The 72089-nt window shown below is 43.7% G+C and overlaps 3 protein-coding genes across 9 annotated transcripts in view; 2 read left to right on the forward strand and 1 right to left on the reverse strand.

Annotated features, from left to right (window-relative positions):
- Positions 1-12671: 12671 nt before the first annotated feature.
- On the forward strand, positions 12672-15465 carry LOC121641548 (thioredoxin-interacting protein-like). The gene is made up of 7 exons (XM_041987761.1): positions 12672-13064; positions 13660-13735; positions 13809-13956; positions 14251-14463; positions 14541-14687; positions 14760-15065; positions 15146-15465. Exons 1-7 carry the CDS (start codon positions 12809-12811, stop codon positions 15191-15193), a joined length of 1194 nt encoding a protein of 397 aa, XP_041843695.1. The 5' UTR covers positions 12672-12808; the 3' UTR covers positions 15194-15465.
- Positions 15466-25026: 9561 nt separating this feature from the next.
- Positions 25027-41238, reverse strand: polr3glb (RNA polymerase III subunit GL b). 7 transcript variants are annotated; one of them, XR_006010710.1, is made up of 8 exons: positions 41015-41238; positions 40077-40269; positions 38346-38475; positions 38061-38129; positions 37884-37982; positions 36190-36296; positions 25726-25884; positions 25027-25572 (listed from the first exon to the last, which is right to left on the reverse strand). XR_006010710.1 is itself a non-coding variant. In XM_041987785.1 (8 exons), the coding sequence occupies exons 2-7, from the start codon at positions 40182-40184 to the stop codon at positions 25777-25779; spliced, it is 621 nt and encodes a 206-aa protein (XP_041843719.1). In that variant the 5' UTR covers positions 40185-40269; positions 41015-41237; the 3' UTR covers positions 25027-25572; positions 25730-25776. The 7 variants fall into 7 exon arrangements, 6 of the variants coding, with proteins under 6 accessions (XP_041843719.1, XP_041843717.1, XP_041843716.1 ...); XM_041987785.1 differs by having other exon boundaries at positions 25730-25884; positions 41015-41237; XM_041987783.1 differs by lacking the exons at positions 25027-25572; positions 25726-25884 and adding exons at positions 27372-27663; positions 34260-34376 and having other exon boundaries at positions 40984-41197.
- Positions 41239-48203: 6965 nt separating this feature from the next.
- The window catches only part of LOC121641291 (immunoglobulin superfamily DCC subclass member 3-like), a 26231-nt gene continuing 2345 nt past the window's right edge, over positions 48204-72089 (forward strand). Inside the window, exons 1-14 of the mRNA XM_041987357.1 lie at positions 48204-48301; positions 48745-48893; positions 53197-53502; positions 53576-53720; positions 55821-55951; positions 56028-56165; positions 56249-56407; positions 58879-59044; positions 62379-62629; positions 63231-63395; positions 70728-70916; positions 71086-71193; positions 71270-71393; positions 71471-71570. Of these exons, the coding sequence (XP_041843291.1) occupies positions 48204-48301; positions 48745-48893; positions 53197-53502; positions 53576-53720; positions 55821-55951; positions 56028-56165; positions 56249-56407; positions 58879-59044; positions 62379-62629; positions 63231-63395; positions 70728-70916; positions 71086-71193; positions 71270-71393; positions 71471-71570 (2229 nt within the window). The remainder of the gene's footprint in view (positions 48302-48744; positions 48894-53196; positions 53503-53575; positions 53721-55820; positions 55952-56027; positions 56166-56248; positions 56408-58878; positions 59045-62378; positions 62630-63230; positions 63396-70727; positions 70917-71085; positions 71194-71269; positions 71394-71470; positions 71571-72089) is intronic.

A 72089-nucleotide genomic window follows, 5' to 3' on the forward strand; every position in this document is an offset into this window, starting at 1 on the left:
GTCACTAGATTTGTCGCTAGTCGCTTTAAAAAAAAAAAAAAAAAAGTTTGCTAAGTTGGCAACACATACACACCGTGTTGGTGTGTGAGAGCGCCCCCTTGATGTGAGGTAGACATGCTGTATAACACATATTTCTGTAACGTTCATATTGGATATGGTGAGGACCAGAAATGCATCATGAACCCAGTTTGTACTGGATCACCAGTCAGAGGAGGCCCAGCTCACCACGGCCTCACCTGCCCGCAGGTCACTGTGTTTCACAGACAAGACGCTGCTGAGATGAAAGACATGATAATCAAATAGTTCTCAATGCGCTCAGCTCATTTAGTGACTGCGGAGTAAAACATGACTGTTTTTGTTTAGTCTGAAATGTCTGCTTACAGAAAAAGTAACAAAGCTCTGTTGGTGGTTTCTGTGAAGTTCTCCATGTTTCTTGTTAGCAGCTCCTTCACAGTGTGACGTGGACAGACATCAGGACATCCACTCAGTCCTACGGCAGCGAATGTTGTCTCAGGTCTTTTTCTAGCCTCGACACTGAGGGGATCACTATACTGATGACATCATTTTTATCAGAAACCCACAGAGGAAACAATGAGAACGAGTTGCACACTGCAACACAGATGCTGGTATGATGCGGGGTTTGCTGTCCATGGGCACGTGACCACCACGTTGTGACGTAGGTTTGCGCCTGCTAGTGGGGAGATAGGGATCATTTTAATCAAATCAAATCAGTTTTATTTATAAAGCGTTTTTCTTGCCAAAGGCAACACAAAGTGCTTTACATGGTAAAAACAAGTTATGCATTTTAAAGTGTAACTCCACCCCCTGCTTTCTGCGTAACTCCACCCACTGGTGAATCTGAAAAATGCCAGAAACTGCAAGGGTTGGGGTGGGAGGTGTGGGGTGATCAGGGGGCGGAGAGTGGGCGGGGCGGGACATGCAGGAAGAATGATTGACAGACACTTGCAGGATGCAAAGCGAGATTCACCAAGCAGCTACGCTGCAGAGCGTCTTTGATGAGGAAGACTTTCCCACCTGAAGTTGCTGCTGCTACGATTTGAGCTGCTGTCTGTCACCAGATGAGGATCAGCAGGTAAAGAATAAATACCGGTGTTACTTTTACACCCTCAGAAGCACAAATCCGAGCGGGGAGGGAGAGGGTATTGGGGACCTCTCAAACCCCTGTTCCTCCTGGTTGTGGCCGGGGGCGAGCGGGGGAAGGTGGTTGCTTAGGGGCCAAGTCCCGGGGTGGCTGCGCTGGTGGGCTGCTGGCACTGTGGATGCTGGGTCGAGGGGGGGGTGCTTGAAGCCATTTTTTTTACCCACAAAATCCCGTTTTTAAAAGAAATTTAAAAAATACAAATTTTATGAACATTATAGTTTTCATCACAATTAATTCATTCTCTGTTGTTTACAGCTCAGAAAACATATTTGGGTGCACTACCCCTTTAAAGTAAAACAAGCCTTCACACACCAAAGCAAGCAACATAACGATTTAAAAAACACACTAATTTTCTCTCACACACAGTGACACAGACGTCCACACACATGCACGAACACAGCAGTTACCCTCCACCCTACACAAACATCAACTCCCTCATGTTTGTCTCTCAGAATAATGATAATAAAAGTAATAAATATCTGATTTAAAGCTGTTGTAAGGAAACAGTGTCATCTGATCACACCAGGAGCCGGCCCACCCATGTCCACAGAGGCCAGTAGAAGAAAAAACCCCAAGGCGCTCTCTAAAAATAACTAAAACTAACCACGGTGACCAGTGAAACCAGATCTACAAAGGTCAGAATGACAGTCTGTGACAGTCCAGCAGGGGGCAGTCTGCTCCTACATCTGGGGCTCAAACCCAGGCTGAGACCTGACAACAGCTCTCTGGGCCCCTGGATGTCTCTCTCTCTATATATATATTCCAGTGATAAAACTACTTCTTTCTGTGATACGAGGGAACAATGGAAATACAAATTAATAACAAATTAAAATTTACAGTGGTACAAAGCGATCGACTTTAAGCTGATAAAAACCATGTTTCTTGACCTCGTCCTTGCTGTGGATGCTGAAGCATGAAATGAGCCACATCTTTTATCACCTATAACACATGACATGTTATCTTCTATCTCCACCACCTGCTCAGCCTCCCACTGTGCTGACTGCAGAAATGTTTGCTTCCTACTTCACTGAAAAGGTCGCTAACATCAGTAACCAATTCACTGAGCCTGACCAACTCAGCCTTACCAAACCAGCTACTGGTGCCTCACTCTGCTCCTTCCGCTCTCTAAATGAGGACCAAGTCTCTAAACTTCTAGTCAACTCAAAACCCACGACCTGTCCTCTTGATCCTGTTCCCTCTGACATCCTGCAGAGCATTTTACCAACAATCAAACCTGCAGTAACCCATATTATCACCTCCTCTATTAAATCCGGTGTCTTTCCCTCTGCCTTCAAGTAAGCTCGGGTTCCCCCGCTGCTGAAGAAACCCACACTCAACCCAGCCCAGGCTGGAAACTACCGGCCGGTCTCACTGCTTCCATTCATGTCTAAACTACTAGAGCGAGATCAAACGTCTTCAAGCTTCTGTTTGCAGAGAGGCACCAGACAGGGCTGCCCGCTTTCTCCATCACTCTTTGCTATTTTTATTGAACCCCTAGCTGCTGCCATAAGACAAAACAAAAAGATTAAAGGAATCCGTGCCAACAATATAGAACATAAGATAAGTCTTTATGTTGATGATGTATTACTTTTCCTCCAGAACCCACCAGCATCTCTCCCCTAGACAATCACACTTATTAACACCTTCTCATCAATATCTGACTACACTATTAACTGGTCTAAGACTAGTTATTCCCATTAACTGTGACCTACAAAACACACCCAGTTTTTATAACTGCAAGGGTTGGGGTGGGAGGTGTGGGGTGATCAGGGGGCGGAGAGTGGGCGGGGCGGGACATGCAGGAAGAATGATTGACAGACACTTGCAGGATGCAAAGCGAGATTCACCAAGCAGCTACGCTGCAGAGCGTCTTTGATGAGGAAGACTTTCCCACCTGAAGTTGCTGCTGCTACGATTTGAGCTGCTGTCTGTCACCAGATGAGGATCAGCAGGTAAAGAATAAAGTCCGGTGTTACTTTTACACCCTCAGAAGCACAAATCCGAGCGGGGAGGGAGAGGGTATTGGGGACCTCTCATACCCCTGTTCCTCCTGGTTGTGGCCGGGGGCGAGCGGGGGAAGGTGGTTGCTTAGGGGCCAAGTCCCGGGGTGGCTGCGCTGGTGGGCTGCTGGCACTGTGGATGCTGGGTCGAGGGGGGGTGCTTGAAGCTCACTGTCCTCTGGTCCGCCTGCGGTGTCCCCCACGGGGCATGGTGGGTGTGTTATGTGTGACGTGACTGTGTGGTGGTGAGTGCTTGTGAGTACGGCACAGGGGAGGGTGTGAGTGGGGGTTATATGGGGTGCAGATTGGAGTAGGTGGAGGGTGGGGGGAGGGGGTCGATGGCGCCCTGGTTCCCGGGGTGTGCGGCTGGAACATCGGGGTGTGTGCTGGCCTACGCCAGGTGGCTGTCTGGGGGGGCCTGGTCCTCCTAGGCATGTTGCGGGCCCCCTCCTTTGGGGGGTGGGGCGGCCGCCTCTGGGCTCCTGGGGCCCTGGGCCCTTCGCTTGGGCTGCCCTGGGTGGCTGGTCCCTGACGGGGCCGGCGGCTGCTGATCTTGGCCCACTGGGACCTGTACCTCACGACCGTGGGGGGATCTTGCTGGGGCTCTCCTCTGCCGCCCTTTGGGTGGGGCTGGAGTCATCTTCGTGGTAGGGTAGCTTGGGTTGGTGCCCCGGGGCTTCTGCTGGGGGCCCGGGTCTCTGGGCTGCCCTGGTCTGCCGCTGACCTCCGTAGAGGCGTGGTCACATTTGCACGATCTCACTCACCACTCTTCATCACTAATCACTCCTCTTCCTCATCCTCTGCATGCTGACACAGTCACTGAGTTGTCCAGTGGGTTTTTATACTAAGACATAATTCTTCTTTGTATTTTTCCTGTGAGTTAGTATCTGGTCGCTGTTATGCTACTTTCATGTTATGTCTTTTTGATTTGGTTATTATTTAAAAACTCTTAATGACTAGCAGCCCTGTTTTTTTTTTTGTTTTTGTAAAAGTTGGAGGAAATTTTCTGGTGTGTTCATGTACAGGTGTAACAGTTTGTTGTCTGGTGATGGTGTGGATTGAAGGGTTGTTTCCTTCTGTCTGTGATCTTTTTGTCTCCTTTCTTCTTTCTCTTTTGCATCTTTTTACTATTTTCCATCTTTTTCTGTCCCCTCCAGTCAGGTCCAGCATGATTACATAGATTCTGTGATTGAAAGTAAATAAATGAATCACATTATCAAGAGGAGCCTTACCCATAGGCCTCCCCTTGGCAGAGCAAATTTGTTCAGCACGATACAGCAACCACATTATCATTTTGCTGCTATGATGCTGGACAGGAACAGTTAAAAAAAAAAAAACCTACTAAAGCATGCCGTCTTCAGTCAGGTCTCACAGTTCCTCCAAGACAACAACCTGTTAGATCCATATCAGTCTGGCTATAGGCAAGGCCACTCTACTGAAACTGCTCTCATGTCAGTTACTGATTCCCTACGGGTTGCCAGATCCGCTGGTCAATCCTCAGTCCTTATACTGCTGGACCTGTCGGCTGCCTTTGACACGGTCAACCATCATATACTGTTCTCCACACTCTCGGAGCTTGGCATCTCAGGATCTGTCCTCTCGTGGTTTATGTTCTACCTCACAGAGAGATCATTCAAAGTATCTTGGCGAGGGGGCGTGTCCAGATCACATGGGCTGACAACAGGGGTGCCTCAGGGTGCTTGGCCCTCTTCTCTTTTCACTATACACCTCCTCACTCGGTGCATCATTAACTCTCATGGTTTCTCCTACCACTGCTATGCAGATGACACTCAGCTTTTCCTTTCTTTCCCACCTGACAACACAATGTCTCAATGTGAATATCAGCATGTTGCTGATATCTCCGCATGGATGAAGGATCGCCACCTTCAGCTAAATCTGTCCAAGACCGAGCTCATTGTCTTTCCAGCCAATCCTTCCTTACCGCCACAGATAAGCGTGCAGCTTGACTCCATCACGCTTGTGCCTACGTCTTCTACCAGGAATCTTGGTGTCATGGTAGACAACCAGCTGACCTTTAAGGACCATGTTGCCTCGGTTGCTCGATCTTACCGATTTGCTCTCTACAACATCAGGAGGATCAGACCCTACCTGACTGAACACACAGCCCAGCTCCTGGTCCAGGCTCTGGTCATTTCATGCATTGACTACTGCAACTCCTTACTGGCTGGCCTGCCTGCATGCTCAGTTAAACCTCTGCAGATGATCCAGAACGCAGCAGCACGTCTGGTCTTCAACCAGCCCAAAAGAGCTCATGTCACTCCGCTGCTAATCGCTCTCCACTGGCTTCCAGTTGCAGCGCATCAGATTCAAAGCTCTGCTTCTGGCTTACAAAACAATAACCCAAACAGCTCCGGTCTACCTCCACTCCTTAATCCAGAGCTACACTCCCTCTCCACAGTTACGCTCTGCCAGTGAAAGACGCCTAGTGCTCCCACCACAAGGTGGCGCCACATCAGTAGCTAGACTCTTCTCCTCTGTTGTTCCCCGGTGGTGGAACCATCTACCAAACTCCGTCCGATCCGCAGAGTCCTTATCCACTTTTAAAAGCAAGCTAAAGACTCAGTTGTTTAAGGAGCATTTCCACACTTAGCTTAACTCTTCTACTCAGAATGAGGTAGAAAGATTTGTCCAGATCTTTGGCTGTACTGAAGTACTGAATAAGCTGCGTGGACTTACGCCCAAGATGATATTGTTTGATGAAATCGTGATCTTGTATTTAAACAAAATGACTTACAAAAACTACAGGTAGTGCCTCTAACACTACATGACAGCACCTGGTCCACCTGGACTCCAGCAGTCTGACTACAACTTAATTATGACGTCCATCTTGTTTGAATTCATGCTTGTGTTGTTCTTCCTCTCAAATGTAAGTCGCTTTGGATAAAAGCGTCTGATAAATGACTGTAGAATAGAATAGAATAGAATAGAATAGAATAGAATGAGGGGAAGCTGACAAACAGGTGAGGAGAGGGAGCACTCATGAGTCCAGGCAGATGAGATGAGCCTGATTGCATGAGCTGCAGGCGAGGCAGATTGGTCCTCATGACATATAAATACAAAAACTTGAACTAATACTTCGCTTTCTGACAGTGATTAAGATGAGGATGAGGATTTGGCCAATTTAATGACCGCAGGTTAGTTTTACTCTCCTAACATTCACATAGACACAAACCTTTTCGCTTTTCCATGCGTCCCACAGCCTTGTTCTGTTAACTGTACTTCTTGTTTAATGCTCCAACTTATTTGTCTCACCGGGTTTCTTTTGCAGGTTGCCTCACCTGTTGTTCATTTCTCTGTCTATATTATCTTTCACTAACAGAAGCCCAGCTGTAAACTGGATGTACATTTCTGACAGAGCCTACTGGTTTTTAAAAGGAGGCTTAACACCTACCTTTTTAGCTTGGCTTTTAACTGAATTTTATTTGATCTTCATTTATTTTTACATAATTGTATTTCACATTAATTTCTTTTCATTTTACTCAACTGTATTGATTTTTATTCATTCATTCATTCATTCATTCATTCATTTATTCATTCTTTCTTAGCTCTTCTTATGGTTTCTTAAAGTAATTTAATTTATGTTTTAAATCCAGTGTTTTCCTCATGGGGATCCTCCACGCCGGGGATTTTACCTGCTCAGTCTGGACGTTGTTGCCTTGGTGATTGTCCTTGTCTAGTTGGCTGAGGCTCTGCACTGCAGCCGTATGGCTGTGGTGTGGGCCCCGGTCTGCCCTGATCGCGATGGCTGCCACAGCAATAGTCCAAGTAGACATGGGTGGACTGGCTCCTGGTGTGGATGAATCCCTATAATATGGTTTCCTCACAGCAGCATCAAGCCAGGTATTTATTTATTTGATACTTTTAATATTTTATACCTTCTTTCAGCTTGGAGACAGAAGTTAAAGACTCTAGGGGGGTTGCATTTTGTGTGTGTGACTGTGTGAAAGATCATAATGAGTGTTTTTAATTTTGAGGTAATTCAGTTTTGATGTGTAAAGGCTTGTTTTGTTTTCAACATGCAAGAATTAAATTGTGCTTAAATTTCTTAATCATGTAAAGCCCTTTGTATTGCCTTGTATCGTAATATGCATGATGTATAGGGGTAACGTATAAGACAGACGTATGGTGGTAATGTACCAGACAGATATATTGGGGTAATGTGCCAGACAGACACATGGTGGTAATTTACCAGACAGACCTATCAGCATAATGTACCAGACAGACGTTTCGGGTAATGTATCAGACAGAACTATCGGGGTAATGTACTAGACAAGCGAATTGGGGTAATGTACCAGACAGACCCATCGGGGTAATGTACCAGACAGACGTATCGGGGTAATGTACTAGACAAGCGAATTGCGGTAATGTACCAGACAGACGTATCGGGGTAATGTACTAGACAAGCGAATTGCGGTAATGTACCAGACAGACATATCGGGGTAATGTACCAGACAGACGTATTGGGGTAATGTACCAGACAGACGTATCGGGGTAATGTATCAGACAGACGTATCGGGGTAATATATCAGACAGACGTATTGGGGTAATATATCAGACAGACGTATCGGGGTAATATATCAGACAGACGTATTGGGGTAATATATCAAACAGACGTATCGGGGTAATGTACCAGACAGACGTATCGGGGTAATGTACCAGACAGAACTATCGGGGTAATGTATCAGACAGACGTATCGGGGTAATGTACCAGACAGAACTATCGGGGTAATGTATCAGACAGACGTATCGGGGTAATGTATCAGACAGACGTATCGGGGTAATGTATCAGACAGACGTATCGGGGTAATGTACCAGACAGACCCATCGGGGTAATGTACCAGACACTACGCTGCTGCCTTTAAGCCATCCCTGGGTTTACTGCTGTTTGAGAGACAGGGAGTCAGTTTGTTTTCACTTTTCAGCTACGGACACAGATGACTACAAGGTGCTGGAAGATGCTGGCTGTAGTCCATGGAGGGATCAGGCCACCCGTTTTTTTCAGCGCCTGTATAGTTCTGTTGCGCTTTGCCCCCTCCCCCAGTGACCATGGAAGTAGTGGATGATTGGGAATTATGGGGGAAGTTATAGGGTAAGTTTCAGTCTGTATTGGTGAAGTGGGGAGCACATTGGCATGGCTTATGCTGTAATCTTTCAGAATGCTGTCTGTGGATATATTAATCAAATTGCAGCTAAATTGACCAGGAAACAAGCACTCTCCATAATATTGTGATATTTTTTTTTTGTAGTAATCTTTTACTAATAATGTTGTTGTTCTTCTGTTTTCTGCATCATGGATGCACAAACAGTGGCAGATGCTCGCAGTCATGGAGGCCTCTGGGTCTTTGGGATTGCTTGGGTGTCCCGGGATGCTTCACAGAGTAGAAGGAAAAGCTGCCGTTGTCCAGGAAGCTGTGCCAGCCTCTGTGGAGGGACGAACCCAGAAAGCCCTGGAACAGTAAGTCAGTGCAATGTCTCCTCTGGAATACTTGGATGCAAGGAGAAAATCAAGACCCTGGAGCTGTGGTGAACATGTTACATTTCAAAAAAATTAAGTCTGATGTTGGCTTCAGCATCACACTGATACAAATGTTTAAGCTTAAATGAGGGTAGGAATATCCAAGACCTTCAAAAAGTTCTGCACGTAGAGCTGGAAAATGCTGCTTAAACTGGTGTGACCATGGAACCAGTTATACCACAGAACAGGGGTTGTTCTCTAGAGACCGGAGTCTACTCCCCCCACCACTTATTGTAGACCTGCATTCTGTGAATAAAACCAAAAACAAGGGTCACATGTACAATGTGTCTGACATTGAAACACAAATTAAACTTGCTGCAATATATAACTTGCATATTTTCTAGTCCAGCTGCAGTTGTATGAGCAGATAGTTTGTCTGGTTTGGAGTACCGGCTACACTTAATGGGCACAGATTTTACCAATTGTCCTTTTTCAACCCATGCCTGTGTACACTGAATCAAAGCAGTGTACCCTAAACTTTGATAAGACCCAGTTCTGATGATTTTAAATTCTTCTAGCTGGGATAAATGCATTCATGTGACACAGTTAATGCTGGACCTGAGGCGTGGCACAACAATCTGCTGGTCAAAGATGGTGGACTGCATGCAGCTGGAGGGACTGGTCCCTATGAGAAGAACCACCCGCCACGTCTCCTTTAAGTTCATTACTTCTGTTTTTGTCAGGTTTATGGATGGGTTGAAAACTCTTAGGGTTGCAGAGGCAATAGAGAGAAACCAGGAAGCAATGAAACCAGGACCCGCTGTCCTGCATGTCCTGAATCACTTCAGCATCCATCTTTCAGATCCTGGTGGTAACGAGTGAAGACCGAGAACCGAGCCTTGGTGTTCTGGAAGGGCTGGTTGCTCAAAATGGATGGCATAGAGTTGCAAAATGTTTTGAAACATTGTTGAATCACTTGAAAATACACGCTTGGCATTAGCAGACGCACACAGGTTTTCAGTGTTTGTCGGCTTCCATTACAGGAAATGGTATCAGGAACACATCAAACCTGGAACAGAAAGTACAGTCTTGGTAATAAAATACTCTGCCTTGATATTCCCTCAAACAGCATTTTAGTTGATTTTGAGATTGTTGTTTTTTATTTATTTATTTTTTTTCTGCGACTTTGGGGCAAATTCTGACGTCTGTTTGTGGGATGGACGGCACGGCATACAAGCCGACGGTGTCCATGCGGAGGCTGGGAGTGGTACCTACTCTTTGTGCAATACGTGGAGTCAGGGAGACTCTCCCACATCTGGGATTATTGGAACAGTGAGGGACGTTTGTCTTGTTTTAGTATCAAAGTGTGGCAGCCAGGAAAAATGTTCCAGGTGTGACTGACCTCCAGCGTTAAGGTGCATGTTGGTTTTATATTTTTTTCTTGCTTTTAACGGCTTGCTACTGCAGTGTTTGCACTCCACATTAAGCACATTACTCTGTAACCTTCCAATAAAAGATATTAAACTGTTTAAAATGGGCCTGCCGAACGTATGCAGGGCTGTTGTGATAAAAGTGTGATGGAGGCTAACCATGTGTGCATGTGAGTGGGTGGATGCAGTTGTGGTATTAATGAATATTTATGGCATCTAATATTGCATTGATGACTCAACACAGGCATCCGTCTCACCCATTTAGTTGCAGTAAAGAAAAAAGCAAACAGGAGGTAAGTCATGATCATCCTTGGATCCTTCAAACCATCTATTTAGACTTTTTAATATAAAAAAGGCCTTTTATCAAAGATTAACTGATATCTGTGAACCACGCTGCAACCGTGATGTGCTGAGAAAAGACTGACAGCTCTGTGGCTGGTAGATGACGTGTTACCATGGTAACGGACATCCACTCAGAGTTCATTGTGGTAATAAAAGAATTAAATGTGATCATGTTGATGGTATGTTGTATGAAACTTGACTGGCTGCTCTTGGCAGAAAGGAAGTGATGCGTTTTTTCCAAACGGCTGTTCGTAACCCCATATGACTACTGACTGCTCTTGGCCAGTTCCAGTGATGTTAATGGGATTATTTTTGTTTTAAATGATCACCATGGAAACCAACGTCGGACGAGGAGGAGGACTCGACTCAGCCGGAGGTGTGGTCAGGTTTACCAGCTACATCCGCAGAAGAGCCTCGTATCTCTGACAGCAGCTGGGTGCTGGTACACAGGGTTTCTACTTCAGATATGCAGGGGCGGGTCTACAAAAGGTCTGATGGGGGCCACGCAGGAGCACTGGCCAGGAAAAGGGGGTCAGAAAGAGATCTATTTATAGGGTCTAGATTTTATGAAAAATTGTTATTACAACTAAAGTGATTATTTAATGTAGAAAAGTGAAGAAAAACTTTCTCAGTTTTACATCTAGACTCTGGCCCAAACCATGACTCAGCTGTTTGAGTTTGTAAACAAATAAACAAACAACAGACTGGTCTTGGCCCTAGTTCTGAACTGGTCTTGGTTCTGAACTGGTCTTGGTTCTGGACTGATCCTGGTTCTGGACTGGTCCTGGTTCTGGACTGGTCTTGGTTCTGAACAGGTTCTGGTTCTGGACTGGTCTTGGTTCTGGACTGATCCTGGTTCTGGACTGGTCTTGGTTCTGAACAGGTCCTGGTTCTGGACTGATCCTGGTTCTGAACTGGTCCTGGTTCTGAACTGGTCTTGGTTCTGGATTGATCCTGGTTCTGAACTGGTCTTGGTTCTGGTTTTGAACAGGTCTTGGTTCTGGACTGATCCTGGTTCTGGACTGGTCCTGGTTCTGGGCTGGTCTTGGGTCTGGACTGATACTGGTTCTGGACTGGTCCTGGTTCTGGGCTGGTCTTGGTTCTGGACGGGCCCTGGTTCTGGACTGATCCTGGTTCTGAACTGGTCTTGGTTCTCGACTGATCCTGGTTCTGAACTAGTCCTGGTTCTGAACTGGTCTTGGTTCTGGACTGATCCTGGTTCTGAACTGGTCTTGGTTCTAAACTGGTTCTGGTTTTGAACAGGTCTTGGTTCTGGACTGATCCTGGTTCTGGACTGGTCCTGGTTCTGGGCTGGTCTTGTTCTGGACTGGTCCTGGTTCTGGGCTGGTCTTGGTTCTGGACGGGCCCTGGTTCTGGACTGATCCTGGTTCTGAACTTGTCTTGGCTCTGGACTTGGTCCTGGTTCTGCACTGATCCTGGTTCTGAACTGGTCTTGGTTCTGAACTGGTCTTGGTTCTGGACTGATCCTGGTTCTGAACTGGTCCTGGTTCTGGACTGATCCTGGTTCTGAACTGGTCTTGGTTCTAAACTGGTTCTGGTTTTGAACAGGTCTTGGTTCTGGACTGATCCTGGTTCTGGACTAGTCCTGGTTCTGGGCTGGTCTTGGTTCTGGACGGGCCCTGGTTCTGCGCTGATCCTGGTTCTGGACTGATCCTGGTTCTGGACTGGTCCTGGTTCTGGACGGGCCCTGGTTCTGCGCTGATCCTGGTTCTGAACTGGTCTTGGTTCTAAACTGGTTCTGGTTTTGAACAGGTCTTGGTTCTGGACTGATCCTGGTTCTGGACTGGTCCTGGTTCTGGGCTGGTCTTGGTTCTGGACGGGCCCTGGTTCTGCGCTGATCCTGGTTCTGGACTGGTCTTGGTTCTGGGCTGGTCTTGGTTCTGTACCAATCCTGGTTCTGGACCGATCCTGGTTCTGGGCTCTGACACCTGAATCTTGTTGTTTTCAGACGTTTTCCAAGTGACACTCAGTGTGTGTTTGTGTGTGTTTGTGTGCACACCTGCAGCTGTTCGGTGTGTTTACAGTAGATGTGTTTCTATTCTGATGACTCTACTGTCATTTATGGCCCGCTGGCTTCAGGCCACGCCCACCGCCGACATGACTGCTGTCCACGCGCCTTCTCTGCACTCTGACTGGTCGCCCCGGATGTTAGCCAATCACTGAGCTGGAACCTGAGGGTTAAGCATGTCCATGCAGTGTGCACGTGCGGTTTGGTGTAGAGGTAACGGAACACCGGAACAACAACGGTGCCCCCCCCCCCCCCCCCCCAGTCAAGTCCGCGATATAAAAGCGGACCTCCGTCTAATTCCTGAAGGAAACACTCAGATCCAGATCGAACCCCCTACACCAGCTCATATAAACCCGGGTCTGGTCCATCATGGTGCTGTCCCCGGCCAACAAGCCCCGGGTGTTCCGCCTGCTGTTCTCGGACCCCGGCCGCTCCTACAGCAGCGGGGACAAACTGTCCGGATCCGTGCAGCTGGAGGCGGCATCAGCCTGCAGGCTGACCGGGCTCCGCGTCACGGCCGCCGGCTGCGCCCGCGTGGAGCAGCGTGGGGGGAAGAGGCGCAGCCAGGAGGTGGCGTACATGAAGTACGAGGAGGAGGTGCGGCTGGAGGAGGCGCTGAGCAGAGGTGAGGATGAGGAGGTGCGTAATGTTTGGATCTGGGATTAGAATCTGTCAACGATCCAAAAGGAGCCAGCTGTGTTCAATAACTAGACCAGACCCACTTCCGGTTTCACAGCTAAAACCTCCCCAGATTCATGATCATTTATTTATCATGCATGTGAACCTTTATAGACCGCAACACGCTAACAACACGCTAAAAACACGCTAACAACACGTTAACAACACGCTAAAAACACGTTAACAACACGCTAAAAACACGCTAACAACACGTTAACAACACGTTAACAACACGCTAAAAACACGCTAACAACAGCCAAGTGTTGATGGAATGAAATCAGAATTATGAACACTAAACTACTAATCAGTAGATTTTACTGCAGCAAGAAGAGAAAAGACGGAAAATACTGGAATCAGCTGTAAACGAACCAGCTGTTCATTTCAAACGTTGAGACGATGAATGAAACAAACGTTCCAGCTTTACCGGACGCAATGGTTCCTGCATCTGTCCCTCATTTCTCAGATGTTTGGTTCTGACCAGGTTCTGGTTCTGTTGCTGTATCTGTGACTCAGGCAGTCAGACATCACCCTCTGTTTTCCAGATCCCGACGGGTTCTTCCTGCTTCCACCTGGAAATTTGTTCAGCTTCCAGTTTGGATTTGAGCTGCCGCCTGCCGGGTCGGTACCGGAACTTTCCTCTGATTAGTGATGGTTATTGATGGGTCCACTGACAGTTCTGTTCTGCTTCCAGGCGCCTGGTGTCGTCCTACAGAGGAAAGTTCGGAGCGGTCCGATACTACGTCCGGGCCGAGCTGCAGCGACCTTCCCAGCATGCTTTGCAGTGTGAGCGGGAGTTCGAGGTGGAGGAGCCGCTGGACGTGAACCGGGCCGACCTGCTGGTACCAAACCTAGAATTCAGTTTTACATCTAGACTCTGATCCAAACGTGACTCAGCTGTTTGAGTTTGTAAACAAAAGAACAAACTCCAGAAACCAGACCTGGTCTGCTCTGATTGGTCTGCTGAAAGTTAGCTTTACCCTAATAACCTGGTGATGTCATGAAGGGAGGGCGGGGCTACAAATGAAGCATTCAGCTTTCTGTGGGGGAACGATGATGATGTTGTTTGTTTGTTTGTTTTGATAGAAAACAGTAAATAGTAAACGACAGTGAAAGACAACTGATTCCCCCCCCAGGCCCCGGCTGCAGCCTCTAGTCAGAAGAAGGTGACGTGTCTCTTCATCCCGGACGGCCAGGTGTCCGTCAGTGCTGTGATTGACAGGAAGGGCTTCTGTGAAGGTGAGGACATCAGCATCAATGCCAAGTTTGAGAACACCTGCTCGCGCATCGTGGTGCCGAAGGCCGCCATCGTGGCGAAACACTCCTACATCATGGACAGCCGCACCAAGGTGAGCCCCCGCTGTGTTGACGGCCGTGGAGGTTGGGGTCCAGCAGCGGGTCTAACCTCTGGTTTGGTCCGGTTCAGGTGCTGCGCCAGAAGCTGTCAGCGGTCCGAGGGAACCCTATCGTCTCCGGGATGTGTGACATGTGGCAGGGCCGGACCATCAGGGTTCCCCGACTGAAGCCCACGCTGCTGGGCTGTGACATCATCAAAGTGGACTACGCCCTCATGGTGAGTCAGAAAACCAGTCGCATGACTGGTGCGTTTTGATCGGCTTGTCACTTTAAACTTGAACCCCTCCAGATCTACCTGCACATCCCCGGCAGCGAGAAGCTGACGGTGGAGCTTCCTCTGGTGATCGGGACCGTCCCATTCAGCAGTGTCGGCAGCAGGACCAGCAGCATGAGCAGCCAGGTGGGCTCCACCTGTAGCTGGGCCTCCTGCCCCTCGGACCCCCCCAGCTACAGCAACATCCACAGGGACCTGAAGTTGAACGGCCCCTGCACGCCGTTGCTCTACGACTACGATGGCGCCGAGGATGATGACGATGGAGGGCTTGTCATTAGAGCACCTGAGGTGTGTTATCCCCCTCCCCCCGCCTACAGCGAGGTGAGATATTGACCCCCCCCCACCACCACAACCCCCATGATGAAATGATCACAGTTAAAACAATTTGATGGTCTCCTCAGGTGGATCAAGACCCCGCCCCTCCGTCTCAGGTAGTCCAGGTGTTTTGAGGACATGAAAAGACACCATCTTCATGGCTGTCCATGATGGGGCAGGGCCTGAGCTGAACTTGGATGAGGATTCGTACTCAGACCTGTCCGTCATTCCAGTCAACACACAACCGAGCTCAGTGATAACCATGACTCGGCACTTTAAACCAACAACTCAAAAAAGTTATTTCTTGCTCGTTTTAATTTTAGTGACAGGAAGTTGTAACTGTAAATATTTTGTAAATAAGAGATTTTGTACATTTTTTTACTAGTTGAATAAACAGTTCAGTGTTTTCAGTCTTCGTGTGTTTTGTGACGGTTGTCTTAAGAAAGACCCGGTAATTCAGCCCACGCACAAGGCACAGTTTGAACCGTTTATTACGCCTGGAGAGGCGGAGACAGGCAGACAGCTGCTGGGACCAAATGGAGGGTTAAGGCGTGATCGGTGGTCTAGTCAGAACAGGGGTCGGCAACCAGGTAGGCAGATGGCAGGAGAGTCCGACAGAGGATCAGGCAGCGGGGAGTCAAAGGAGGAAGCAATGGTCGGCAACAGGAATCTAGAACAAAACAAGGTTTTAGTACAGGATCTCACACAAGGACAGTAGGTGACCATCTGGCAGGGAAGCAGAGAATGGGTAGGGAATAAATAGGGTGGAGAATAGGTGGAGAGAGTGAGTGGTAATGAGTCTCAGGTGGAGCAGATGAGTCTGATTACGGAAGCTGCAGAGACTGCAGACCAGCTCCCGTGACATGTTTTTATTGTTCACTCGGCTGCTTGAAATCCAGGCTGACCTTCTAGTACCGGGTCGTCCTCTTCATCAGGTCCATCTTCTAGTACCGGGTCGTCCTCTTCATCAGGTCCTCCTTCTAGTACCGGGTCGTCCTCTTCATCAGGTCCATCTTCTAGTACCGGGTCGTCCTCTTCATCAGGTCCATCTTCTAGTACCGGGTCGTCCTCTTCATCGGGTCCGCCTTCTAGTACCGGGTCGTCCTCTTCATCGGGTCCATCTTCTAGTACCGGGTCGTCCTCTTCATCGGGTCCGCCTTCTAGTACCGGGTCGTCCTCTTCATCAGGTCCATCTTCTAGTACCGGGTCGTCCTCTTCATCAGGTCCATCTTCTAGTACCGGGTCGTCCTCTTCATCAGATCCGCCTTCTAGTACCGGGTCGTCCTCTTCATCAGGTCCATCTTCTAGTACCGGGTCGTCCTCTTCATCAGATCCGTCTTCTAGTACCGGGTCGTCCTCTTCATCAGGTCCATCTTCTAGTACCGGGTCGTCCTCTTCATCAGGTCCATCTTCTAGTACCGGGTCGTCCTCTTTATCAGGTCCTCCTTCTAGTACCGGGTCGTCCTCTTCATCGGGTCCATCTTCTAGTACCGGGTCGTCCTCTTCATCAGGTCCATCTTCTAGTACCGGGTCGTCCTCTTCATCAGGTCCACCTTCTAGTACCGGGTCGTCCTCTTCATCAGGTCCATCTTCTAGTACCGGGTCGTCCTCTTCATCGGGTCCACCTTCTAGTACCGGGTCGGCCCTTTTTAATCCTGGTGTGATAGATGAAGCAGGTGGTGGAAACCTTCCTCAGAGGTTTTCTCCATATTAACATGACAGCATCACACAGTTGCTGCAGGTTTGTCGGCTGCATCCATGATGAGAATCTCCCGTTCCACCACATCCCAAAGCTGCTCTACTGGACTGAGATCTGGTGGCTGTGGAGGCCGTTGGAGTCCAGTGAACTCATCGTCATGTTCTAGAAAGCAGGTGGAGATGATCTGAGCTTTGTGACATGGTGCATTATCCTGCTGGAAGTAGCATCAGAAGATGCTCCACTGTGGTCATAAAGGGATGGACATGGTCAGCAACAATACTCAGGTAGGCTGTGCTGGTTAAACCAGGCCACGTTGGTACTAAGGGGCCCAAAGTGGACCAAGAATGTAGAAATATGCAGAAAAAAAGAAAAAAAATGTAGAAATGGTTTTTCTTGTGGGGTTTCTTTTTTGATTTTCCCTGGCCACAGGAACAGTTAAATTCTCAACCAGGGCTGATTTTCGTTCATGTTCATTTAACAAGGTTCTGTTTGACAGTGATTATATTAGCATTAACCCATTTTATGTTCATAAGGTTACGTTTTCAACACAAATATATTCAGGGCAATAATTTCTTTTATATTTTCATTTTAAATGCTTATATGCTATGCTTGATATCTGGAAATGTGAACCAAACATTCTATTCTGCCATCGTCATATTTCTCCGTTTTTCTCAACTTTTCTTTTTAAAATCAGTTTCTTCTTCTATCATGTATATTTAATACTGATTCAGTTACTTGCTCTGGTGGCCTTTGTGACAGTAAGTGTCCATGTGCAAAAAAAAAAAAACAATCATTAAACATCAGTATTTGTTCTGTTTTTATATTTTGTTTTTACAGCTTTAGTCCTGCTTAAAACTACAGAATGTTCCAACTTTTTTAGGATTTTAAACTTATACTTAAAAAATGCCCGTTTAATTTAATGGCATTATGCAATATTTATGACAAAAAATTGAATTGAGAATTGATGTGATGATGATGATGGTGATGATGATGATGATAACGGTGGTGATGATGATGATGACGGTGATGATGATGATGGTGATGATGATGATGATGGTGCTGATGACATCATGATGTCGCCCCATCGTGTTTTCGTGTCATTGCTAGTCGCTTGTGAAGGGAACCAGTTAGCGTGGTTAGCTAACCTCAGCTCTCCAGACTTACCACCGCTCTGGAACTCCGTCCTACCCATGAAACATAAAATTTACCGACTCTATCAGACACGTGGAGGCTCGTTGAAGCAAGTTAGTCATCATAAATCTCACATTCATCTTTCCTAACATCATTCCCAGAATTTTTCCCAGTATAAGTCCAGGATGATTCCCAGTATCCTTCAAGATCATTCCCAGCATTATCCCCAGCATCATTCCAGAGTCATTCCAGCATCATTCCATGCAACAAGCTAGTGTGAACCAACCGAGTGACGTAAGATAAACTGACCTCAGGCGCTCTGGGATTTATGAAGGATAGCGAGCCTCTCTTCCGGGGAGGAAGGGAATACGGCGTCTCTTTGGTCCGGAGATGAAACATTATGGGGTCAAGAACGTCACCCACTGTTCTGGGTGGCTTCCGACCACTTTACTCAAAGGACTCTCATGGAAAGGACTCTGCTCCCGTCCATCCTCCCAGCCACTTGCTGGACAGCACAAGCTGCACACTTCCTGCGTGTTCTTTCAGTGTTAACGGGTTTTAAAACGTAAACGACGGCATACGGAGCAGAAGTCCAAGACTATTAAAAAAGCAAACATCTCCTTTGTCTGAGTTATCTGAATCCAAACTTGATCATTTTAAACGACTTTGTTTTCAAGTGTTAACACGTTCAGACATGTTGAAACGATGGTGGCAGTGATGGACTCTTTGCTCGGGTCAGGGGGCTTCAACGCTGGGTGGTGTCCCTTCATCTTAACGCATACGCCTGCAGCCGTTTGACGGCTCAGACACCTGCAACAGGAACACATGTAGAAGCTGCTTCACCTTTTTAAGACCTCCATTTTTGTTTGTATAAAATTAAGTTTCTCAAAATGTTCTACAGTTTAAAAAAAAATGTACTTTTTACACATTTGTGAAGATAAATATAAAATGAAGAGTGCTGACGAAGCTGCTTTTATTGGGGTGAACTTTGAGGGCTCGTTGAGTGATCCGCAGGTTTTTAATTAAAAACTAACTCGTGGAAACACAGAGGGACGTTCTAACAAATCACAACAAAGAAATAAATAAAGGTTCAATAACGTCCACATTTCCTATTTATACGAAAACATTGTCTTATGATGCTGGCTGAAGTTACGGACCACTGACATGCCAGTAGAGTCCTTCATGGCGGCACCAGCAGCTCTTCAATCCGAGGCGTTTGGAGCCTTCGGTACGTCGCGAGAAATCTTCCTCTCAGCAGCCAATCAGCACATTTTAAATTTAGCACCAACACTGAAAGCAGTCAACGTCCAGGCAGCCGGATTTCAGAATGCCACGGAGCACACACACACACACATATATACAAATGCAAATGTGGGTGTGTGTGTGTATGTGTGTGTGTGTGAATTACTCTGTAATGAATGGAAGTGAACAAAAATGTATGAAGTGTGTTTGTTTTCTTTAACTGGACATTCCGGTGTTCTGTCAGTTTAGCATCAGTCTCCATCGTTCTCTCTCTCTCACTTCAACCCGGACGAGCAGACTCTAATCAGGACCGCGACGCCAACAAACCCCGTGATGTCACAGTTTATAGTCCTGCAAGATGGCGACGCCCTCGCTATTAAAGTAAAACAGCGCTACATTTTTCTTTTATATGCTTAAAACACGATTCAGTAACAACAAGTAAAACGCGATTCAGTAACAACAAGTAAAACGCGATTCAGCAATAACAGGTAAAACGCGATTCAGTAACAACAAGTCAAACGCGATTCAGTAACAACAACAAGTAAAACACGATTCAGTAACAACAACAAGTAAAACACGATTCAGTAACAACAAGTAAAACACGATTCAGTAACAACAAGTGAAACACGATTCAGTAACAACAAGTAAAACGCGATTCAGCAACAACAAGTAAAACGCGATTCAGCAACAACAAGTAAAACGCGATTCAGTAACAACAAGTAAAACGCGATTCAGCAACAACAAGTAAAACGCGATTCAGTAACAACAAGTAAAACGCGATTCAGTAACAAGTCAAAAGCGATTCAGTAACAACAACAAGTAAAACACGATTCAGTAACAACAACAAGTAAAACACGATTCAGTAACAACAAGTAAAACACGATTCAGTAACAACAACAAGTAAAACACGATTCAGTAACAACAACAAGTAAAACACGATTCAGTAACAACAAGTAAAACACGATTCAGTAACAACAAGTAAAACGCGATTCAGCAACAACAAGTAAAACGCGATTCAGTAACAACAACAAGTAAAACGCGATTCAGTAACAACAAGTAAAACGCGATTCAGTAACAACAAGTAAAACGCGATTCAGTAACAACAAGTAAAACGCGATTCAGCAACAACAAGTAAAACGCGATTCAGTAACAAGTAAAACGCGATTCAGTAACAACAACAAGTAAAACACGATTCAGTAACAACAAGTAAAACACGATTCAGTAACAACAAGTAAAACGCGATTCAGTAACAACAAGTAAAACGCGATTCAGCAACAACAAGTAAAACGTGATTCAGTAACAACAAGTAAAACGTGATTCAGCAACAACAAGTAAAACACGATTCAGCAACAACAACAAGTAAAACACGATTCAGTAACAACAAGTAAAACACGATTCAGTAACAACAACAAGTAAAACGCGATTCAGTAACAACAAGTAAAACGCGATTCAGCAACAACAAGTAAAACGCGATTCAGTAACAAGTAAAACGCGATTCAGTAACAACAAGTAAAACGCGATTCAGTAACAACAAGTAAATCACGATTCAGTAACAACAACAAGTAAAACACGATTCAGTAACAAGTAAAACGCAATACAGTAACAAGTAAAACGCGATTCAGTAACAACAACAAGTAAAACACGATTCAGTAACAACAACAAGTAAAACACGATTCAGTAACAAGTAACAACAAGTAAAACACGATTCAGTGACAACAAGTAAAAGACGATTCAGTAACAACAAGTAAAACGCGATTCAGTAACAACAACAAGTAAAACACGATTCAGTAACAACAACAAGTAAAACACGATTCAGTAACAAGTAACAACAAGTAAAACACGATTCAGTGACAACAAGTAAAAGACGATTCAGTAACAACAAGTAAAACGCGATTCAGTAACAACAAGTAAAACACGATTCAGTAACAACAAGTAAAACACGATTCAGTAACAACAAGTAAAACACGATTCAGCAACAACAACAAGTAAAACACGATTCAGTAACAACAACAAGTAAAACACGATTCAGTAACAACAACAAGTAAAACGCGATTCAGTAACAAGTAAAACGCGATTCAGTAACAAGTAAAACGCGATTCAGCAACAACAAGTAAAACGCGATTCAGTAACAACAACAAGTAAAACACGATTCAGTAACAACAAGTAAAACGCGATTCAATAACAAGTAAAACGCGATTCAGTAACAACAAGTAAAACGCGATTCAGTAACAACAAGTAAAACGCGATTCAGTAACAACAAGTAAAACGCGATTCAGTAACAACAAGTAAAACGCGATTCAGTAACAACAAGTAAAACGCGATTCAGTAACAAGTAAAACGCGATTTAGCAACAACAAGTAAAACGCGATTCAGCAACAACAAGTAAAACGCGATTCAGCAACAACAAGTAAAAAGCGATTCAGCAATAACAAGTAAAACGCGATTTAGTAACAACAAGTAAAACGTGATTCAGTAACAAGTAAAACGCGATTCAGCAACAAGTAAAACGCGCTTCAGTAACAACAAGTAAAACGCGATTCAGCAACAACAAGTAAAACGCGATTCAGCAACAACAAGTAAAACGCGATTCAGTAACAACAAGTAAAACGCGATTCAGCAATAACAAGTAAAACGCGATTCAGCAACAAGTAAAACGCGCTTCAGTAACAACAAGTAAAACGCGATTCAGCAACAAGTAAAACGCGATTCAGCAACAACAAGTAAAACGCGATTCAGTAACAACAAGTAAAACACGATTCAGTAACAAGTAAAACGCGATTCAGTAACAAGTAAAACGCGATTCAGTAACAACAAGTAAAACGCGATTCAGTAACAACAACAAGTAAAACACGATTCAGCAACAACAACAAGTAAAACACGATTCAGTAACAACAAGTAAAACACGATTCAGTAACAACAACAAGTAAAACACGATTCAGTAACAACAAGTAAAACACGATTCAGCAACAAGTAAAACACGATTCAGTAACAACAAGTAAAACACGATTCAGCAACAACAACAAGTAAAACACGATTCAGTAACAACAAGTAAAACACGATTCAGTAACAACAACAAGTAAAACACGATTCAGTAACAACAAGTAAAACACGATTCAGCAACAACAAGTAAAACACGATTCAGTAACAACAAGTAAAACACGATTCAGTAACAACAAGTAAAAAACGATTCAGTAACAACAACAAGTAAAACACGATTCAGTAACAACAAGTAAAACACGATTCAGTAACAAGTAAAAAACGATTCAGTAAGAACAAGTAAAACACGATTCAGTAACAACAAGTAAAACACGATTCAGTAACAACAAGTAAAACACGATTCAGTAACAACAAGTAAAACGCGATTCAGTAACAACAAGTAAAACGCGATTCAGTAACAACAAGTAAAACGCGATTCAGGAACAACAAGTAAAACGCGATTCAGCAACAACAAGTAAAACGCGATTCAGTAACAACAAGTAAAACGCGATTCAGTAACAACAAGTAAAACGCGATTCAGTAATAACAAGTAAAACGCGATTCAGTAACAACAAGTAAAACGCGATTCAGTAACAACAAGTAAAACACGATTCAGTAACAAGTAAAACGCGATTCAGTAACAAGTAAAACGCGATTCAGTAACAACAAGTAAAACGCGATTCAGTAACAACAACAAGTAAAACACGATTCAGCAACAACAAGTAAAACACGATTCAGTAACAACAACAAGTAAAACACGATTCAGTAACAACAAGTAAAACACGATTCTGTAACAACAACAAGTAAAACACGATTCAGCAACAACAACAAGTAAAACACGATTCAGTAACAACAAGTAAAACACGATTCAGTAACAACAACAAGTAAAACACGATTCAGTAACAACAAGTAAAACACGATTCAGCAACAAGTAAAACACGATTCAGTAACAACAAGTAAAACATGATTCAGTAACAACAAGTAAAAAACGATTCAGTAACAACAACAAGTAAAACACGATTCAGTAACAACAACAAGTAAAACACGATTCAGTAACAACAAGTAAAACACGATTCAGTAACAACAAGTAAAACACGATTCAGTAACAACAACAAGTAAAACACGATTCAGTAACAACAAGTAAAACACGATTCAGTAACAACAAGTAAAACACGATTCAGTAACAACAAGTAAAACACGATTCAGTAACAACAAGTAGAACACGATTCAGTAACAACAAGTAAAACACGATTCAGTAACAACAACAAGTAAAACACGATTCAATAACAACAAGTAAAACACGATTCAGTAACAACAACAAGTAAAACACGATTCAATAACAACAACAAGTAAAACACGATTCAGTAACAACAACAAGTAAAACACGATTCAGTAACACGGAGTTTGTGCTCTTACAGGCACAGGTTCTGGCGGACTGAAACATGGCGCCCGCCAGAATCTGTGCCTGTCTAACTTTTGTTACCGAAGACATAAATGTCTCATGGGGCCACTGATCCTGGCAGACTGCACTCTGGGGAAAAAAAAAAAATCAACAGATTTTAGTGTTAAAAAAAATCTTGCGGCGCATGAGAATAAATTAAAAGCAAACTGTTTTCCAAATACATAATGGTGTTAATAGAACCTGCATTTTATTTTTTTTTCTCAACACATAAAAACACGTTAACACGTTCATGTTATGTAAAAAGAAAACAAAGGAACGTACAAGTTGCTTTAATAACAGAAGAACCAAGGGCCTGTCTTAATATATACTGAATAAAAATATGAAACTACACATTTACTAAAGGTTAGGGAATTGGAAAAGTTTTGATTTCATTATCAACCCTGCATACAAAATAAAACAGCCAAAGTTTGAGCGAATGGCAGAATGCCCATTCATCCTGACCAGGCCGCTTCCCGGTACCTTCCACCTTCACATAGAAGGGCTTCTCAGTCTTAGCCAGACATTGTGGTGCTGGGAAGGCTTTAGGTTACAAGACTGCTGTTTTAGTGTTTGATGTGTGTGTTGTCAAGTCTTTAAAATTAATATTGTCCCGTGAAACCCAGAAAAAAAAAATATTGTAGTAAAAGCCAAGAAAAACTTCGCAGAAGCTCGCTGGCAGAACAACCTGATAACAAGGTTGAGGTTCCTGTTAGCTTACATGAAATGAAGGAAACAACGCTAGACGCAACGAGCGCGCTCCCACGTCAGCGGATACATTTTCTGTCGAGATACCTGCCTTCCCGACACCTGTCACGACACCACACCTGTCATAACACCGGCAAGCCGATCAACCGGGCGGTGACCTGCACCGCGTGGTCCACAAAGGAAAGTAAGAGCAGGCGCGTTCTAGTGTTCTAGATAAACATGTTATGGATCGAGTGTGACTCATTTAACCCTTAACCTTCTGTCACCCCTTTAAAAAATTCCCTTTTGCACCCTAACACACATAAATGCGTATGTAAAATAGTCATAAAATTTTTTTTTTTTTACTTTTTAATTCTTCAAACCAGCATCATTTCTAATCATCCATATCAACGAATAATGAATTTTGAACCTTTTTAACCTTTATATTGCCAAGCTTTGGTCATGGTGCACCTCCATTTTATGGTCTAATAATACAAAAATACATTTTCTATATATTTTATGCCAACTGGATTATTTATGGTTTGTTTGTTGTACCCTGCTGTATGTTAAAGATTAACAAAGAAATTAATTTATATGCATTAGTTTATGCTGTGTCAAATATTCCAGTTTTGCACCCTAACACACAAACCTATGCACATAAAAATCAAGTTATACATTACACTAAATTAATTCTAAATTAATTATTGTATTAATTATTTAGTGTTTTAAACCCTCATCAGCCCTAATATTATTTTTATGTGTGCTGTCACAAAGAGCTTCACGTACTGTCCATGTAACAAGCCAAGCCATTTATTAGAACACCATACAGGCTAACAGAAAACTGAACAAGAACAATATCTAGAAATAAACAAAAACAACAACAATGACGACATATCATGTGAACGGTTCAGAGGAGGCAGGAGCTGCAAACTGTACAGTAATGTTCCTTGCAAAGAGGCTTTCCGCAGTTTTTGCAGGTGCATTGCACAATTCTTCTACCAGAGCAAAGTGCACACTGCCTCCTCACACGGGTAGAAGCGGTGTTGCTGGGGTTGGAGCTGGTGCTGGGACTGGCTGAGATGGAGGCAGGGTCACTTGAAGCTGACTGAGTCTCAAGTATTAGGCGAGAAGCACCTGCTGATTTAGGTAGGCGTTGTCGCTGGACCATCAATGGGATGACAAGCTTCTTCCCCAGCTCCTCGAGGATCAGCCTTCATTTGGGGGACTTCCCCTGGTTCCATGCTGGATCCACAGCGGTGCATTAAGGGCACTGATGTCCAGCATGTTGAAAAACACGCCACAGGCCACCGCCTGGCCTTCCTCCTGTATGTGGAAATCATCTGCAAAACAAACAAGGACCAAAGATGGGGGAAAATGTTAGAAATGCTGAATAGTTAACATCTACAAAAAAAATAAAAATTTGAAAAAACAAGCAAAAAAAAATTTAAGAAAATAAATTTAAAAATGTGCTTTCATTTATGGAATGAACATACATACGTCATCCATGGTATCCACGCCTCCTTTGTAGCGGTTATAATCCAGAATCATCTGGGGCTTCCTCTTCTCACCGTCACTGATCTCCGGGGCTCAGCAGGACAACATTTTTGCCCCGCTTTGGCAGGTATCTGCATCAGAGCCACCCCCAACGCCATCTGATGAACAAATTCCAACGAGAAAATGCAACACAGACATAAATGTCTTTACCTTTGTACCAGGTAATCGATGTAAGCACAGTCAGCGCTAAGTTGGGCTAGATAATCTAATGTTCATGGCTGGCCATGACCAGAAGGTGGTCCATCTGTGGGAGTCTAGGCGAGTTTGGAAAGACCAGAGCAGATCAGTAAAGTCCATGTTAATCTGTGCCTGGCGCCTCCTCCTTCCTTCTCCTCAAGGCTGCGTATTCAGTTGCATTTTAGATGACGCAGCACCAACTTGGCTCCGTCTGTGGAAAACCGAACAACTTCGCTGGAAGCTCCAGCTAAGCACCGGCTCTAGCACCGAACCAGCACTGCTTTATCTTAAGTGAAAAAGGTGCCTTTGACCTCCACACCTAGACCTAGACCTACTGGACACCCCCTGAGCTCCACAGCTAAACCTGGACCTGCCTAACCTCCAACTTAAAGATCAGATCTCAGATATGTGCTGATGTTAATAAAACCTACAAAGAATTCTGGATCCATTTAAAGCCAAAATGCGACTCAGAAATTCCTACAATGACGTAGATTCAGCTTGTTCAGCTGTGATGTTGCCGTGACGACCGTGATACTATTGCCGTAAAACACAGGCGTGAGATGCTTCCATCTCCTCCTGCCTGACAGAATCTAGAAAACTCTCATCTTTGTCTGATTTCCAGCTGGTTGACGTGTTTTCCAACTAGGGCTGCAACTAATAACTATTCTGATGGTCGATTAGTCACCGACTATTAAAACGACTAGTCGACCAATCGGATTATGTATCATAATTATTAAATGGATCTTATTTCCCTTTCAGCTTTGAAATCTTGCGTAAGGTTGTTAAGTCCGACGTTCCTCCTCTTTAAATGTTCGAGCGTTGCAGACGGACTTCCGTGGTACACAAGGTCCGCTTTACAAATCTCACATGTATTTAATTTATTTTGTATGTTTAACGTGAAGTTATTCCAGACTTTTAACATTCTCCGGCGCCGTTTTCCTCCCTAGTCCGCCACCATATTTTCCCCTGGCAGACTTTACTGCGCATGTGCAACTCTCAGCAGAGATAGGATTAGAAGACGATGTTTCACTCGGTTGTTTTTTTTTTTTTGTTTGTTTTTTGCCGACAATAGTCGACGGGTAAATTCGTTGTCGACAATTTTTATTGTCAACTAATCGTTGCAGCCCTATTTCCAACACGTGCACTCTGTCCTCTCACGAGCCTCAGTAAGTCATGTGACAGTAGGGTCACGCTACTGGAAAAGATTATATATAAAAAAATCAATCCCCAAGTTCTATAAATCGATATTGGATTTATTACATCTGAATCGATTCAAATAAATGAATCAATTTTTTAAACCCAGCCCTACTGATGACCTCCACATCTGGATCTAGATGACCTCCACACCTGGAGATAATTAGAGGTGAGCTGCAGGTTGTCCATGTATCCAAACGTCACACAGGTCACATGACTTCATCTGAAGCTTTTTATTTGTGTGACAGTACAAACCAGAGACGATAAAACCAGCAAAGTTTGTAGAAAAATTTTAAAATAATTCAAACTGAAATCTGCAATCCATCATCATCTTCATCATCATCAGGTGGGTCGATTCCAATTCTGTTCTGGTCCTCCACGAGTTCTGGACAGGTCGCTTCCGATCAACTGCATCAATTTCAGTAAATGGCTTCGTCCATGTTGTCGTCACTGTCTCCACCGAAGTCCTCCCCATCACTCACGTAGGACATGATGTAATCAGTCTCCTGCAGCACGGACAAGAACTCCTAAATAACTCCTCAAAAACTCCTTAACTCATGAATAACTCCTGAATAACACATCAATAACTCCTCAATAATTCATCAATAATTCCTCAATAACTCATCAATAATTCCTCAATAATTCATCAATAACTCCTCAATAACCCCTCAATAACTCATCAATGACCCCTCAATAACTCATCAATAACTCATCAATAATTCCTTAATAACTCATCAATAACTCATCAATACTTCCTTAATAACTCCTCAATAACTCATCAATAATTCCTCAATAACTCATCAATAATTCCTCAATAACTCATCAATAACTCATCAATAATTCCTTAATAACTCCTCAATAACTCATCAATAATTCCTCAATAACTCATCAATAATTCCTCAATAACTCATCAATAATTCCTCAATAACTCCTCAATAACTCATCAATAACTCCTTAATAACTCATCAATAACTCATCAATAATTCCTCAATAACTCATCAATAACTCCTCAATAACTCATCAATAATTCCTCAATAACTCATCAATAATTCCTCAATAACTCCTCAAAAACTCATCAATAACTCATCAATAACTCATCAATAATTCCTCAATAACTCATCAATAATTCCTCAATAACTCCTCAAAAACTCATCAATAACTCATCAATAACTCATCAATAATTCCTCAATAACTCATCAATAATTCCTCAATAACTCCTCAAAAACTCATCAATAACTCATCAATAACTCATCAATAATTCCTCAATAACTCATCAATAACTCATCAATAATTCCTCAATAACTCATCAATAACTCATCAATAATTCCTTAATAACTCCTTAATAACTCATCAATAACTCCTCAATAACTCATCAATAATTCCTTAATAACTCCTTAATAACTCATCAATAACTCCTCAATAACTCATCAATAACTCATCAATAATTCCTTAATAACTCCTTAATAACTCATCAATAACTCCTCAATAACTCATCAATAATTCCTTAATAACTCCTTAATAACTCATCAATAACTCCTCAATAACTCATCAATAATTCCTCAATAACTCATCAACAATTCATCAAAAGCTCATCAATAATTCCTTAATAACTCATCAATAATTCCTCAATAACTCATCAATAATTCCTCAATAACTCATCAATAATTCCTCAATAATTCATCAATAACTCCTCAATAACCCCTCAATAACTCATCAATAACCCCTCAATAACTCATCAATAACTCATCAATAATTCCTTAATAACTCATCAATAATTCCTCAATAACTCATCAATACTTCCTTAATAACTCCTCAATAACTCATCAATAATTCCTCAATAACTCATCAATAATTCCTCAATAACTCATCAATAACTCATCAATAATTCCTTAATAACTCCTCAATAACTCATCAATAATTCCTCAATAACTCATCAATAATTCCTCAATAACTCATCAATAATTCCTCAATAACTCATCAATAACTCATCAATAACTCCTTAATAACTCATCAATAACTCATCAATAATTCCTCAATAACTCATCAATAACTCCTCAATAACTCATCAATAATTCCTCAATAACTCATCAATAATTCCTCAATAACTCCTCAAAAACTCATCAATAACTCATCAATAATTCCTCAATAACTCATCAATAATTCCTCAATAACTCCTCAAAAACTCATCAATAACTCATCAATAATTCCTCAATAACTCATCAATAATTCCTCAATAACTCCTCAAAAACTCATCAATAACTCATCAATAACTCATCAATAATTCCTCAATAACTCATCAATAACTCATCAATAATTCCTCAATAACTCATCAATAACTCATCAATAATTCCTTAATAACTCCTTAATAACTCATCAATAACTCCTCAATGACTCATCAATAACTCCTTAATAACTCCTTAATAACTCATCAATAACTCCTCAATAACTCATCAATAATTCCTTAATAACTCCTTAATAACTCATCAATAACTCCTCAATAACTCATCAATAATTCCTCAATAACTCATCAACAATTCATCAAAAGCTCATCAATAATTCCTTAATAACTCCTTAATAACTCATCAATAACTCCTCAATAACTCATCAATAATTCCTCAATAACTCATCAACAATTCATCAATAACTCATCAATAATTCCTTAATAACTCCTTAATAACTCATCAATAACTCCTCAATAACTCATCAATAATTCCTCAATAACTCATCAACAATTCATCAAAAACTCATCAATAATTCCTCAATAACTCCTTAATAACTCATCAATAACTCCTCAATAATTCCTCAATAACTCATCAATAACTCCTCAATAACTCATCAATAACCCCTCAATAACTCATCAATAACCCCTCAATAACTCATCAATAATTCCTTAATAACTCATCAATAACTCATCAATGATTCCTTAATAACTCATCAATAACTCATCAATAATTCCTTAATAACTCATCAATAACTCATCAATATTTCCTTAATAACTCCTCAATAACTCATCAATAATTCCTTAATAACTCATCAATAACTCATCAATATTTCCTTAATAACTCCTCAATAACTCATCAATAATTCCTTAATAACTCATCAATAACCCCTCAATAACTCATCAATAACTCATCAATAATTCCTTAATAACTCATCAATAACTCATCAATAATTCCTTAATAACTCATCAATATTTCCTTAATAACTCCTCAATAACTCATCAATAATTCCTCAATAACTCATCAATAATTCCTTAATAACTCATCAATAACTCATCAATAACCCCTCAATAACTCATCAATAACTCATCAATAATTCCTTAATAACTACTTAATAACTCATCAATAATTCCTCAATAACTCATCAATAATTCCTCAATAACTCATCAATAATTCCTTAATAACTCATCAATAACTCATCAATAACCCCTCAATAATTCATCAATATTTCCTTAATAACTCCTTAATAACTCATCAATAATTCCTTAATAAGTAATCAATAATTCCTTAATGACTCATCAATAACTCATCAATAACTCATCAATAATTCCTCAATGACTCATCAAAAACTCATCAATAATTCCTCAATAACTCATCAATAACTCCTCAAAGACTCATCAATAACTCATCAATAATTCCTTAATAACTCCTCAATAACTCATCAATAACTCCTAAATAATTCCTCAATAACTCATCAATAACTCATCAATAATTCCTTAATAACTCCTCAATAACTCATCAATAATTCCTTAATAACTCATCAATAATTCCTTAATAAGTCATCAATAATTCCTTAATAACTCCTCAATAACTCATCAATAATTCCTCAATAACTCATCAATAATTCCTTAATAACTCATCAATAACTCCTCAATAATTCCTCAATAACTCATCAATAACTCCTCAATAACTCATCAATAATTCCTCAATGACTCATCAATAATTCCTTAATAACTCATCAATAACTCATCAATATTTCCTTAATAACTCCTCAATAACTCATCAATAATTCCTTAATAACTCATCAATAACTCATCAATAATTCCTTAATAACTCATCAATAACTCATCAATATTTCCTTAATAACTCCTCAATAACTCATCAATAATTCCTTAATAACTCATCAATAACTCATCAATATTTCCTTAATAACTCCTCAATAACTCATCAATAATTCCTTAATAACTCATCAATAACCCCTCAATAACTCATCAATAACTCATCAATAATTCCTTAATAACTCATCAATAACTCATCAATAATTCCTTAATAACTCATCAATATTTACTTAATAACTCCTCAATAACTCATCAATAATTCCTCAATAACTCATCAATAATTCCTTAATAACTCATCAATAACTCATCAATAACCCCTCAATAACTCATCAATAATTCCTTAATAACTACTTAATAACTCATCAATAATTCCTCAATAACTCATCAATAATTCCTCAATAACTCATCAATAATTCCTTAATAACTCATCAATAACTCATCAATAACCCCTCAATAACTCATCAATAATTCCTTAATAACTCCTTAATAACTCATCAATAATTCCTTAATAAGTAATCAATAATTCCTTAATGACTCATCAATAACTCATCAATAATTCCTCAATGACTCATCAATAACTCATCAATAATTCCTCAATAACTCATCAATAACTCCTCAAAGACTCATCAATAACTCATCAATATTTCCTTAATAACTCCTCAATAACTCATCAATAATTCCTTAATAACTCATCAATAACTCATCAATATTTCCTTAATAACTCCTCAATAACTCATCAATAATTCCTTAATAACTCATCAATAACCCCTCAATAACTCATCAATAACTCATCAATAATTCCTTAATAACTCATCAATAACTCATCAATAATTCCTTAATAACTCATCAATATTTACTTAATAACTCCTCAATAACTCATCAATAATTCCTCAATAACTCATCAATAATTCCTTAATAACTCATCAATAACTCATCAATAACCCCTCAATAACTCATCAATAATTCCTTAATAACTACTTAATAACTCATCAATAATTCCTCAATAACTCATCAATAATTCCTCAATAACTCATCAATAATTCCTTAATAACTCATCAATAACTCATCAATAACCCCTCAATAACTCATCAATAATTCCTTAATAACTCCTTAATAACTCATCAATAATTCCTTAATAAGTAATCAATAATTCCTTAATGACTCATCAATAACTCATCAATAACTCATCAATAATTCCTCAATGACTCATCAATAACTCATCAATAATTCCTCAATAACTCATCAATAACTCCTCAAAGACTCATCAATAACTCATCAATAATTCCTTAATAACTCCTCAATAACTCATCAATAACTCCTAAATAATTCCTCAATAACTCATCAATAACTCATCAATAATTCCTTAATAACTCCTCAATAACTCATCAATAACTCATCAATAATTCCTTAATAAGTAATCAATAATTCCTTAATAACTCATCAATAATTCCTTAATAAGGCATCAATAATTCCTTAATAACTCCTCAATAACTCATCAATAATTCCTCAATAACTCATCAATAATTCCTTAATAACTCATCAATAACTCCTCAATAATTCCTCAATAACTCATCAATAACTCCTCAATAACTCATCAATAATTCCTCAATGACTCATCAATAACTCATCAATAATTCCTTAATAAGTAATCAATAATTCCTTAATGACTCATCAATAACTCCTCAATAACTCATCAATAATTCCTCAATGACTCATCAATAACTCATCAATAATTCCTTAATAACTCATCAATAATTCCTCAATAACTCATCAATAACTCATCAATAATTCCTTAATAACTCCTCAATAACTCATCAATAACTCATCAATAATTCCTTAATAACTCATCAATAATTCCTCAATAACTCATCAATAACTCATCAATAACTCATCAATAATTCCTCAATAACTCATCAATAATTCCTTGATAACTCATCAATAACTCATCAATAACTCATCAATAATTCCTCAATAACTCATCAATAATTCCTTAATAACTCATCAATAATTCCTTAATAACTCATCAATAATTCCTCAATAACTCATCAATAACTCATCAATAACTCATCAATAATTCCTCAATAACTCATCAATAATTCCTCAATAACTCCTCAATAACTCATCAATAACCCATCAATAATTCCTCAATAACTCATCAATAATTCCTTAATAACTCATCAATAATTCCTTAATAACCCATCAATAATTCCTCAATAACTCATCAATAATTCCTTAATAACTCATCAATAACTCATCAATAATTCCTCAATAACTCATCAATAATTCCTTAATAACTCATCAATAATTCCTTAATAACTCATCAATAACTCATCAATAATTCCTCAATAACTCATCAATAATTCCTCAATAACTCATCAATGATTCCTTAATAACTCATCAATAACTCATCAATAATTCCTCAATAACTCATCAATAATTCCCCAATAACTCATCAATAATTCCTTAATAACTCATCAATAACTCATCAATAATTCCTCAATAACTCATCAATAATTCCTCAATAACTCATCAATAACTCATCAATAATTCCTTAATAACTCATCAATAACTCATCAATAATTCCTTAATAACTCATCAATAACTCATCAATAACTCATCAATAACTCATCAATAATTCCTCAATAACTCATCAATAACTCCTCAATAACTCATCAATAATTCCTTAATAACTCCTCAATAACTCATCAATAACTCATCAATAATTCCTTAATAACTCATCAATAATTCATCAATAACTCATCAATAATTCCTTAACTCATCAATAATTCCTCAATAACTCATCAATAACTCCTTAATAACTAATGAATAACTCATCAATAACTCACCCGCCGGACAGTCATGCATCAACAATCCATTCAGTAAGAACTGATTAGTTTTTATCTTAAGAAATCAAACTGATCAATCAGATTGATCCCAATTCTAATAATAAACATCCATCATGGCTGAAAGCTGCAGGACTTCTGGGAATCAGCTGATCTTCATCACATGACCACATCCCGTTCTGTGTGTGTGTAAGACGTTCACCTCCTCAAACTCTTCCTCGTCGTACTCCTCCTCTGCCTCTGCCTCCTCCTCCTCCTGCTTCTTCTTCTCCACCTCCTCCTCCTCTGAGCTCTGCTGCTCCTCCTTCTTCTGCAGCGTCTGTCAAGACGCAGCTCACGTTAACCTCCAACACCATGACGACCCTACTGGAGGCTGTTGCTATAGTAACCAGGTTACAGGCTGCTGCTGATGTGGCTGCTGGTTTGTTAGTTTTAATGTGATTACATGGTCAGACATTAAGCAGGCCACTGCTTGTTTATTGTTTACCAGGTAACCTGATGCGTTGGTCTAGAGACCTGATGATGTGTCCTACATGTTAAAGGAAGGACCAGTAAAGATTCGGACCAGATCCAGTTCAGTATTTACTCTTCGTGTGGCCAGTTAACTGGATTTTAGGAGGTCTCAGAAACCTCCATCTGTCACTTACTCCTCATTATGGATTCTCAGATGGCCTGAAGGTTCTGTACCCTGGACTGGGTTTCTCTCATTTTTTAATAAACCATCTGTTGTCACCTGGTCTCTGGTTCACCTAGAACCACAAGGATAGTTGCTTTAGAGTCAGGCTGTCAAAGACAACCCACTCTAACGTATGCGAGGCATGATGAGACCAACACACCCGTCACTGACATGACGGCTGTCTGTCAATGTCTGTTTGAGAGGAGGAAACTAGCGGTTCATGTTCACGTCGTCACATATTTACCCCAAAGTCTTGTTGTTGGCAGGACAGTAGCTGCTGGTGGTAGACAGGGTTTATACTCCAGCTATGCAGGGGCGGGTCTAGAAAAGTTCTGATGGGGGGCCGAGCAGGAGCAGAAAAAAAGTGAATAAAAACTAGTAAAACAAGCAGCCAATGATGTGTTTTACCAGCAGGTGTTTACTTTGAGTGACACTGCTGTAGGACTTTTATCACTGCTGCACAAAAAAGCTGTTTTTATCCAGATCATCAGTTTTATCAGAGTTTCTGTCGGCTGTTTAACTTCGTCACATCTGCTGCTTTTAGGACAGAAATGATCACCATGGAGACGGTTGGTGAGATGATGATATATAAATTCTGAGTTATGAGCTAGAACATGGTAGAGATGATTTAGAACAACATATAGAAGTACATCACATGCTGCATTTACTGACCATTGGACATCTGACGTTTACCCAAGAGGTCAGCTAACAGTAAATATTTGTAGCATCGGCTCATTCTGGTGATTCCAGGCAGCATAATGGGGATCAATCGTGATTAATTCATTTGTAATCTGTGATTAATCTGATACAGTTTTAATCATCTGACAGTCCTACTGTCAACATGACATTTTGTTGATAAACCAACTTTTAAAAATAAGATTTTTTTACATTAGTAGATGTACTTGCTCCAGGTGTGGTGATGATGATGTAAAACGCTCAGGCTCCTTCATCCTCTCATGCTCCTAGCAGGCTATTAAAGCAGGCTGTGCTTTAATATAAACAATAGATGTTTATAGCTTATCCCAGGCCATCTGGATACCTTCTCCATCTGAACCTGGTTCAGACTGGTCGGAGGAGTATTCTGGACCAACATGGACATCCTCAGAAATATTTATTAGTTAATAAAGTTATTGAAGTTTCCTTTAATATCACTCACCGCTTTTACCCAGTAATAAGAACCAAAAATGGAGTCACCTGTTAACCACAGACCCAAGACGCCCAAACGTCTCCTGCCACCTCATTTTAGAAGACATCCATGATTAATTTTTTAAGTTTTATTTAGCTTCACAATCTAAAAAAAGAGCTGAAGCATTTCTTCTCTGTTACCTAATCTTCAGCTTCTCTGTTATAAAGACGTAAAGGTTTATATGTGTTCTGTCCTGCAGCAGTAGAATCTGTACATACACATGTGAAACTCCTGGTTATTGACATGTTCTCTGACTTCCTGTTGTCTCACCTCCAGCTTCAGCAGAACCTCCTCCTTCTCTCCATCCTTCTTCATCTTCTTCGTCTTCCTCTGGGCTGGCTGACCTCCACCTGACAGGCTCAGTGACACGCAAACACCTGAACACACATGGGACATGCTAAATCTCTACTAAATTATCACAGTACAGATGGAAGTAAAAAAAATCGGAGTACTGACGGAACTAATCGGAGTATGGACGGAGGTAATCGGAGTACGGACGGAGGTAATCTGAGTAGCGACGGAGGTAATCGGAGTACGGACAGAGGTAATCGGAGTACTGACGGAGGTAATCGGAGTACGGACGGAGGTAATCGGAGTACGGACGGAGGTAATCGGAATACTGACGGAGGTAATCGGAGTACGGACGGAGGTAATCGGAGTACTGACGGCGGTAATCGGAGTACAGACGGAGGTAATCAGAGTACGGACTGAGGTAATCGGAGTATGGACGGAGGTAATCGGAGTAGCGACGGAGGTAATCGGAGTACGGACGGAGGTAATCGGAGTAATGACGGAGGTAATGGGAGTACTGATGGCGGTAATCGGAGTACGAACGGAGGTAATCGGAGTACGGACGGAGGTAATCGGAGTATGGACGGAGGTAATCGGAATACTGACGGAGGTAATCGGAATACGGACGGAGGTAATCGGAGTACGGACGGAGGTAATCGGAATACTGACGGAGGTAATCGGAATACGGACGGAGGTAATCGGAGTAGCGACGGAGATAATCGGAGTACGGACAGAGGTAATCGGAGTACTGACGGAGGTAATCGGAGTACGGACGGAGGTAATCGGAGTACTGACGGAAGTAATCGAAATATGGACGGAGGTAATCGGAGTACGGACGGAGGTAATCGGAGTACGGACGGAGGTAATCGAGTACTGACGGAGGTAATCGGAGTAAGGACAGAGGTAATCGGAGTGCGGACGGAAGTAATCGGAGTACTAACGGAGGTACGGACAGGGGTAATCGGAGTACTGACGGAGGTAATCGGAGTAATGACGGAGGTAATCGGAGTACTGACGGAGGTAATCGGAGTACTGACGGCGGTAATCGGAGTACGGACGGAGGTAATCGGAGTAATGACGAAGGTAATCGGAGTACAGACGGAGGTAATCGGAGTACTGATGGAGGTACGGACGGGGGTAATCGGAGTACTGACGGAGGTAATCGGAATACGGACGGAGGTAATCGGAGTAGCGACGGAGATAATCGGAGTACGGACAGAGGTAATCGGAGTACTGACGGAGGTAATCGGAGTACGGACGGAGGTAATCGGAGTGCGGACGGAAGTAATCGGAGTACTAACGGAGGTACGGACAGGGGTAATCGGAGTACTGACGGAGGTAATCGGAGTAATGACGGAGGTAATCGGAGTACTGACGGAGGTAATCGGAGTACTGACGGCGGTAATCGGAGTAATGACGAAGGTAATCGGAGTACAGACGGAGGTAATCGGAGTACTGATGGAGGTACGGACGGGGGTAATCGGAGTACTGACGGAGGTAATCGGAATACGGACGGAGGTAATCGGAGTAGCGACGGAGATAATCGGAGTACGGACAGAGGTAATCGGAGTACTGACGGAGGTAATCGGAGTACGGACGGAGGTAATCGGAGTAGCGACGGAGATAATCGGAGTACGGACAGAGGTAATCGGAGTACTGAAGGAGGTACGGACAGAGGTATTCGGAGTACAGACGGAGGTAATCTGAGTACTGACGGTCTCTGTGCTCCTTCCGGACCTGGACTCTGAGCTCTCTGGGAAACCTCTTCCAGTCTGAAACAACAATCACAAACACTGGGCTGAAGAACGTGAGGAGCATGGTGGTGGTTACCATGGTAACAGATGTCTCACCTGGAGTCCAGTCCATCAGACCGTCTGGTGGCTCACCGCTGTGGTATTTATCTGAGTAACGCTCCACATCTGGACAGGAAGTACACAAAATGAGATGTCTGGTGCTTTTATCAGGGATGCTGATGGGTTCTGGTTCTGGTTCAGAGCCTAACTGAGAACCAGTATCCTTCTGTTCAGACAGAAGTCGGACTCTGTGATGTTATGTTCTGTGGTTCATGGACTGGACCGGCACTGACCCTGAACTAGAACCAGAACCAGAACTGGTCTGGTCTGGTTTAGTGAAACCTCTGTGTGCTGCAGCAGGCTGGATGAAGCAGGGCAGACTCCTCATCGCTCCTCTGAAGTCCTGCTTCAGGGCCAACAGGTACTCTGCTTCCTCCCCACCTGTCAGGGGGAGGGGCTTCGGCTCCATCACCTGGACAACAACACATCAATCAACTACATGTCCCAGAATGCATCACTGTCACATTCTCCTCACCAGTCTGGTCTGGGTCTGTCAGATCTTTACGTTCTAAAGGATTCTGGACCGGGTTGAGACCCAGGTTCTGGACTGTGAACATCAGTGGTGATAATGCCATCATGAAGTGAGTGATGTGATGCACGCGGCATCCTCTGAACTCTGACCTCAGCTCTAAGATGTTTAAACATTTTTCAGTCTGACATTATAGGTCTTTGGAACCAGGAATGTTCTGGAAGGTCGGAGCTCGTAGTCTGTGTCCAGAACTGGGTTTGAATCACGTGATATGCTGGTCTCAGCATTTTGTTCTGATCACATGTTTCGGAGAGCAGGTGTGAAGAGTGTCCTGTGATCCTGGTGCAGATTGTGGCAGTAGTTGTGATCTTTGCGCTACGAGAACCGGGCGGCCCCGGGGCTGCAGGCGGACGTGACGGCGGGCTGCGAGGGGCTGCAGGCGGACGTGACGGCGGGCTGCGAGGGGCTGCATGACGGCGGGCTACGAGGGGCTGCAGGCGGACGTGACGGCGGGCTACGAGGGGCTGCATGACGGCGGGCTACGAGGGGCTGCAGGCGGGCTACGAGGGGCTGCAGGCGGACGTGACGGCGGGCTACGAGGGGCTGCAGGCGGACGTGACGGAGGGCTATAAACCAGCAGGAAAGGCTGCCGGTGTCGGGAGGAGAACAGAACCCTTCCAGCCCGGCAGTATGTGTATGAAGCCCAAAAATGAGGAAATTCTGTCTCCTCTCTCACCTGCTTGCTCTAGTTTTTAGTAAATGTGTGCTCAAACAGGTGAGTCTGACCTTTGTGACCTCATGAAGGGAAATAACCAGTGCCCCGGTAGTGGATACTGTCACTGACCTGCCCCCCGGTTAGATGAGCCTGCCCTCTAAAATCACCAAGTGGGCGTCAGAGAGGGGCGTGCCAGGCACCACTCATGAACATTTGAAGGTTCAGACTCAGAAACAGCCTGTTCTCAGTACAGCCACATCTGGAACGGCTGGGATGAAGGCCGAGGGCTGAATTTGAATATGGGAGCTTTAATGAATCGCTGGAGCCTGGTTGTAAGGAGAGGCGTACCATGTGATGAGGAAGGTTTCAGCCTCATTGGAATCAATTTAGATTCTAAAATATCAGTTTTTATCATATTGAAAGCTGATCCAGAAAGGTGCTCTTACATGAGGTCGGACTGTCCAGGTGTTGGATCATCACGTGGGCTGGCGAGGCAGCTGCATCGTCCTCGTCCCTTCTTTGAGCCAGACTGATACAGATCAGCTTATACTGGTATTTGGATCATATGATGGAGAAGAATTCTCTCCAGATTTCACCACTACTGACGTCAGAACACTGGTTCTTTAGGAGTCTGGGTAACGGTGCTATAAGCTGCCTGTATTGATCTACTGAGGACTGAGCGTAGGGGGGTAGTCCTGAACCAGCAGGTCCAGCAGCGTTTTTAGAACCTGTTTTCACTGATGATAAGCCTGTCCGTGACAGTAGCTTTTATATTCTCAGATCAGAACCTGGAGGTAGGTGTTCAGGTGTGTGGAGGGGTGGAGCTTACTGGAAACACAGGTGTGGGCTGCTGTGCAGCTGGTGGCCCAGAGTCTCCTCTACCAGCTAAATCCACACTGAAACCCAGAATCCTGCGACCGCGTCCACGACCCGCCATCACTGCTGCTACTCGGCCAGCGTCAGGACCTCCTGGACCAAGACCTCCCAGACCAGGTCAGGCCTCGTGGAGGTGGATCTGGTTCCTGACAGAACAAAAACAACAGAAGTCTGAGTGACCTGGCTGTCTGTCAATCAATATTAACCAGTCACTGGGTAGGTCAGGTAAACCAGTTATAAAAACCAGTCCAGTAACTGGTCTTCACCCCGCCCGCTGCTGGCAGCTCCGTCTGATGTTACAAACGCCCTTTTTATTCTTTGTTGAGTCCACCAACTGCAGACCGTTACAGGCTCTGCAGCATTGTTTAAAGCTGCTGTGTACACTGAGTTCACCAAACAAATAAAGAGAATCCAGCATTAAGGAGGTGGACTGGGACTTAACTCTGTTGCTCACAACAACTGAACAGAATCATAAATTATGTAGAAGTTTCTGAAATCATTTTAATGTGCATTTATCTACTGAACTTAAATGAACGTCACACATCAACATTATTTATCAAACTGGAACATTGTTTAAGTTTATCTGCACATTCTGATTTGTTTGTTCCACCCAGGTGCTAAAGGTGGCTGTGTCACAGAACACACCGCAGGATCTGAGCGGGTCGTCTGGCTGATGCCGGGTTTAAAAGGAGTGAAAACTCCGCCGACCTGCCGGCCGTTTGGCCAGTAAATGGAGCGAAACCAGTGCGTACCTGTTAAAGTGTCAGCTGCAGTAAACTATGATACTTAAGCTCTGTTTGCTCCTGTTAGCTCATGTTAGGTCACTTAGCTCCTTTAGCTCAGTTAGCTCCTGTTAGTACCGTTAACTCCTTTTCAGCTGTTCTCGCTGACCTTCTCCGTATTTACTGTTCAAGAACTAACTGTCCTGCTGCGGCTCTTTTCCTCCACAGCTTGTCATCTTCAGTTCAGACCTTCATACAGACCAACGTTAATGTTTTCAGCGGAGCAACGTCTGTTTACATCTAGCCGCGCCGTCTTTGCTTGTTCTTGTTCTTCTTCTGCTGTGAGGAGCTGCTGAGACTGATCAGCTGCGCCGCCTGCAGGTCATTCAGAGGAACGACATAAAGCAGCTAATTACGGCTTTCTGTTTACAGCTTTTAAATTAGCGAATGGCTTGATTATTTCTCATTTAGTTGTGTTTTGGACTCTAACTTTTGCATCCTTTAATCTGTTCAAACCATCCAAACATGAATATGTTTCATGTAGTGATCCCCTTCAGGCTAAGTATTGTTGCTGACCATGTCCATCCCTTTATGACCACAGTGGAGCAGCTTCTGATGCTACTTCCAGCAGGATAATGCACCATGTCACAAAGCTCAGATCATCTCCACCTGCTTTCTAGAACATGACGACGAGTTCACTGGACTCCAACGGCCTCCACAGCCACCAGATCTCAGTCCAGTAGAGCAGCTTTGGGATGTGGTGGAACGGGAGATTCTCATCATGGATGCAGCCGACAAACCTGCAGCAACTGTGTGATGCTGTCATGTCGATATGGAGAAAACCTCTGAGGAAGGTTTCCACCACCTGCTTCATCTATCACACCAGGATTAAAAAGGTCCGACTCGGTACTAGAAGGTGGACCTGATGAAGAGGACAAACCAGTACTAGAAGGTGGTCCTGATGAAGAGGACGACCCGGTACTAGAAAGTGGTCCCGATGAAGAGGACGACCCGGTACTAGAAGGTACAGACGTGGATAAAATTGTTGGTTCCCTTCGGTTAATGACAGAAAAACTCTCAATGGTCACAGAAATAACTTGAATCTGACAAAAGTAATAATAAATAAAAATTCTATGAAATTTAACCAATGAAAGTCAGATGTTGCTTTTCAACCATGTTTCAACAGAATTATTTAAAAAATAAACTCATGAAACAGACCTGGACAAAAACGATGGTTCCCTTAACTTAATATGTTGTTGAACAACCTTTTGAGGAAACCACTGCAATCCAACGATTCCTGTAACTGTCGGTGAGACCTCTGCACCTCTCAGCAGGTATTTTGATCCACTCCTCATAAGCAAACTGCTCCAGTTGTCTCAGGTTTGAAGGAGCCTTTTCCAGACGCCATGTTTCAGCTCCTTCCAAAGATGCTCAATAGGATTTAGTTCAGGGCTCATAGAAGCCACTTTAGAATAGTCCATGTTTTCCTCTTAGCCATTCTTGGTGTTTTTTAGCTGTGTTTTGGGTCTTTGTCCTGTTGTAAGACCCATGACCTGCGACTGAGACCAAGCTTCCTGACACTGGCCAGCACATTTCTCTCTAGAATCCTTGATAGTCTTGAGATTTCATTGTACCTGCACAGATTCAAGACACCCTGTACCAGATGCAGCAAAGCAGCCCAGAATATAACAGAACCTCCTCCATGTTCCACAGTAGGGACGGTGTTCTTTTCTTCATATGCTTCATTTCTCCGTCTGGAAACATAGAGCTGATGTGTCTTGGTAAAAAGTTCCATAACCAACTGGAAGATCCTGAATGGATTATGCACCTAAAATATTCAGGTCGTTGTAAACTAACAGCAGGAAGCCAGTGTAAAGATCTGAGGACTGGAGTTCTAGGATCTACTTTCCTGGTCTTAGTGAGGGCTGGAGTTCAGGGATCTACTTTCCTGGTCTTGGTGAGGACTGGAGTTCTAAGATCTACTTTCCTGGTCTTAGTGAGGACTGGAGCTCTAGGATGTACTGTCCTAGTCTTAGTGAGGACTGGAGTTCTAAGATCTACGCTCCTCGTCTTAGTGAGGACTAAAGTTCTAGGTCTACTTTCCTGGTCTTGGCGAGGACTAGAGTTCTAGGATCTACTGTCCTGGTCTTAATAAGGATTGGAGTTCTATGATCTACTTTCCTGGTCTTACTGAGTACTGGAGTTTTAGGATCTACGTTCCTGGTCGTAGCGAGGACTGGAGTTCTAAGATCTACTTTGCTGGTCTTAGTGAAAATTGGAGTTCTGGGATCTGCATTCCTGGTCTTAGGGGGGACTGGAGGTCTAGGATCTACTGTCCTGGTCTTAATGAGGACTGGAATTCTAGGATCTAGTTTCCTGGTCTTAGTGATGACTGGAGTTCTAGGATCTAGTTTCCTGGTCTTAGTGATGACTGGAGTTCTAGGATCTACTGTTCTGGTCTTAGTGAGGACTGGAGTTTTAGGATCTACGTTCCTGGTCTTACTGAGGATTGCAGTTCTAGGATTTGCTTTCCTGGTCTTAGCGAGGACAGGAGTTCTAGGATATCCTTTCCTGGCCTTGGGGGGGGGGGGCTGGAGTTCTAGGATCTACGTTCCTGGTCTTGGGGGGGGGACTTAAGTTCTAGGATATCCTTTCCTGGTCTTAGTGAGGACTGGAGTTCTAAGATCTACATTCCAGGTGTTAGGGGGGACTGGAGGTCTAGGATCTACTGTCCTGGTCTTAGTGAGGACTGGAGTTCAAAGACCTAAGTCCCTGGTCTTATTGAGGACTGGAGTTCAAGGACCTTCCTTCCTGGTCTTAGCGAGGACTGGACATCTAGCATCTACTTCCAAGTCTTATCAAGGGCTGTAGTTCTAGGATCTACTTTCCTGGTCTTAGTGAGGACTGGAGTTCTAGGATCTACGTTCCTGGTCTTAGTGAGGACTGGAGTTCTAGATCTACTTTCCTTGTCTTAGCGAGGAATGGAGTTCTAGGATCTAGTTTCCTGGTCTTTGTGAAGACTTGAGTTCTACGATCTGCATTCCTGGACTTAGTGAGGACTGGAGTTCTAGGTCTACTTTCCTGGTCTTAGGGGGGGTTGGAGTTCTAGGATCTCTTTCCTGGTCCCTGGGAGGACTGGAATTGTAAGATCTACTTTCCTGGTCTTAGGGGGGACTGGAGTTCTATGATCTACGTTCCTGGTCTTAGTGAGGACTGGAGTTTGAGGTCTACTTTCCTGGTCTTAGAGAGGAATGGATTTCTAGGATCTACTTTCCTGGTCTTAGCGAGGACTGGAGTTCAAGGATCTACTTTTCTGGTCTTAGGGGGGACTGGAGTTCTAGGTCTACTTTCCTGGTCTTAGTGAGGACGGAAGTTCTATGATCTACTTTCCTGGTCTTAGCGAGGACTGGAGGTCTAGGATCTACTTCCCAGTCTTATCGAGGGCTGTGGTTCTTGGATTTACGTCCCTGGTCTTATTGAGGACTGGAGTACTAGGATCTACTTTCCTGGTCTTAGTAAGGACTGGAATTATAGCATCTACTTTCCTGGTCTTAGTGAGGACTGGAGCAGCTGCGTTCTGTACTAACTTCTTAGGGAGACCTGTGAGGGCAGCGTTACAGTAGTCCAGTCTACTAAAGATAAATATGGACAAGTTTTTCTAATTCCTGCTGAGTCATCAGTCCTTTAATCCTCCAGATGTTCTTTAAGTGATAACAGGCCGACTTCACAGCTGTCTTACTATAACTGCTAAAATCCAGGTCTGAGTCTAGGACTACTCCCAGGTCTGAGTCCAGGACCACTCCCAGGTCTGAGTCCAGGACCACTCCCTGGTCTGAGTCCAGGACTTCTCCCAGGTCTGAGTCCAGGACTTCTCCCAGGTTTCTGGCTTGGTTAGTGGTTTTGAACTTTGCTGTTTGAAGCTGAGAACTGACTTTTAATTTTTCTTCTTCGGCTCCAAAAATTGTTATTTCAGTTTAGTCTTCATGTAACTGAAGGAAGTTCTGGCCCATCTGATCTTTAATCTGATCCATGCAGGCGATCAGAGTCTGGATCGGACTGTAGTCTCCTGGTGAGATGGTTATGTAGATGTGTGTGTCATCAGCGTAACTGTGGTAACATGTTTAGTTGTTTCCATAATGTGAGCAAGTGGCAGCATGTAGATGTTGAACAGCAGTGGCTCTGAGCCTTGGGGAACTCCACAGGTTATTTAGGTTCGCTCAGATTTAGTTACCTATACACACAAAGTAGTCCCTGTCTTTTAAACAGGATTCAAACCAGTTAACTGCAGAGCCAGAAAGTCTGACCCAGTTTTCCAGTCGGTCTAGTGAGATGTTCTGGTCGACAGTCAAATGCAGCACTGAGATCCAGCAGTACCAGGACTGAAATGTTCCCGCTATCTGTGCTCAGGCAGATGTCATTAAAGACCTGAACTAGAGCATCTCAGTGCTGTGGTGTGGCCAGAAACCTGACTGGTCGACATCAGAACAGGTATTTAGTGTCCGGACGATGTGTAGCTGTTGAAAGAGGTTTTTCTAGAACCTGACTAAGAAAGGGGAGGTTTGATATCGGCCTGGAGCTGCTCATGAGGGACGAGTCCAGGTTTTTCTTTTTCAGTAGAGGCTAGATGATGGCTGTTTTTAGGGTCTGAGGGAAGACGTCTGAAAGCAGAGACGTGTTTACAACCTGGAAGATATCTAAGGCCATGCATCCTGAAACACTCTTAAAAACCCGGTTGGCAGGACGTCAAGACAGCAAGTGGTGGTTTTCAGATGGACAAGGATCTCATCCAGGTTTTTAGGACTGACTGGAGAAAAGTGTGTCCTGGTGTTCATGTCTCTGAGTGGACACAGGGACATATGTCCTCCCCTGGCATGGAAGCACTGACTGACTGCCTGGTTTTCTGGATGTAGTCGGTAAAAAAAGAAGCAAACTCATTCCAGGCCCGGTTGGATAGAAGTTCTGGGTTACTGACCCAGGAGGATTAGTTAGCCTGTTAACATGTCTCTGGCCCTACTCACGAGAAGGGACATATGTTAGATCTTGTGCTCTCTCATGACTTAAATGTTAATGTCACAGAAATATGTGATCCACGTATCTCTGATCATCTGCCTGTTATTCTCCATATTGCTGCCACCTTCTCCATTTAAACCGCCCCAGTGTGACGGCGGCGGCTGTTAAATTTTCTGACTGAGTCGCGCTTTTCTGCTGCTGTACATGATTCTGTCCTCCCCAGTCTGATTGATTGCTGTACTATTAATGCTGATGATTTTGCTGATTTATTTAACTGCACATGCACGGGTACACATGCATGGGTATATTGGACTCTATTGCGCCATTTGTGACTCGGCGCTGTAAACCTGCGTCCGAACCGTAGTTGGATGATTCCATCCGCGCTCTCAGACACTTGTGCAGGTGTGCAGAGAGACGTTAGAAAAGGGATGGACTCCAGGTCTCAAAAGGTTTATTGGAGGATTGTCTCTCCAACTATCAGTCTGCTGTAAAATCTGCTAAAACGCGCTACATTTCAAACCTGGTGGCGAGTAACAGCCACAATCCCCAGGTTCTTTTTAGCACTTTAAATCATCTCGTCAACCCTTCTAAGTCCTCTTGTGTAGCACCTTCACGCTCATTATGCATCAAATTTCTTAGCTTTTTTTACAGGCAAGATTGCTGCTATCAGGTCTTTATCCCCTCCCTCGGGGTTAGATCCTGCAGTCTTGCCGGTCTCTGTCCCCTCCCTCTGGGTTAGATCCTTGCCGGTCTCCGTCCCCTCCCTCTGGTTTAGATTCTCGCCGGTCTCCGTCCCCTCCCTCTGGGTTAGATCCTGCAGTCTCGCCGGTCTCCGTCCCCTCCCTCTGGGTTAGATCCTGCAGTCTCGTCGGTCTCCGTCCCCTCCCTCTGGGTTAGATCCTGCAGTCTCACCGGTCTCCGTCCCCTCCCTCTGGTTTAGATTCTCAACGGTCTCCGTCCCCTCCATCTGGGTTAGATCCTGCTGTCTTGTCAGAGTGCTTATCTGCTTTTGAGCAGTTTGAGCAGGTGTCACTTTCTGAACTCTTAGATGTGGTTTTTCACTTGAAATCTTCTTTTTGCCCCCTCGATAGCTGTCACCCTGCGCTAATTAAAAGTACTTTTAGCTCCATCGGCCCTGTTATCTTGTCCCTGATTAATTCCTGCCTGTTTTCAGGCTGTTCCTGCTGCCTTTAAGCATGCTCTTGTGCAGCCTCTTTTAAAGAACCCTAACTTAGATCCCTCAGTTCTGACTAACAACAGGCCGATTTCTAAATGACCTTTTTTTTATTTATTTAATTACAGGCTCACTTAGATTTTAGTAAAGTTTTAGAAAAATTCCAGTCTGGTCTTAAGTCTCTCCACAGTACTGAAACTGCACTTTTAAGAGTTTTTAATGACCTGTTTTTAGTTACTGACTCTGGAAGTCCTGCGGTTTTGATTCTCTTAGACCTGACCGCAGCCTTTGACACGGTGGACCACCAAATCCTCCTGACCTTGACCTTAGAGCAGTGTGTCGGTATTAGAGGAACTGTTCTGCGCTGGTTTCGGTCTTACTTGTCCGACCAGTCGTTTTGTGTTCATCTAGAGGAGTTTTCCTCAGCTGCAGCCCCTCTCAGTTATGGGGTCCCACAGGGGTCCATTTTGGGTCCATTGCTTTTTTCCCTGTATATGCTGCCCTTGGGGTCTATTTTTCAGGAGCACAATATTGCCTACCATTGCTTTGCTGATGATGTTCAGATCTATATCCCCTTAAAACCACAGGGGGATTCTCTGACCAACCTTCTCAGCTGTTTGTATGTATGTATATATCTAAAAGCCTGGATGGATTTAAATTTCTTCCACTTAAATAAGGAAAAAACTGTCATTGTGGTTTTTGGAAATTCGGAGCTTCTAAATGGTGCAGTTAGTGTTCTCAGTCCGCTGTCCTCTTTTTGTCGAACCCATGCCAAAAATCCTGCTCAGCAAGTTATAGCCGTACCTGCCCAAGCATGACCTTGAAAAAGCTATTCACCTGCTCATCATGTCCCGCATAGATTACTGCAGCTCCCTATATTACGGCATTGACCAGAGGACCAGTGGAGAGAAAGCTGGTAGAAACATTTCAGTGGGATTTTCACCAATATATCGTTTTATGATAACCTCTGTTTGGGCTTTTTGTTGACAATAACAGCATCTCAAAGAAAACCCAGGAATGATCAGACTGAACAACGTCCACCACCACAACCTGGAAACATTCAGATCTTTAGAGACGACCAGATCCAGACAGGGTCCTCTGGTCCACATGCTGAGTTAGACTAAAGTTATCAAGAACACCATTCTCTGGTCCCTCCGTCCTCCGGGTTCTCAGCATGAATGTTGGAACCACCAACAATAACGACACCGTCAGTCCACAGATTACTGACAGCAGTTCACAACGTCATCAGAAACGCTGCTCAGTGTTTAGATGGTCTGTATACGTCAAGGACCTCCACGCGAGAGGGGAGGTCATCTGGAGAGACACAAAGTTTTTCTAAGATACTTGCTGCGTTGGAGGGAGTCATTAAAGCAAACGGCCCCTCCTCCACCTTTCTGATGTGATCTAGCTCCACCCACAGAGCTGAAGTCTGGAGGAGTCGCTTCTACAAGAACAAGCATCATTTTCTCTGTCTGACCCGCTTTCTGGTAAAAACTGGACATTAACTTTGTGTTTTGTTATAAAATCATTGATTAAAATGTTTTCCAGCCAAAAATGTGACATTTAGCAAAGCAAAGCTCACACAGTTGGAAGTCTTCCTCTGTAACTGTTTACTTCTCATCATTGCTTCATCATCCACCTCTTTATCCCCTTCTCTTTTTCATCTTCATCTCCTCTCCTCCTCTTCCTCATGCCTCTCTCCTCTTCCTCTCCAGCAGCTCCTCTCTGACCTCAGCTGTGACCCCTCCACACCCCCAGCCTCTCGGCCCCTGCAGTCCCTTTAGCCCCTGCAGTCCCTTTAGCCCCGCCCCCATTTCAGAGACTCCTCCCCCTCCGTGTGTCAATGTTGATCAGTTTGAATCAGGTCTTCAGAGTCTGAGCAGCATCTTTGTGTTCCTGCAGAAGAAGCAGAAAGAAAGAAAGGAAAGAAAAAGAGAGTTCTGTGGACCTGCTGGATGTTTCCATCTCTGATGTTTTGGATTTAATCTGGACCAGGATGAAGATGTGGAGCTGGATGATGATGATGATGCTGCACGGACTCTTCGTCTCAGGTCTGATTCAGTTCTTCATCTTTTCCTTTAAAGTTTCAGCTGGAGATGATGTCGCTCCTCTTTCCTTCTGTTTGTCCACAGCTCCAGCTTTTTGTTTATGCTCTCCATCCTCAGCTGTTCAGGTGTTCAGCTGTTCAGGTGTTCAGCTGTTCGCTGTTCAGCTGTTCAGGTGTTCAGGTGTTCAGCTGTTCAGCTGTTCGCTGTTCAGCTGTTCAGGTGTTCAGGTGTTCAGCTGTTTGCTGTTCAGCTGTTCAGCTGTTCGCTGTTCGGGTGTTCAGCTGTTCAGCTGTTCAGGTGTGTGTTTCTAGTGAGTATTGTTATATCCAGTGTTCTGCTTCTTCCAGCCGGATGATGCATCATGTTTTACTGACTCTGATCAGCTGATTGATTAGGTGGGGGGCTGTTAGGAGCGGCATCCGTCTGGTCCTCAGGTTTCAGATCTGAAGGACTGGCTGTGGGGTCTGAATGGGGGGGGGGGGGGTAGTCATTGTCACAGTGACAGCGTGAAGTTCATGGTCATGGTGGTGGGGGTGAGGTTCTGGCCCTGAGGGGCCCTGTCTGTTAGGAGGGTTCAGGGATTTGGAGTGGGGGGTGGGGGGGGGGGGGGGGGGGGGTGTCTGTCTGTTCCTGGTGCCCCCAACACCCCCACCCCCCCTTAACCCATGACCCTCTCCCCATACACCTCCCCCACCTTCCAGATGGGAGGTAGCAGGCACACAGATCAGCTGATCAACCCCCAACACAGAACCACAGAAGAAGAGTTTCAGAACCATTGGCCCTCTCTGGACGTCTCTGCTTCACTCAGGACCCAACGGAACCGAATCCAGAACACCCCCAAGTCGCAATGAAACAGAAAACTGCTTCTGGAGTCTCTGAGAAGCTTCAAAAGTCTGTCCAAACCAGACCACAAATCTAAACCAGGTCCAGGAGTTCAATTCAATCTAATTCATTGTAGTCCAACCTTAATCCTGTTAGAACAGATCCATCATTCGATCCACATCTGTCCAGTTTCTAATAACAGTGTTCATATAAACCTAAAACCTCCATCAGAACCAGAACCAGGAGAGAAAACCTCCATCAGAACCAGGACCAGGAAGGAAAACCTCCATCAGAACCAGAACCAGGAGAGAAAACCTCCATTAGAACCAGGACCAGGAAGGAAAACCTCCATCAGAACCAAGACCAGGAAGAAAAACTTCCATCAGGACCAGGACCAAGAAGGAAAACCTCCATCAGAACCAGGATCAGGAAGGAAAACCTCCATCAGAACCAGGACCAAGAAGGAAAACCTCTATCAGAACCAGGACCAAGAATGATGGCTGATTGGCTTATTGATCACTGAAAGAACCACTAAAAGTTCCTGTCTACATGACCAGTTTAATCAGTAGAATCAGGACTGAAATGGACCTGAACCAGAAATCAGACCATGCAGTCTCACTCAGACTTCTGCAGACTTGGTTGAACTGCTTGGCAAAGACGAGGAGAACCAATAGGTCATCTGAGATTCCTATTAGCTCCTGGCCCAGCTGTGACTCACAGTCAGAACCAGTTCCTCACTAGAACTTATCCTGGTGGTCTGGATCAGCTCTAGTGAGTCTTGGGTCCAGTGGGTGGTTTTGGACCAGTCTGATTTGGACCTGCTTTTGTTTGGTCAGCTGGGTCCTGAGTGTGGGTCAGTTTGGGCTCTGTAGGAACCAGCTGTGGTTCAGCCTCAGACTTGTTCTGGGACCTGAGCTCAGACCCAGACCCAGTCTCAGTAGAAGGTAAAAGTGAATCTGGTGCTGCTGAAGTCCTGGTTCTGAAGGAAGCAATAGACCGATCAGATCCAGACTCTTTTGTTTCTCTGAACTTCAACTTGATGAATGTTTATTAGAAGAAACAGAAGTCGAGCAGCTGATGGTCCGGGCTCCAGGATCTGGGGGTCTGGGGGTCGGACAGCTGCAGGGTTTGGTGTGTTTTGTGGTTTCTGTGTTTTCTGAGATTTGTTGGGGGTTGTTGTGTCTGGATCCACTTTTGTTGTCTGTATTGTTTTCATTCATGCTTTAGCTGGTGAAGAAGATGAGGGAGGGTCCTGGAGGTCTGGGGAGGATTTATTTGATGGGGGGGTTTGGGGGTCCAGACGTCACAGGGAGTCCTGCTGATACATGTCCGCTTTTCTCCTCCCACGGCATCCTGTGAAAGACCAGCTGGGACCAGAACTGAAGGACTGGGATGGGATTGAGCTTGGGGGGGGGCTGATATCAGGGTCTGAATGGTGGGGGGGGTCTGGGAAAGTCACCTCAACAGAGGTCAAGTTTAAAAGAGACGATGTGTTTACTGACAGTGAATGCTGTTCCTTTCTGAAAATAGGATGAGTTCAAGCTCAGTGGGACGTTTCAGCTTCAGTTTATTGTCCGTCCGTCTGGATTTTACAACCTCAACTCCATAAAAGTTAGTTCTTTGTGTAAAAGTAGAAGCTGAATCTCCTCATCGTTTACTCCCAGCAGCAGATCAGCAACATATCAGAGAAGTTTCACCATGTGATGAAAATATGAGCTGAAACTGAATCTGATGCAGCAACACGTCTGGAAAAGTACCTGGCAGGTTACCTAGCAACAGGTCAGTAACGTGGCTGGGTATAAAAGGAGCATTTCAGAGAGGCAGAGTCTCTCATGTCTCATCATCCGACATTGTCTGCTGCGTCTTTAATGGGCCATAAATCTGCGTCCCAGCAGCAGAGACTCAGGTCAGAGGTCACCTGAACCCCCTACCCATCTGTTTGCACACTTATTTAGCCTGAGTGTTTGAGGGGGAGGGATCTTTAATAGAGCTGTCAGTCAAATTACAGCAGAGTTCAAGTATAGCTTCACACACAATCAGATCAATACACTCCTACCAGGAGACTTTGAAGGTAGGAGGTGAATCAGAGCCATAGGCTGGAAAAGTAATATAAACCAGGACCAGAACCAGGACCATGCTGCTGGTCCAGTTCCTGTTTGTATGGTTTTCTGGTTTTTCTCCCTGAGTTCTGGCTGCAGGCGTGACCTGAATATTGGTTTGATCTGTTTCCCTTTTCTGTGAACTGCAATGAACCTGACGTGTCCATCATCTTCATCACCATCATCATCTCCGTCTTCATCCGGAGTATCCGTAACTGGTCCACGTCATCCTGTTTCTGTTGTTTTCCCAGCTCATTAAGACATTAGCTCATAAACTGGTTTGAGATGGACTTCTGTCACCAGTCAGATAAACCAAAGCCCGTTTCCAGGGCTGTCCAGGTAGCTGCCTCACTGTGGAGGTCTCTGAGTGCGGTTTGGAGGATCCCATCATTTTGCTGGCCTGTCTAATTATCCCGGCTGGCTTTGGTTTTATGTTTAGTGGTGAGTGAGTTGTGTCAGGATGCCATGTTGAAGGGTTTTCTGAATTCTGAGTGATTTCTACAACAAAACCAGAGTCCTTGCTTATATTGCAAGACGTGAGCTTCCTCAGCAGGTAGAAATGCTTCTGAGCGGTCTTATAGATGGAAGCTCAGGTCTGAATCCATTTCAGTCCCCAAATATCTAAAAGACTCCACCTTCTCCACTGGCTGAACATTAATGGTGTGGGGCTCGAAAAGTGGGGACAGTTGTGAATCCACAGTTACCCTGTGTTAAACACCAGGGAGCTTTCTTGAAGATGAGATTTTTTGCTTAAGCATGTGAAGATGCTTATAAAACCAAATTATTACCTCGGTGCATCCCTCTGATTGGCTCTGCTGCTCTGTGTTTACGCTGCCTGCCATCCTAATGTGGGTGCAGACCAAATGAATCTGATGTCCTGCTGCAAAATACCAACAAGTCAACATCAAAACAATAACAAACTTTTGAGGAGCTTCAGCCAGCTGTTTCAGCTGGTAATTTGTCCCGATTGTCATTGGCTGTGACCAGACTGAATCCCTTCATCAGCGTGGATGACCAATCCGTTTCCTTCCTCATGGACTAAAAATCATTAAAAATAGAGGCGACTGTGACGTGGTTACCATTAAATCAGAGCTGTACATCTCCCAGAAAATATAAACTAGACTATCAATAAACTATCAACAAACTGGCTCATCAATAAACCGGGTGATCAATAATCTCTACCCCTCTACCCCTCCAGATGTGCATGGAGACTCAGAACTCGCCTTCCTAATGGAGCCCAGTGATGTCATCGCAGTCAGGGACCGCCCCCTGATGCTGGATTGCCAGGTGGAGGGGGAGGGACCTATCACTATCACCTGGAGACGTAACGCTGTTCCCGTGGAGACCGGCATCAGGGCAGCGTTGCTAAGCAATGGTTCTCTGCTCATCAGAAACTTCTCCAAGAGACGCGAGAGCAACGAGACGGACGGCGGCGAGTACGACTGCTCTGCTGAGAACCGCTACGGGAGGCTGATCAGCCGCAAGGCCCGCGTCCAGGTGGCATGTGAGTCATGCACACACACATGCACACTCAGACAGGTGAAACACATACTGATCCCACCTCCTTTCCCACCCAGCCCTCCCCAAGTTCCTGTCTCACCCCCAGTCTCTGGTGGTTGATGAAGGGGGCGTGGCCAGACTCAGCTGTCAGGTGAACGGGATCCCAGAGGCAAGCATCACCTGGCAGAAGGACCGCCGCCCCCTGAGCACTGCCGACCCCAGGTGAGTCTGACAGGAAGTGATGTCATCATGAAACTTTGAAACAGTTTGTCCAACCAGATGGCAGACAAACTGGTCATAAGGCGTGCTAAGGCGTGCTGATGTGTGCTAAAGCGTGCTGATGCATCCTAAGGCTTGGTAAGGCGTCCTGATGCATGCTGAGGCATGCTAAGGTGTGCTGATGCATCCTAAGGCTTGCTGATGCATCCTAAGGCATGGGAAGGTGTGCTGATGCATGCTGAGGCGTGGTAAGGCGTGCTGTTGCATGCTGAGGCATGGTAAGGTGTGCTGATGCATCCTAAGGCGTGCTAAGGCGTGCTGATGCATCCTAAGGCGTGCTAAGGCGTGGTAAGGAGTGCTGATGCGTGCTAAAGCGTGCTGATGCATCCTAAGGCGTGCTAAGGCGTGCTGATGCATCCTAAGGCGTGCTAAGGCGTGGTAAGGCGTGCTAAAGCGTGCTGATACATCCTAAGGCGTGCTGATGCATCCTAAGGCTTGCTAAGGCATGCTGATGCATCTTAAGGCGTGGTATAGCGTGCTAAGGCATGCTGATGCGTGCTAAGGCATGCTGATGCATGCTAAGGCGTGCTGAGGTGTGCTAAGGCGCGCTGATGTGTGCTGAGGCGGGTTAAGGCATGTTAAGGCATGATGAGGTGTGCTGACGCGTGCTAAGGCGTGTTAAGGCATGATGAGGTGTGCTGATGCGTGCTAAGGCGTGTTAAGGCATGCTGAGGTGTGCTGACGCGTGCTAAGGCATGCTGATGCGTGCTAAGGCATGCTGATGCGTGCTAAGGTGTGCTGAGGCAGTCCACTGATGTTAACAGCAGGAAAGGCTGCTGAGACATTTGTATTAATATGGTCTGTCTTAGGATACTGGGACTCAAATAAAAAGCCTCTGGTGTCCCTAAAACCTCATTCCTCAGCCTGCATGCTGACGCCATCATTTATACTTTTACTAAATGATCAGAACTAGAATCAGGGCTTTTTTACATGGAAAATCTTTTGTCCCAAGATTTTTTCAAGTTGTGTTTGTATGTTTAATCTGTGCATGTAATCACCAAATCCCGCCATGACTTAAAGACCATGAGGAGTTCTCCATGAACCAGCTTCAGTCCAGCAGCAGCAGACCGATACCTGGACCATTAGGAAGCGGTCCAATGAGAACTGAAGAAAGGAACAGGTGTCACGCAGCAAGGATCAATGAGACCTAGCAAGATAGTAACCATAGCAACCACAGGTGCATGTGTCCGTCTCCTCCTCTTCCTCTGGAGCATCATCTGCAGCCGGATTAATTCAGTCTGAAAATAGTCGAGGAAAAGAATCTGGTTTTTATTGTTGCTCTGCTTCAGCATGGGTCACATATTGAATTAATAAACTGGAATTTGTCCTCTTACAAAGTCTGTCCTGATCCTCTGTCCTTGTCCTCTGTCCTGGTCCTCTGCTCAGGTTTTCCGCTTTGGTTTTCTGTCCTGGTCCTCTGTCCTGGTTCTCTGTCCTTGTTCTGTGCTCTGGTTCTCTGCTCTTGTTCTCGGCCCTGGTTCTCTGTCCTGATCCTCTGCTCTGGTTCTCTGGTCTGATTTTCTGTCCTGGTCCTCTGTCCTTGTCCTCTGTCCTGGTTCTCTGCTCTGGTCCTCTGTCCTGGTCCTCTGCTCAGGTTTTCCGCTTTGGTTTTCTGTCCTGGTCCTCTGTCCTGGTTCTCTGTCCTTGTTCTGTGCTCTGGTTCTCTGCTCTTGTTCTCGGCCCTTGTTCTCTGGTCTGATTTTCTGTCCTTGTCCTTTGTCCTGGTTCTCTGTCCTGGTCCTCTGCTCTGGTTCTCTGGTCTGATTTTCTGTCCTGGTCCTCTGTCCTTGTCCTCTGTCCTGGTTCTCTGTCCTGGTCCTGATTTGTTGGTCACAGTGTTTGAATCTTTAACTGAATATTTGGTAAGCTACTTATTACCAAATTGCTAGGAGGTGTTTTTAAAATGTCTCATATTTTATATGGAATTGTTAATATTTTTTGTGGTTTCAGATAAAAATCGGACTAAGCGATGATGTGAATTTGCTCCGTATCTTCTGAAACACAATTTAAGGTGTGTTAAGGTGTGGTCCATGTTACATCTAGGTACACTCTGCTGCCTAATGGCGTACTGCAGATCAACGGCGTCCGGCAAGCTGATGGTGGTTGGTTCCGCTGTGTCGCCTCCAACATCGCCAACACCCGTTACAGCCACGAGGCCCAGCTTGCTGTCACCGGTAAGACCGGATTCAGGGCAAAGTTAGCCCAGTTTTGGTGGTTCTGTTCTAATGGGTTTTTCCGGTTCTGGTCCAGCTGCAGGATCCAGGATCTACAAGGAGCCTGTCATCCTGTCAGGTCCCCAAAACCTCACCATCAACATCCACCAGACGGCCATCTTGGAATGCATCGCCACGGGAAACCCCCGCCCCATTGTGTCCTGGAGTCGCCTCGGTAATGTCACACAGAACCCTCAGACCATATTGGCCAGTCCAAAACCAGACTTCCTGTGCTAATGATTTGTTCTGATTCCTCAGACGGGCGGTCCATTGGAGTGGAGGGAGTCCAGGTTCTGGGAACCGGGAACCTGATGATCTCTGACGCCACACTGCAGCATTCAGGAGTTTACGTTTGTTCTGCAAACCGACCCGGAAGCAGGTCCAGAAGAACAGCGCTGGGACGGCTCGTAGTCCAAGGTACAGATCATCCCCTGAAATGCAACTGGGCCAGGTTCTGGGTCAGAGGATCCAGATCTGGTCCTTAGTTCTGGTCCCGAGGGTCCAGATGTGCTCATGACAAATTTAGGATTTTAATTTGGTACAATGAATGTTATCATCATCATCTTCATCATCTTTGTCTTCATCATTATCACCATCATTCATCTGATAACTGAAGGTTCCGACAAGTTTGTTTCCATGGTAACTAACATCAGCTGGTTTTCAGGAAGTCCTCTGACGTTCATCTGTCTGATGAACTTGAAGTCATCATGTTGGTCTGCCATCGCTGATCAGATCTTATGGTTTGTTGGTGTGTTTGTTTCGCTCGCCTGGTGCGCTCAGCTGCATCCCCGTCAGAGTTCAGGGTGGGAAGGGGGGGTTGGGATGGATGGGGAGTCTGAGGTCATGTAGCTCATTGTGTGTCATCAGAATGTGGATTAGCATGAGAACAGCTCCACTCCACAATGAGGACTTTATTCTCTCCGTCTGTCTCCACGTTTTCACACCACAGACAATGACATCATCATAACCACCCTCTTCCATCCTCCATGGGGTCCATGTCCTCATGAACACCCCATATCAGCTGTCAGAGAAACTTGGAACTAATATTTATTATTGATCGATTTAAAGCAGCAGATTGGAGAGATGAGAATGAAGCTGATTGGTGGAGGGCAGGTCTCATTCAGAGCTCTCCAACATGAGATCTAAACACACTAACAAATGGCCCCCCCTCCCCATCCTGCCCCATGACCTATGACCCTGCCCCTTCTTTGCATTTATAGTGAAGGGGCGGAGCTTCAGAAGGTTATGTGAGGAGATGGAGATGTGTTTGCTGACTCTCTCTGTTGCTGTGGAGATGGGGGTGGAGGCAGGCGAGACAGCACCTGCCTGTCTGTGTGGGGGACAGAGGTCAAGTGGCGCTTCAACACAAACAAGTTCAAGTTCACAAGCTGACGATGAGACGAACAGAACCAGAGCTTTACTGAGAGGTTCTGCTTTACCTGGGTCCGGATGAGCCAGGTTCTGTTGCCCCTGGGTCCAGATCAACCACTGGGTCCGGATGAGCTAGGTTCTGGTGCCACTGGGTGTATCATCTCATGTCTTCTTGATGATCTCCACCTCCAGACCTCCTGCTGGGAGGAAACCAGTTCTCAGGTCTCCATATTGAGCCCATATCAGCAATAATCCGCCTTCCACCAGCGTTTCGGTGTCTAAACGACATGTTGTAGACAGAAACATCCAGAGTAGCTGTTGGAATGATAGTAGTGATGATGATGAAGATGAAGACTTTCTCATATTGGTGGTATCATGTGACTGCTCTGCAGTTACTGGTTCTTATCCAGACAGGTCGCTGGTCTGGAGATAGTTAAGCTAAAACCACATCCACACCAACTTCCTGCTGTTCTGATGGTTTGCTTCAGCTGAAGAAGATGGTGCTGCTGGTTCTGCTGGTGTTCAGTTCTCAGTCTGCTGCCCTCTGATGGATGAACGTGGAAGTTAGTTGATTCAGTCCTGAGTTCTTCTGCTCATTAGAAACACAGATGTAAAGATGACGCTGAAGATGAGTGAACCTCTTCTACACGAAGCCTCTTTTTCCTTGAATGACCTACCTAAAATGAACAAAGTATATTATAAACTACAAGCCCTGTATCTCTATAACTTCAGAACTCTTTAAATGTATAAATTTAGGTTGTTTTTCTTCTGTTTTATAATCTTTTATGGGATTCAGTGCTGACGGCAAAGTAAGAATTTCATTGTTCAGGGAAATTTGTTTCCTTACCGGGCAGATGACAAACACTTTCAATCTCAAATCTTGTATAAATAATTGTGATCTCTACAGAAAATCGAGACATGTCACATTACTACAGAAGAATAAACATATGTGTTACTGTGTCAGAATAAATTCACCTGGAACACAGTGGAAAACCACAATACTTTCAGTGGAAACCAGAGGATGGCAGCCCAGTTCACCTAGGAATGAGTAAAGTGATCCTAGGAATGAGTAGCTCGCTCCCAGCGTGATGAGGCAGACGTCTCTGGAACCAGCAGTCTGTGCTTTCACTGCTTGTCTGTGTGGTTTGCTTGAAGTGGAGAAATTAGCAGAAGCTCTGAAGTGGGCAGAGCTGTTCTCGTGGTTTTCTTACATTCCCATATAACTGTTTGGGTTTAGTTTATATGCCGATGCTTGGTGGAGTCTTTTAGCTGACTTTCTCCCATCATGTTAGCATTGCTGCTTCCTGGTGTCTGATAACATCTGCTGAGCTCCAGGATCTCATGCTACCGTTTGTACAGGGGGGTCTGTGATAAAGAAGTTAATGATAACATAAAGATTTTGTGTTCAGGTCTTTGAATGAAGTAAGTCAGATCCTGCAGTGCCCCCTTCAGGTGGAACAGGGGACCATTACAGTGAAACTTTCCTCTAAGTTCTGCCCTTCTCCTCTGGTCTGCAGCACCTCCAGAGTTTGTCCAGTGGCCTCAGTCCGTCTCCAGATCAGCAGGGGGCAGCGCCGTCTTCAGCTGCACAGCTACCGGCGTCCCAGAGCCGCACCTCATCTGGCTGAAAAATGGCAAACTGCTCAACCCCAGCGGCAATGTCAAGCTCGCCAACGGAAACACGTAAGACAGCCAACCAGGGAATGGGTTACGGGTCTGTTCCTTTAGGACTAGGATCGGGTCCAGGTCCTACAAGGCCAAGACTGAGTTTAAAGTCTGTATCCTGTTGGAACAGGACTGTGTTAAAGGTCCAGTTCCTGCAGTACCAGGGGCCTCATTTCTAAAACTGACTACAGGTGGCGAATGTAGGGAAAACACAAAAATGTCCAGATTTATGGAAGCATGCGCACGTTCCACACCTTTTTCCTTTTTCCTTTTTAAATCAGAAGCAACTCTGAAGTTGGTGCTGGTGAAGGAGCAAGGAGGAGCTGAGGAGAAAGATCAGAGAGGGGGAGGCCAGTTACAAAAGGAAGATTGAGGAGCAGCTGCAGCAGCAGAACATCAGTGGGGTGTGGAGAAACCTGAAAAATATCTTAGGCTTCAAAATGCTCCACTCACAGGCAGAGGGGACCTGAATTGGGTCAAAGATCTGAATATGTATTTAAATAGGTTTGATCAAGCACCTACTCCTCCCCCCATGCAACTGTGTTCAAACACCTGAACACCTGGACTGCCCCCACAGCACGGGGCCCCCTGCCCACCCCTCTTACATCAGCCCAGGTGAGAAAGAAGCTGAGGAGGATCAAGGTGAATAGAATAGAAAGCCTTTATTGTCATTATACAGAGTACAATGAGATTTAAAAGCAGATCCGTAAAAGTGCACACATTTTAGTAACATTTTTTTAAAGGGTAAATAAAGAAGACAATATAAATAGCAGCTATAAAAAGCACTCAAGACTCAAAATGAATAGATTGCACGTGTGAGTTGGTATTATTACACCTAGTTGGTGTTATTACATCTAGTTGGTGTTATTATATCTAGTTGGTGTTATTACATTTAGTTGGTGTCATTACATGTAGTTGGTGTTATTACACCTAGTTGGTGTTATTATATCTAGTTGGTGTTATTACATCTAGTTGGTGTTATTACACCTAGTTGGTGTCATTACATCAGTCTGAGGTAGTATGCGGGTCTGTGCAGTAACCAGTGTTTACCGCCTTCTGCAACCTCTTCCTGTCAGCCTCAGTGCAGCTGGAGCGCTGCACCCTGGCGGCATAGGTCAGCAGGCTCTCAGTGGTGGAGGTAGAAGGTCACCAGCTGTAGCACAGCTCTGAAAAACCTCCTGTCTGAAAACCACGGCTCTGGAAGATCTGTGTGGTACCAGTGCCAAAGACGTCTTCATGCTTGTGTTGTTCTTACTCTCAAATGTAAGTTGCTTTGGATAAAAGCGTCTGCTAAATGACTGTAAAATAGAACAGAATAGTCTCACGCCAGAGAACTCAGCATTTTCAGGACGGTGGCTCTCACGTCCCATCTGATGAAGACACTGGAGAGACTGATCCTGGAACAACTCCGCTCCATGGTGGGACCCTCCATGGATCCACTTCAGTTTGCCTGCCAGCCTGGCACATGTTTATGTACATTTTTATGTACATTTTTATACACATGTTTACGTACATGTTTATATACATGTTTATATACATGTTTACGTACATGTTTATATACATGTTTATATACATGTTTACGTACATGTTTATATACATGTTTTGTACATGTTTATATACATGTTTACGTACATGTTTATATACATGTTTACGTACATGTTTATATACATGTTTACGTACATGTTTATATACATGCTTTTGTACATGTTTATATACATGTTTTTGTACATGTTTATATACATGTTTACATACATGTTTACGTACATGTTTATATACATGTTTTTGTACATGTTTATATACATGTTTACGTACATGTTTATATACATGTTTATGTACATGTTTACGTACATGTTTATATACATGTTTTTGTACATGTTTATATACATGTTTACGTACATGTTTATATACATGTTTTTGTACATGTTTATATACATGTTTACGTACATGTTTATATACATGTTTACATACATGTTTTTGTACATGTTTATATACATGTTTACGTACATGTTTATATACATGTTTTTGTACATGTTTATATACATGTTTACGTACATGTTTATATACATGTTTTTGTACATGTTTATATACATGTTTACGTACATGTTTATATACATGTTTACGTACATGTTTATATACATGTTTACGTACATGTTTATATACATGCTTTTGTACATGTTTATATACATGTTTTTGTACATGTTTATATACATGTTTACATACATGTTTACGTACATGTTTATATACATGTTTTTGTACATGTTTATATACATGTTTACGTACATGTTTATATACATGTTTATATACATGTTTACGTACATGTTTATATACATGTTTTTGTACATGTTTATATACATGTTTACGTACATGTTTATATACATGTTTTTGTACATGTTTATATACATGTTTACGTACATGTTTATATACATGTTTACATACATGTTTTTGTACATGTTTATATACATGTTTACGTACATGTTTATATACATGTTTTTGTACATGTTTATATACATGTTTACGTACATGTTTATATACATGTTTTTGTACATGTTTATATACATGTTTACATACATGTTTATATACATGTTTACATACATGTTTTTGTACATGTTTATATACATGTTTATGTACATGTTTATATACATGTTTTTGTACATGTTTATATACATGCTTTTGTACATGTTTATATACATGTTTTTGTACATGTTTACATACATGTTTACGTACATGTTTATATACATGTTTTTGTACATGTTTATATACATGTTTACGTACATGTTTATATACATGTTTATATACATGTTTACGTACATGTTTATATACATGTTTTTGTACATGTTTATATACATGTTTACGTACATGTTTATATACATGTTTTTGTACATGCTTATATACATGTTTATATACATGTTTACGTACATGTTTATATACATGTTTACGTACATGTTTATATACATGCTTTTGTACATGTTTATATACATTTTTATGTACATGCTTATATCCTGTACATACTCACCTTCAGACCAGATAGTGGACATGTTATTACTTATTGGGTGTTCTTGTTTATATCACCTGTGTGCTTCTGCTTCCTGCACCTGTACGGCTGCAACAAAGCAATTTTCCCTTCTGAGGGACTAGTAAAGGTTTCTTCTGCTATTCTTATTTTGTGCATACAGCAGAGTCAGAGTCACTGTGGAGGCAGGAATATTGGCCCGCCAAGTTTGATTTTTATAATCTGACTAGAAGTGGCATACGCCGGTTACTGGACATACGCAAGCTTTAGAAATGAGGCCCCAGGACTGTGTTGAAAATCCAGTTCCTGCAAGAACTGAACCCCTCCCTTTCTCTCCTCCAGGACCCTTGCCATCACCCGTATAACCCCTGAGGACGAAGCCATCTATCAGTGCATCGCTGAGAACAGCGCCGGTACCAACCAGGCAAGCGCTCGCCTCGCTATCAGCCAGGGGTCCGAGCTGCCTGAGGCCCCCACCGGGCTCCACGCCACGGCCCTGAGCTCCGGCAGCCTGCAGGTGGCCTGGGACCAGCCTGAGGAGCATGTCAGCCAGCAGATCATTGGATATGTCCTGCACATCAGACGGCTAGGAGGTAAGGAGACCTGAGGAGGTCCGACTGTCTCTGAGACCGGTTCTGATCCAGTTCTCTACTAATGATCATTCTGGGTTCAGGTCTGATGCAATACACATGAACTCACCTGGGAACAGCTTCCATCCAACCAGAGAAGAACAACTCTGATTGGTGGAGGCTGGTTGGTGTCTGTAGTTGTGGTCTCACCTGTGTCACACCTGTGTCCTGCTTCCCGTGTCTCACCTGTGTCCTGCTTCCCGTGTCACACCTGTGTCCTGCTTCCCGTGTCTCACCTGTGTCCTGCTTCCCGTGTCACACCTGTGTCCTGCTTCCCATGTCACACCTGTGTCCTGCTTCCCGTGTCTCACCTGTGTCCTGCTTCCCGTGTCACACCTGTGTCCTGCTTCCCATGTCTCACCTGTGTCCTGCTTCCCGTGTCTCACCTGTGTCCTGCTTCCCGTGTCTCACCTGTGTCCTGCTTCCCGTGTCACACCTGTGTCCTGCTTCCGGTGTCTCACCTGTGTCCTGCTTCCCGTGTCACACCTGTGTCCTGCTTCCCGTGTCTCACCTGTGTCCTGCTTCCCGTGTCACACCTGTGTCCTGCTTCCCGTGGTGTCCTCAGAACCAGACAGCGCTGAGCTGCAGGAGGCTGTCAGTAAAATCACCTTCAGTCATGACTTCAACAACCTGGAAACCGCCACCACCTACTCCATCTACCTGAAGGCCTACTCCGCCCAGGGAGGCAGCCAGCAGTCCAGCAGCATCACGGCCACCACGCTGGGGGGCGGTACGTCACCTGCACACTGTCCACTCACCTGAGACTAAATCTTTTAAATGAAACAAAAAGATGTCAACAATAAATAAGTTTCAATCAACAATGAACAGGTCGATGATCTGTTGATGAATCTTACATGTTCAGGAACATTCCCGAACATTTACAGACACGCCCTCATTGACCATATATGGTAAGAACACACCTGTTCAGAAATCAGCTGGAAAGTGATGGTGTTTCTCCTTGGAGTGATGGAGTGGAAGGAATTTCTGCTGAGACTGAAGCTGACCAAACAATAATCAATAAACAAGATCAGCTCATTGTGGAGCCGATCAGGACCAAGGTCAAGCCCCAGACCAAGAACCAGAACCAGAACCAGAACCATCTTTCTGTTGGCAGACAAATGTCCACATTTATTCAGTAGCTAAAAAAAAACACATTTGTGTCAGAACAGAACCCCCACCTGGGTTGGGCCAACATCAGGACCAGAACCTTCCCAGACCTCAACAGTTCACATCCAGAGTAAACATGTTCCACATCAGTGGCAGTTTTGGCAGTTTATTTGTATAGCACATTTCATGTACAGGACAATTCAAAGTGCTTTACATAAAACAAAGACATTACATTTAGAATAGTAAAAGGCATCAACACATAATCAACACATAATCACAATAAAATAATAAATTACATTAAAATGATTAAAAGCAAGATGAGTTAAAAAAGTTTCCGTGCAGATTTCATGCATAGACTCATGAGAAAAGAAATGTTTTTAACCTGGATTTAAAAATGTCTACATTTGGGGAAAGTTTAATCTCCACTGGCAGTTTGTTCCATTTGTTTGCAGCATAACAGCTAAATGCTGCTTCTCCATGTTTAGTCTGGACTCTGGCCTGGACTAGTTGACCAGAGTCTTTGGATCTAAGAGCTCTGCTAGGTTTATATTCTCTGAACATATCACAGATGTATTCTGGGCCTAAACCATTCTGGGATTTGTAAACAAGCAGAAGGGTTTTAAAATCTATTCTGTGACTGACTGGAAGCCAGTGTAAAGATTTTAAAACTGGTGTGATGTGTTCAGATCTCTTAGTCCTGGTTAAAACTCTAGCAGCAGCGTTCTGGATGAGCTGCAGATGTTTAATGCTCTTTTTAGGAAGTCCTGTTAAAAGACCATTACAGTAATCCAGTCTACTGGAGATGAATGCATGGATGAGTTTCTCTTGGTCTTTCTGGGAGACTAAACTTTTAATTCTGTTGATGTTTCTGAGCTGGTAAAAAGCTGTCTTAGTGACAGCTTTGATATGGCTGCTGAAAGTCAGATCTGAGTCTATGAACACTCCCAGGTTACGAACTTGGTTGGTAATTTTAAGAGCCCGAGTCTCCAGGTGTTTGCCAATGCTGACCCTCTTCTCTTTGCTACCAAACAGAATAATCTCAGTTTTGTCTTCATTTAATTGTAGGAAATTCTCCCTCATCCAGGTGTTTATTTGCTCCAGACACTGACACATTAAGTCTATTGGACTGCAGTCATCTGGTGACAGAGACACATAAAGTTGTGTATCATCTGCATAACTTTGATAACTAATGCTATAGTTCTGTAATATTTGACCCAAAGGGAGCATATACAAGTTGAACAGAAGAGGTCCAAGGACTGACCCCTGGGGGACTCCACAAGTCATGGCCACTCGCTCGGATTCATAGCTGCCGATCGTAACAAAATAACTCCGGCCTTCTAAATAGGACCTGAACCAGTTAAGGACCGCTCCAGAAAGTCCAACCCAGTTTTCCAGCCTGTGCAACAGGATTCTGTGATCTACAGTATCAAACGCAGCACTGAGATCCAACAGAACCAGGACTGATACTTGACCAGAATCGGTATTCAACCTAATGTCATTTAACACTTTGACCAGAGCTGTTTCAGTGCTGTGATGAGGTCGGAAGCCGGACTGAAATTTATCAAGATTTCCACTTTCATTTAAAAAGTCATGAAGCTGGTGAAATACAACTTTTTCAATAATCTTGGAAATAAAAGAGAGGTTAGAGACAGGTCTATAGTTGTTCATTATAGAGGCGTCTAGAGTCCTTTTCTTTAGGAGGCTTAATAGCAGCGATCTTTAGTGACTTGGGAAAAATGCCTGATGCCAGCGAGCTGTTAACTATCAGTAGGAGATCACTTTCTACTGAGGTAAAAACTGTTTTTAAAAAGTCGGATGGTATCATGTCCAGAGTGCATGTTGTTGATTTCAAATGCCAAACTGTTTCTTGTAGGACTTTTAAATTCACCATTTTAAATTGTGACATGACATCAGAATTATTTCCGGGTTTTAGACACAGACTAATTTTCTTGTTTGACTGTGTGGAATTAATATTTTGCCTAATTGTTTTAATTTTTTGGCATTTCTCAGTGGAAAGGAGCTCTGGGCTTATCTGTTTAGGAGGATTTGTAAGTTTTTCAATCATAGCAAACAGAGTGCGAGAATTGTTGACATTCCTGTTAATCATTCCAGATAAATGCAGCTCTCTGGCCTTGCACAACTCATTGTTATAGTTACGCAGGCTTTGTTTGTACAGCTCATAGTAAATTTGAAGTTTATTTTTCCGCCATTTCCGCTCAGTTTTTCTGCATTCTCTTTTTAGGCTGGTAACCACAGTGGTGTTTCTCCATGGTGTTTTCTGTTTGCTCAAGTTGCTCTTGATTCTTATCGGTGCAACAGCATCCATTACATTCAAGACTTTCAGATTGAAATGATCCAGGAGTCCATCAACTGACTCTGCACTGGTTGTTGGTAACATAGCTATGGCCTCCACAAACTTAGCACTTGTTCTTTCATTAATGTACCTCTTCCTAACGGAGAAGCAGGTTGGTTGAACATTCTGAGTGATCAGTAAATCAAACAAAATACAAAAATGGTCAGACAAGGCCAAGTCAGTGACCACAACAGAAGAAATATCAACACCCTGAAATAACCAGGTCCAGAATGTGACCTCGAATGTGGGTCGGTTGTTTTACATGTTGCCACAAACCAAACATCCAATACGGAAGAAAATTCCTTGACATTACCATCCGTCATGTTATCTATGTGAATGTTAAAATCCCCAGTTAAGATGAAATGGTTAAAATCAGTAGAGATAACCGACAATAATTCAGAAAATTCATCAATAAAATTTACACAGTGTCCTGGACGTCTGTAGATGATTAGAAATAGGATTTTAGGAATGCCCCTTAAAATAAAACTAAGATATTCAAAAGAAGTAAAATCACCAAATGACATTTCTTTACACTGGAATGAATCTTTAAATAAGGCAGCTTCTCCTCCCCCTTTCCTCCCGTTTCGACATTTATTCATGAAACTAAAATGAGGGGGTGCTGTTTCATTAAGAACTGTAGCACTTGTGTCTTCTGTTACCATGTTTCTGTCAGAAAAAGAAAATCTAAACTGTGAGAAATGATGAAGTCATTAACTAACAGTGACTTGTTGGACAGAGATCTAACATTAAGTACAGCTAGTTTTATGAAGTTTACTCTGGTCTCTGTTGTATTCTGAGTTATACAAGGTACAGTTAACAGATTAGATCGATTCACCCCACAAGCTGACCGTGTTCGATTCCTTATTTTACTAACACAGGAATCCTACTGGGTCCAGGCTTGATCTCAGAACAGCTGTCAGTAGTAGCAAAACTACAGCAAGGACCCTGAACGCATCATGGCATGTTATCTTTGTTGTGAATTCTGCTGCTCTGGGAACCTCCTCCCATGCCCTGCTCGGTCAGGACAGATGATCTAAGAGGAGGATGAGGAGGGGGAGCCCTGTATTTCTTGGTAGATGGTGGTCGCTGGGGTTCAGACCTGGATAGAGACATCCTTTTAAGACCTTGGGTGATGTGGAGAAGAGGGTCTGGTGAGGGGGGAGAGCTGGGAGTTGATCGCTTCTCTGCTGTGTCCTTCGCTCTTATCTGTACACTCATGTTTGGGTTTGCCGTCCCAACAGCATGACGCAAGTGTGCACCAAGTAATCTGCATCCAGTTAGATTTGGATGCAGACCATCAGGTCTGAATCGCTCCTTACAGTTCCAAAAGATATTGAAGTTATCAATGAACTTTATCCCATGGGTGATACATGCGTTTGATAACCATGTGTTCAGGCCAAGAAGTCTACTGAAAAGTTCAATTCCTTTACCCGCTGTAGGAATGGGTCCTGAAATGTAAACATGGTGCTCCCAACTGACACAGTCTCTCCAACAGCAGAGAAAAGTCTTTTTTAAGGATCTCAGAGCCAATTTTCCTCCTCAGACTATCAAAAGACCCTGTGTGGACAATAATCTTCATACCATCTGGATGTGAAGACAGAATGGTCTAAAGATCTCTGTCAGTTCCCTGACTGATGTATCAAAAAGTGTTAAATTTTCCGTCTTTGCCATCCTCACATGCTGTTATAGAGTCCCCAATCAGAATTGTGTCTATTTGTTTTTGTGTGGAGGCGCCGATAGCTTCTCTAGTCCTCCTGTTTGTGGGATTTTGGCCTCTCCTCCTGGTCTGGTTAGCCCTGGGCTGAGTTTTAGGGATATTTCTGTAATTTTGATATATCCTTGCATTACATTCATCATCATTCATTTTAATATGACTCAACACATCATATTTATTATGCAGTGAGACTTCAGGTGGTGGAGTGAGTGCTGGAGCTTTAAATTTCCTGTTGGATTTACCTCTGCGACGAACAACATCAGAGCAGGTTCTGGCTGGGGTTGATGACTTTGGTCTGGCACCAACAGTGTTCCAGAAGGAGAGATCAGTCTGATGGTCCGGTTTGGGATTTTCCAGCTATTCCAATGTCATTTGAACACATCCAGGGAAGTGTATCAGCCAGGTCTGTAGCGGGAGGCTCCACATTCGACATGCCTTCGCGTATGAAGATGTGACTCAATCCATTTGACAACTCAGTAGCATGTACAGAAGCTACTACAGAGTCAATAAATTCTTCATTCACACGAATGTCTTGCAGTGTTTCAATCCTCTTCTCCAGCTGTGTTATCCTCAAAGAAAGTTGCTCACACTCAGTGCAGCTCACTGATACTGCAGGGTTAGGAGACATCATTCCACTAGTTCTCCGATGGAAATCAACTAAATTTATCAAAAATATATTCGTTCCAGTGATTTATAAGTGACCAGGAGTCCTTGTTCCTAAATTTCTTGCCGGTAAAGATAAGAAAAAAGAAGAAAAAAAGAAGAAAAATGCAAGCAGAAAGGAGAGCAGAGCAGGAAGCGTCCGCACGGCAGCAAAGAAGGAAACAGCTTTGTGGTCAACCTCTGAGTTCTGGACTTGGAGGTTCTGTTTAAACTGGGTCGTGGGTTGGTTTCAGGATGTCTCAGAGGATCATGTGCAGTGGTGTAGTCTAGTTTATTCTACTGGGTATACTCTGATCCCCCCCTCACCCTCATACATCATGTCCTGGTGTAACATCTGCCCCACAGCACTCAAAGCAGCAACTGCTCCTAAACGTACACTTTGTTAATGAGCTCCACAATAATTAATAAAGTTTGCATCCACACATAACTGAGATCATGAAAGACTGTGTTATTCTGTGTTATCTAAATGTAAACACAAGATGTATAACAGCCATTCCTTTCCTCATAACGAGCAGCTTTGCCTGCTTGGACTGGGGGTTGTTGCCATGGTGATCGCCCTGGTCCCAGTGGCTTGGGGTCCTGCACCGCCGTCCTACAGCTGTGATGTGGACTCTGGTCTGTCCTGATCTGGGTAGTTGCTGTGGTGGTCTCTGTGGAAATGGGTGGGCTGGCTCTTGGTGTGATCGGATCCCCAAGATAATGTTTCCTCACAGTGATGTCAAGCCAGATGTTTATTACTTTTATTAATTTTGTACTAAGAAACAGAAAGTGTGGAGTTCTTGTTTGTGTATAATGTAGGGAGGGGGGACGGCTCTGTTTGTGTATGTATGTGGACGTCTGTGTGACTGTGAAAGACAATGATGGTGTGTTTTTAAATTGTCATATAGTGTGTGAAGGCTTGTTTTACTTTAATATACATATATTTTTATCATCGTGTAAAACACTTTGTGTTGCCTTTGGCAAGAAAAACGCTTTATAGATGAAGTTTGATATGAATTGATTAACAGCTGCACTTTAATTAACCACTGAACAGCCACTGACAGAACAAGACAAATCCATTTTCAATAAATAAAAATTCATGAAAAAATAAAGAGTCAAACATTCCACTCTTGGAATAGCTTGAATAATGAGACAACTACACACAACACACGTAAGTTATTTATTAGATGGTGTACAAGGTGTCCTTATTAATGGACATTTAAGATGACTATGGGTTTTCTTAATTTTATTGAACTATAATAACATTCAAATATAACGTTAACTTAACTTTGTACATTTAAATAGTTTCTACTAGTTTTCTACCTTAAAATTTCCAACATTTACTTAACTTTCCATTTCTTCACTCTAACCAAGGATGCTTGTTTTTAAATTCCCCTACCTGACTCTCACTCCACAAGGCCGGCCAGGTTGAAGTCTCTTCTACGAGCACGCACACACACACACACACACACACACACACACACACACACACACACACACACACACACACACACACACACACACACACACACACACACACAGAGAGAGAGAGAGAGAGAGAACAGCAGTACCTCCCTTAACTTCCATGAAGCCACCAGTTTAGTTTAGTTAGCTAGTTTTATATCATTTAATGGGCCAATCACCTGCTAACACACCAGGCTAGACAACAGCGTCAGTCCCCCCCGCCCATCAGGAGAAGCTGCGGCAGCCTCTTCGCGGTCATCAGGCTTCCTTGAATCAACAGTGGGAACAGCACCAGCTGCTGTTTTCTTTTCAGGTTTTTTTTCTCCGCGTTCCCTCTCCATTAACTGCTTGTTAGTAAAAAATTGTCTTGTTTTTCTGCTGCAGCTTCTCCTTCTTCTTCTTCTCATCCGCTACTCTTTATTTCGCGGTTGTCTAGCAACCAGGCATCAGCTGATAGGCGCGCAGGTCAGGATCAGGACAGACGGCCAAACAAACAAAGAACTTTCAACTTATGCTGCTTTCCCTCTGCGTCGGCTCAACGTCACATTGAACGGAATTCGGCTTCGTGGCTAATTATAACCGAGAAAGTGAAGGTTGTGTCACAAAACCATGTTGATGCGTGTCTTTGCATATTTTTAGTGGTTATACGGAAATTTAGGACCTTTTCTAGTGGCTATATGGCATGTACCTGCGTATCACGTAGACTACACAACTGGTCATGTGACAGCAGGTGAACCTGCTTCTGAAACACGTCACTGATGTTGTCTCTATCTGTCCCACAGTTCCCAATCCGCCCAGTTTCTTCACCAAAGTCCTGAACCGGACTGCCATGCAGGTGTACTGGGAGCTGCCCAGTAAACCCGGGAAGCTGGAGGGCTTCAGACTGCAGTACCACGGGGTCTCCAACCCAGACATTCAGGGGCAGCAAATCCTCCCGGGACACATCAATACTCACACCATCTCCCACTTGGGTGAGTATGAGTCCACCTCACCTGGTCCAGGTGTGAGTCCAGGAAGACTGACAAAACGAGATGCTGTCTGATTGGTTAAACTGTTAGTGATGTGGGGTTACCTGCAGTCCAACCAATTAAAGCACCACGATGAAGAAGATAACCAGGAAGTGTGTGTTTCCTCCTGCAGAGCCGGCAGCAGTTTATGAGATCCAGCTGGTGGCATTCAACGGAAATGGAGACGGCCCGTCTACCCATCGCCTAGTGTCTCTGTCCGAGGGCAGAGACTCTGCTGCAGGTAGGAGCCTCAACTCACCTGTATCACCTGTATCACCTGTGTGTCCGGTCTGACCTGCCACATTTGTCTCTGTTAGGTGGGCGGAGCTGTAATTGCAACCAGACCGACAAGTCAATGTCCATTCTGCTGGTTGGCGTTCACAGCGGCCTCGCCTGTATCCTGTGCTGCCTCCTCTTCATCCTCCTGGCATACAGACACAGGTGAGATATCACCTTCATCCCCATCACTACGCCTGTGCTTCATCACCTTCATCATCCTCATTCTGTTCTGTTTTCAGAGTTTTCTGCAGGAAGGTGGTGAGTTGGGAGGCTCCGCCTACTCTTAATGGTGTCAGAAGTCCTAAAGGTCATACAACTGAGAGCATGGAGCTGAGTCAGGTAGCACACACACCTGGCCACAGGGCTGACCACGCCCTCACCCTGCATCTGTTATCCACCTTCATACAGAATCATCCCCAACCGTGTCCCTTAATTTCAGGACACGTCCCTTCAGCCCCTTATGTATGGGCGTGTATCTGTGTATATGTGTGTGCAAACACACACGTATATGTGTATGTATCTATGTCTATGTATAAATGTGTGTGTATGTGTGTGTGTGTGTGTGAACAGACACTACTCATAAGGTGTTAGGGATTCTAGGCTTGTTTAATGATGTCAGAATGAACCTAAAATGTACTAGAACTTTTCCAGGTTAACTTAATTTTACTTTCTCTAAAATGTTTGACTGCAAGTAAAGAACTGTTCAATGCTTCGGTCCTAACTTCAGAACATGCTAGTCTCTGACGTGATATAGTCATAGTGACATAGTCGTCAGACCAAGACCACACCTAACGCGAGACATCGTCAGACCGAGACCTCACCTAACCTGAGACCTCGTCAGACCGAGACCTCATCTAA

The sequence above is a fragment of the Melanotaenia boesemani genome, chromosome 6 (assembly GCF_017639745.1).
Source record: "Melanotaenia boesemani isolate fMelBoe1 chromosome 6, fMelBoe1.pri, whole genome shotgun sequence".
NCBI lineage: Eukaryota > Metazoa > Chordata > Actinopteri > Atheriniformes > Melanotaeniidae > Melanotaenia > Melanotaenia boesemani.

Bases quoted from the DNA above. Each gene is read 5' to 3' on its own strand.
- LOC121641548 (XM_041987761.1), top strand. From the start codon at position 12,809: ATGGTGCTGTCCCCGGCCAACAAGCCCCGGGTGTTCCGCCTGCTGTTC. The intron at 14,688-14,759 runs GTGAGTCAGAAA...GAACCCCTCCAG, and splicing joins AAGTGGACTACGCCCTCATG to ATCTACCTGCACATCCCCGG. The intron at 15,066-15,145 runs GTGAGATATTGA...TGGTCTCCTCAG, and splicing joins CTCCCCCCGCCTACAGCGAG to GTGGATCAAGACCCCGCCCC.
- polr3glb (XM_041987783.1), bottom strand. From the start codon at position 40,184: ATGGCGGGTCGTGGACGCGGTCGCAGGATTCTGGGTTTCAGTGTGGAT. The intron at 38,476-40,076 runs GTAAGCTCCACC...GTTGTTGTCCAG, and splicing joins AGCCCACACCTGTGTTTCCA to GTGATGGAGCCGAAGCCCCT. The intron at 34,377-36,189 runs GTGAGACAACAG...GCGTCTTGACAG, and splicing joins AGGTTCTGCTGAAGCTGGAG to ACGCTGCAGAAGAAGGAGGA.